Source organism: Borostomias antarcticus (genome assembly GCF_949987555.1).
Source record: "Borostomias antarcticus genome assembly, chromosome: 12".
Classification (NCBI taxonomy): domain Eukaryota; kingdom Metazoa; phylum Chordata; class Actinopteri; order Stomiiformes; family Stomiidae; genus Borostomias; species Borostomias antarcticus.
Window position 1 is genome coordinate 10722155 of NC_140245.1, and position 64449 is coordinate 10786603.

Genomic DNA, 64449 nt, shown 5'->3' on the forward strand with positions numbered 1-64449 from the left:
TTCGCAATTGGTATTGCCTACTGTCTGGTATTTTGTTACTCCCCCAATGGACAGATATATCAATTTATGAATTGAATGTCAGTCTAAAAATCCAATGAAAATCTCAATTTTAATCAAATCATTTTTATGCATGAAACAGCAGCAGTCGTGAGAGAGAGAGAGTGGACGGACGCACAAGCAACCAAGAGAGAGAGAGAGAGAGAGAGTGTGGAGGGACGCAGCAGCAGCAGCAAAAGTCGAGAGAGTGGAGGGACGCAGCAGGCAGGATGTGATACAGTAGACTAACAACATTGTATTAGTATTATTCAATTTCATAAATATACGAATATATAAGAGCTTTAACCTCTCGTCCCCAGCAAAAATTGTGTATGCAGGCTACACTGTTATATGGTCCCTACCAATGTTGAAACCAAACCTACGCCCTTGTTTCCACTGTACACACAGCTGAATAGATATGACTATACACACATAGTTTATAGTGGAGTTACTAATTATGTTATTTTTATATATTTTCATATATATTTCAGATATTTAAGGAACAATCTTACCGTATAACCAGCTAATAATAATAAGCAGGTCATTTGAATCTGAAAGATGAACCTGTACCTCTCCTCTGGCTCCTGCAGATCCAGGTGCTGCCAGCAGGGGGCGAGACCACTCTGTTCAAGCAGTTCTTCAGCGACTGGAAGGACAAGGACCAGACCACGGGGCCCAGCAAGGCCTACTCCATCGGCAGCATCGCCAGGGTGGAGCAGGTTCCCTTCGATGCCTCCACCCTCCACGACAACAAGGCCATGGCCGCCCAGCATGGCATGGTGGATGATGGGAAGGGAAAAGTCCAGGTAAATCAAGTCTGCGTTCCGAATCGCATACTACCCTACTATATAGTATCCCAAAACAGGATGTAGTATGTCCCAATACATAGTATGCCACATGCAGGCCCAATCTCAAACCACCCCCTAAGCCCTCGCCCTATCCACTCCCCCTCCGTTTGCGCGTTCACGCCGAGCTTCGCCATGTTAAGGGCCGTCCCAAACCAATTAGCGCGGAGTGTGCTTAGAGTGCGAGTGGGCTGTCAACCCCTTAAATAGCAAGCCTGCATCGGTGCAAGCTCCCGATAGCCGAAGCAGGAAGTGCACGTGCCAAATAGATGCCGCAGGAAACCACATATAAATAAAGTTCCGCCTTCCTACACTGTCAATTATTTTAGATTATTTTACAGCATTCAAACATTTGTTTTTCTCACACCGATTTCACTGCATCAAACAAAATCTGGTGAATATGGTGTCAAAAGATACAACCAAGTGATACAATCACTTTATCCCTGGATCACTTGACTTGTAGCAAACTCTTAAAAGCCTGTATTCATAGCCGACATAAAATAAATCTAAATAGGCCTAGGTCTACGTCAAATGTACATCATATATTCCATTATTTACAGGGACAATGAACAGACAAAGCAGCTGATTAGGCTGCGATATGCAAATGCCTCTTCACAAAAGAAGGAATGCTGCCAAAGAGGCATGGGAGTAAGTTATTAATTTATTTATGTATTTGGCTCGGGACAATGTTAAAAGCAAATTTTTGACCATTTCTCATCATACATGGATTTAATTATAGTGATTTATATTTGTATTATAAATCATAAACATTTTCCCATAAATCAACTAAACATGCCATGGTGACGGCCCTGTCCCGGTCGGTTCCGGTGGAGTGGGGAGTCCGTCCCACATTTGGCTTTCCATTTATATACCCTCCCCCTCGATTGAGAGTGCCCTCCACAGCTGCGAGTGACACTTAATTTGGAGGGACACTCGGTGGCGGAGTGGGAGTGGGTAGGGGGTGGTTTGGGATTGGGCCGCAGTATGGCAAAAATAACAGGATGTCCTACTACATCTGGTCGTATTTTGCAGTATGCAAGCCAGCAGGCTTTTCTGGCTATTCTGACCCACAATCCTGTGCGTAGCGGAAATGTGTGTCACATGTGCGAGTCGTGACAGCTGTAGACGAATGTCGCGTTATGGACAGCAACGGATGTGGGCAAATTTCAAGGCGCAATGTTATGACAAGGTAGTATGTCCCAATTGGATGCCTACTGCTTGCAAAGTACATACTTTCTAAGGGCAGCTGTAGTAGGTACTGGTAGTAAGAAGTAGAAGTATGCAATTCGGGATGCAGCCCAAGCATTCATTCATTCATTCATTCATTCATTCATTCATTCATTCATTCATTCATTCATTCATTCATTCATTCATTCATTCATTCATTCATTCATTCATTCATTCCTACACTCATCCATTCATTCATTCCTACACTCAAACACAGGAGTCTTTGGATCTGTCCAATCAAAAAGCCCTTATGTAGGCCTGAGACCTGAAATTGCCCTTTGATTGTGTGAATGGAATTTCCATCAATCATATTGTTCTGGCTGGGTTTGTGTTGTGTTTTCTGGGGGGCCATCTTCCCTCTGGCCAGGCTCCTGACCAGATTGACAGCACCTGATGCTGGCTCAGTGCCTACTGAGGCCGCACCTGTGCTCGTCACCCCCCAGAGGCATAATGCTGTGTTCACACCGGGCGTGGCGAGAAAATTTGCGCCGCCCAGTTCGCCCAATCTCACCGCGCGAATCCGCTGCAGAAAGTTAAAAAAACTGAACTTTTGCGAATGTCGCCGCGCGCGAATCCTGGCCGCCGCGCCGCTGAGTTCGACGATTCACGTTGCCCGTGCCGCCCGCCGCCCAGTTCACGTGAATTGTATTGACTTTCTATGTAAACTCGCTGCGCCGCAGGAAAAATTTGCGCCCGGTGTGAACACAGCATAAGAGGGAGCCGGACCTGTCGGAATAAAAAATTATTTGGTTATCCGACCAGCTCTTTTCTGTGCCTCTCCTTTGTTACCCGGTTGGTTTATAGGTTGTTATTGTTTTCATGTGTTACATCCTTGGGGGCTATCCATAGGCACGTAACAATATTGTTTTCACATGTTCCATAAATCCAGATCTCCCCAGGGCATATGAGGTGTGGTGTAGCGATGGACTGGGATGAGGCAGGAGAATATGGAATTCACATATTTAAAAGTAGTCCCATTTCACTTTATCGCCATCAGGGCAAGTTTGCTGTTATAATGATTTAGTTCAGTAATAAACTCATCTGTGTCTTCCATTGCTCCGTCCTGCCGGTGTGTGGGTTGTTAGCGCATGCTAACGCAGAGCGCTGGTGTGTGGGTTGTTAGCGCGTGCTAACGCAGAGCGCTGGTGTGTGGGTTGTTAGCGCGTGCTAACGCAGAGCGCTGGTGTGTGTATGCGGGTGCTAACGCAGAGCGCTGGTGTGTGTTCCAGATCTGGCGCGTGGAGGGCGGTGACCGAGTGGCGGTAGAGCCCGCCTCCTACGGTCAGTTCTACGGAGGAGACTGCTACCTCATCTTATACAGCTACAGGCTGGGCGGCCGGGAGCAGCACATCATCTACACCTGGTGAGGACACACACACACACGCCACGCACGCGTAGGACACACACATGCCACGCAAGCGCACACTTTACCTGGACATCGTCTACCTACTCTAGGGTCAAAGTTCAAGTTCAAAAATCTTTATTGTCCCGCTAGAATCAATTGGTTTGCAAACAGGTAAAGACATAGGACTGGGGGAGACATAGGAAGAATGAACATAGAACAATAAACAAATAAAATGATCAGGACAATCTAAAATTGCATTAGCCATTCTAAAGACCTGGCTGTTATAGATGTCCAAGGCCTCCTCGTCTGTTCTAACTACAATATTCAATGTGTGTGTGTGTGTGTGTTTGTGTGTGTGTGTGTGTGTCTCAGGCAGGGGCTGAAGTGTACCCAGGATGAGCTGGCAGCATCTGCCTTCCTGACGGTGAAGCTGGATGACTCTATGGGAGGCGCTCCTGTCCAGGTCAGCCCCGCCTCCTCTAAGCTCTGCCCTGCCTCCTCTAAGCTCAGCCCTGCCTCCCCTCACCTCTGCCCTGCCTCCCCTCAGCTCAGCCCCGCCTCCCCTCACTTCAGCCCCGCCTCCCCTCAGCTCAGCCCCGCCTCCCCTCACTTCAGCCCCGCCTCCCCTCAGCTCAGCCCCTCCTCCCCTCAGCTTAGACCCTCCTCCCCTCAGCTCAGCCCCGCCTCCCCTCAGCTCAGCCCCGCCTCCCCTCAGCTCAGCCCCGCCTCCCCTCACATCAGCCCCACCTCCCCTCAGCTTAGCCCCTCCTCCCCTGCATACCCACAAAGGCTCATTAGAAATCATACAAAATGTAGAAAATGCTTTAATACTTACCAGTGGATGGTAATGCCAGTCTCCTCATTCTGTAGTCTTGAACATTGTTTGAGAAGTCAATATAATCTGTTTTGTTCAAGCCTTCTCCTCAGTCTCTGCTTCGTATAGCAACGTCGTCCTCAGGGTGTTGTTGCCACTGGTTAGGCTATTGTTGTGAAGAAGAATGTGTTCAAACCAGTAGGTGAAAATAAATGTGTAAACAAAAAGTGTTCTCTGTGGCCCCCTGCAGGTGCGGGTGACCCAGGGCCAGGAGCCGCCCCACCTGATGAGCCTGTTCCAGGGCAAGCCCATGATGGTCCACAGCGGGGGGACGTCTCGCAAGGGCGGCCAGTCCAGCGCCGGCAGCACCCGTCTCTTCCACATCCGCCAGAGCTCCACGCGCGCCACGCGGGCCGTAGAGGTCTGTGTGTGTGTGCGTGTGTGTGCGTGTGTGTGTGTGTGTGTGTGCGTGTGTGGGTGCGTGTGTGTGTGAGAAATAGAAAGAGCAAGAATGATGGATATAAGCTACCCTCTTCTTTATGATATTTATATCAGCATGTGAAAGAAGTATCAGAGTCTGATCAGGCGTTGTACAGCTCTCCACTACTTATTAAAGCAGTTGACCATCGCTGTGTCTCAATCCAGGGACAGCTGCCTACTAAGGCTGCATCATTTGCCCTTATTTGGTCTTCCTGCCTTATAGGTTGTGTCTCAATTGAAAGGCTGCATTTTATGCTCCCTTGTAAAATCTCTATGGTTGCTACCAGACCGGGGTCGAAATACTATTTGAAATACTTTCATTTACATTTCTGTCCTTGATTGTTCTTGTCTGGAACAATAGAACCAATGGACTTTTCTCAAAGCCACAGAAAAAAACATTAATTCGTTCGTTCGTTCGTTCGTTCCTTCCTTCCTTCCTTCCTTCCTTCCTTCCTTCCTTCCTTCCTTCCTTCCTTCCTTCCTTCCTTCCTTCCTTCCTTCCTTCCTTCCTTCCTTCCTTCATTCATACTGTACACTCCAGGCAGACTCAAGCAAACGATAAAGTGCGTTCTGATCTGATCCAGGGTCTGTTAGCTGACCAGAATTGAGAATCTCCCTTCCTTTCATCTCCTGTCTCTCTCATCCCAGGTGGAGCCCTCTGCCTCCCAACTCAACACCAATGACGTGTTTGTGCTCAAGTCCCGGGATGCCATGTTTGTTTGGCGGGGTGTGGGCGCCAGCGAGGAGGAGATGGACGCTGCCCAGCACATAGTGGGCTTCCTGGGGGGCAGCGCCAGCCACGTGTCCGAGGGCAAAGAACCAGGTGGGCACTCTCCTATGATTGGCTGTGTGCTGTAGTGATGTCTACCTATACTTGATTTTTGTAAGTGGATCTGGAAAAATGGCATTGTAGTTTGAAATAGGTGGTGTGTAATATATACATATTTGTGTTTTATTTTTTGGCAGATTTGCTTAAAGTTTAGCTTCTCACTAGTGAGATTTTTCAGATCAGCATTCAGAGCAACATTCTCTCCTTTTATCTAAAGAATGTGTTTATTGCCCCAAAATATATAAATGCACTGTAGATGCCTTTCACAACCAGATAATCTTTTATCTGTCTGTCTGTCTGTCTGTCTGTCTGTCTGTCTGTCTGTCTGTCTGTCTGTCTGTCTGTCTGTCTGTCCCAGCTGGCTTCTGGTCTGCCCTGGGGGGTAAGAAGGAATACCAGACCTCCAGGAGTCTGCAGAACACGGCCAAACCCCCTCGTCTGTTTGGCTGCTCCAACAAGACTGGCCGGCTCATCGTAAGTCGGGATTGGGGGGGGGGATACATTTCCATCAGGAAAGACTAGGGCTACTTTTAGTTGAAACCCAAATGGAGGGAAAAGTAAATGCAAGAGGAATGCATTTACACCATGTTGTATGTTCAGATCACGTTACAAACAGTAGATAAGTAGATGCACCCATACATGAGATACATACAGTTAATTATTAGGACTGTACCACTCGTCTCTCAAATGGGATATCCCTACCTGGAGCAGTGTGTGTGTGTGGGGGGGGGGGGTCGCTTGGCTGCACAACAGGGGGTTGAGGGTTCTCTGAGGTATGTACCTAACCTGCACTCTTGTCCACTTGGCGTCAGGTGGAGGAGGTGCCTGGAGACTTCACCCAGTCTGACCTCGCCACGGATGATGTCATGCTTCTGGATGCCTGGGATCAGGTAGGCTGAGCCTCGCCCGTCGTAATCATTATCGTCATGATCACTTTCACCATCATCATTATGTATCATCACTGCCATCACCGCCACCCTCATCATCTTGGTGCTGACCCCACGAGGTTTAACATGATCTCTCTCCCCAGCTCTTCCTGTGGGTCGGCAACGAAGCTAACGAGGCAGAGAAGAAGGGAGCTCCCAGAATAGGTACCACGTCCACAGGGGACAGGGTCACTGCTCTGTCTCTATTATGGACACAGACAGGGGACAGGGTCACTGCTCTGTCTATATTATGGACACAGACACAGGGGACAGGGTCACTGCACGGTCTATATTATGGACACAGACACAGGGGACAGGGTCACTGCACGGTCTATATTATGGACACAGACACAGGGGACAGGGTCACTGCTCTGTCTCTATTATGGACACAGACAGGGGACAGGGTCACTGCACAGTCTATATTATGGACACAGACACAGGGGACAGGGTCACTGCTCTGTCTATATTATGGACACAGACACAGGGGACAGGGTCACTGCTCTGTCTATATTATGGACACAGACACAGGGGACAGGGTCACTGCTCTGTCTATATTATGGACACAGACACAGGGGACAGGGTCACTGCTCTGTCTCTATTATGGACACAGACACAGTCATCCATGATCGGATGGCATAAGTAGATGAGGATAATACTGATAGACTATGTATAGTAAATAGTAAATGGATAGTAAAGAAAAAGGCTATGGATAGTAAATTGCCTGTTTGGGAACCTTTACATGTCTAACCTAGGACTGGAATGAGGAAGTGATTAGAGCTGATAAGATACTGTAAGGAATGATGACAAGACGTCTAATGTACCTGTATCCATGGCAAATCAACTTTCTATTCTATTGTGCCTTTATTTTGGGGGTGAGATTAAGACTGTGAGTGTAATGGATGGTTAATCTTTCCCTCTCTCTCTCTCTCCCTCTGTCTCCCTGTATTTCTCTCTCTCTCTCTCTCTCTCTCTCTCTCTATCTCTCTCCCTGTATTTCTATCTCTCTCTCTGTCTCTCTCCCTGTATTTCTCTCTCTCTCTCTCTTTCTCTCTCTCTCCCTCCCTCCCTGTATTTCTATCTCTCTCTCCCTCTGTCTCTCTCTCTCTCTCTCCAGCTAAAGACTATGTTGACTCAGACCCATCTGGACGTAAAGGGCTGCCCATTGCCACCATCAAGCAGGGGGCTGAGCCTCCCACCTTCACTGGCTGGTTCCAGGCATGGGACGCCAAGATGTGGGACACAGACCCTCTGGAGAGAATCCGAGCCCGTTTCTAAACGCCCAACCCCCTCACCTTCTACACTCCTCCCCTTTACCTCTCCAGAAGCTACCCCTGCTTCTCCTTCCCCTCTACCCCTATGCACAGTGCCAATGTTTTTCTTAGCTGCTTTTCCTCTGAAACAGTGCAGTGCACTGCTCTTTGAATGGGGGCATCTCAATAGTCCGAGGGGAGTGTCCTTCATCTACAGTATAGACATCATAAAACATCTAAAAATGTGTAGTATCAGTATTCCTGGGTGGACATATCCACTCTAATGCCAATAGTGGGGGTGCAATAAGTAGCTAGGGAGGAAACAAGGAAAGGAAACCTCCACACTATTGAGACGTGTCCTTCGCGCTCCTTTGCAGAAGTGTGCCTGTATTCCACACACTGTGTGACATCATATGAAATAAGACTCATTCAAAGCAGATATATCTGAAATCATTGTGAGTTTAATCACGTGTAGTACTTTGTGGGTGCACTGTTATGGTTTGTGAAGTATCAGTTTGTGATCTTGTTTTTCTGCTGCTTAGCGTAGGTTATATGATGCTGCATGCTGCATTTTTACAGGATATTGGAGAGTTATAATGGGAGCTGGTTTACATGCCTGCTCTTTTTACTTAGTTTTATGACAACTCTGAAATGTTGATAACTTTTAAATAAATTCCCTAGTAATGAAATAATTCTGTTTCCTCTTTCTTTCTTTTGTCTATTGTAAAGTATGGATTTAAGAAGATTTTCTTATAAACTTGCCTTCCCTCCTGTAAACTCTCCTCTCCATCCATTACATTGGGTTGGCAGTGGGCTCTGATTCAATCAGAATAGTCAGTCAGTCAGTTTAGTTTAGTTTAGTTTAGTTTAGTTTAGTTTAGTTTAGTTTAGTTTAGTTTAGTTTAGTTTATTAAAGGATCCCCATCAGAAGCACACTAGTGTAGGATACATCTGATCTTCCTGTGGTCCTAGTCAGTCAGCCAGCCAGCCAGTCAGTCAGTCAGTGGGCTCTGATTCAATCAGAATAGTCAGTCAGTCCGCCAGCCAGTCAGCCAGCCAGTCAGTCAGTCAGTCAGTCAGTCAGTCAGCCAGCGGGTAAGTGTATGGTTCTTCATAAGCCCTTGGGAGTTACATCTCAAATCAATTTAGGTTTTCTATATTTTGGTTTACTAAAATGAAACTTTTGCACAAGGTTTAGTTTTTTAATTCAGCCCTATTCCTTGACTTATGAATGTATTTATGGAATATCAGTTATATACAAAATATTTTTTGTAGACTCATAAAATCAAAAATAGATTATAGCCTACCGTGAGAAACTCTTAGAAAGGCTGTAAAATTCCTTGCCTACTGTTTGTTCAAAGTTATGAAAAAATGCGCTGCGCTTCCCACAATGCACCCCAGGATCAGCGGGAAACCAAAATGGCGAATGTGTTGGGAGAAAATGAACCGTTTATTATTTTCTAAGAACCACAGCTACAAGAGTGAGATATTTCGTACAGTTGCACTTCAGGTTACTTCAACTCTAACGGGACAAGACATTTACCTTCGGTTCCGACCGATTATTTCAATATACGAGGCTTATTGACTGTACAAAGTGAACGAATGAGGTAGGGAGCACTCATTGTTATTGTCTTCAAAAAGCATGTTTGTTTACGGGATTGTGCATACTTCTATCGTTTTGTTTATAGAGAATTGCTATCGTAAAGTATATACTGTATCATGTTTAGAACCAATATGTGTGCAATTTCATCATGCATTATCCCGTGTGAGCCTGCTTGCACTGCACTGTACTGTCCAGCTCACGAACAAAAGGAGCCCCAGACACGCATTGACTGAGGGCCGGGCATATGGAGCTGTTAGCAGGCGAGCTAGTCAGCTAACGCACTGGACACGAAAGCTGGTCACCCCCACACAGTAGCGCTCTGCGTCTGTCACAGACAGAAAAATGCATACATTCATTTGAACCAGTTGTGTGTGTGTGATACGTCGCGTTTCCCGGTCTATTGTCCCCTCTGAGATATTGTTCTCCCCCTGTTTCAATGGCTCCCTTGGATGGGAGATTTAATGTTGATGAGACTAGCCTGCAGCTTCTATTCCCGCCAATGAGAGAACTTCTCAGTCCTTCTGTTTTTGACACAGTTGTTGTCAAAGTCAAACTTCACCTAAAACCTGCCCCCCCCCCCCTCTCTCTCTGTCTGTCTGTCTCTGACCCCCATCCCATCTCTCTCTCTCTCTCCCTCTCTGTCTGTCTCTGCCCTCTCCCTCTCTCTCTCTCTCTCTCTCTCTCTCTCTCTATGTCTCTATGTCTCTCTCTCCCCCCCACCCCCCATTCTGATAGAGACTCAGGGGCTACAGAGCACTTGCCTGTCCACCAGAGAGACCCGTCCCTCCACCATCGCCAGCAGCATGCCACGCCTCTGGCTCTGTCCCCCGCTGGTCTCAGCGTCCAAGACTATGGAGAAGGGGACGCCATCATGGGGGACAAGTTTGAAGAGGGACAGGATGTCCTGGCTCGGTGGTCAGATGGCCTGTTCTACCTGGGCACTGTTACCAAGGTAACACTGTGGTTAACCTGCGTTTGTTTTGATATTGGGGTATCACTCACCAAGGTAACACACCGACGTTAACTGGAGCAGGTGTTGATTTCAGGGTATCAGTATTCACTAAGGATCTCGGGAGTAGGGAGTGCTGATCTAGAATCAGGTGCCCCCTCTGTCCATTTTAAAAAGACGGCTGATCCGAGAGCTTATTAAAAAGGCACTTTTCTGATCCTAGATCAGCACTCCAGTCAAACTCTGGGAAGCTTAGCTAGTAGATAAGGGCTCTGTTTTGTCCTTGTGTATGCTTTATGTGGTGTTGGTTGAGACGTAAATAAACACTGGTGCTTGATGTTGTCTCCTTCAGATAGACAAGGACAAGCAGCGCTGCTTTGTGGTCTTCGAGGACCGCTCAAAATCCTGGGTTCTCTGGAAGGACATTCAGACTGGCAAGTACCCACTGCACATGCTCAGAACACGCTGCACATGCTCAGAACACGCTGCACATGCTCAGAACACGCTGCACATGCTCAGAACACACTGCACATGCTCAGGACACGCTGCACATGCTCAGAACACGCTGCACATTGTTGACTTTCGTTGTCTTTTATTATTGTCCTTATTTAGCTCTGTTTTGTGTTTTGATGACAATAAAAGACGACCCCCAAACTCACACAATACCACACAGTCCAGTGTTTCCTTGTTCTGATGTATCCCAAATAAATCTCTCCAACACGGGATTTGAGCGACATTGCAAAAAGCTGTTTATTCCAGAAGGTTTGACATACAAAAGACGATGGCATATAGTCTAATGTACAGTTGACCTCTCTGTATGCTGTCTGGACTCAAATCAAAGTATTGGTCTCGTTGCAATGTTCTTATGTGGTTTGAGTGTCCCCCCTCCCTCGTCTCTTCTCCGATAAGACTGTCTTTCTGGTCTCTTCTGTGGCCTTGTTTGGTCAAGTTAACCTACGCCGACTCGGCGCCCAGGCCTTTATCCGGGGCGGCTGTAGCTCAGTTGGGAGAGTGGGTCGTTCAATGATCGAAGGGTCAGCGGTTCGAATCCCAGCTCTGACTGGCCATATGTCGAAGTGTCCTTGAGCAAGACACCTAACCCCAAATTGCTCCCAATGAGCAGGTTAGCACCTTGCATGGCAGCTGCCTCCATTGGTGTGTGAATGTGTGTGTGAATGGGTGAATGAGAGGCCATTGTAAAGCGCTTTGAGTGCCGCTAAGGTGGAAAAGCGCTATATAAGTGCAGTCCATTTACCATTTACCATTTATCTCTAACCACAACAATGGTGTTTGGCACAGAGTGTACCAGCCATGGAATGTCTTTATCTCATAAGTCTATGGAAGAGGGACACCGTTTCTTACCGAAAAATCAAGCCGACAGCCATACTCAGAGGTCAATCATCATAATTAGGAAATAGCTAACAGGATCAGATTAAACCAACATTTCTCTGAAAATCAACCAAATTCATCAATATTCATCAACATGCTCAGAACACGCTGCCACACCAAACTTGTTGCACTTATATTCCAGCTGATGTTCAATGTGTCCGATTCATTCATTTGCATGTATTTTGTAACAAACCTTTTCACCTTGTGACCTAGTCTCAGAGGATGTTTGCCCAGTGTAATTATCTATGCGTGTAGTGTTTTTGGCAATGTAAGTTTGTACAATTGGAGCATCAGACTGAGAAGGATACAAATTCCAGTTAAACTTTGAGTTTATTTATTCAGTCCTGAATCATTCATTCATTCATTCATTTATTCATTCATTCATTCATTCATTCATCCATCCATCCATCCATCCATCCATCCATCCATCCATCCATCCATCCATCCATCCATTCATCCATTCATTCATTCATTCATTCATTCATTCATTCATTCATTCATTCATTCATTCATTCATTCATTCATTCATTCATTCATTCATCCATTCATCCATTTATTCATTCATTCATTGTGGAGTCCTGTGCTCCCTCCAGGTCAGGGTTATCTTGTTGTGATTGTCAGTCCATCCCTGACAGCAGACCCCAGAGTGTGTGTTCCCTGACAGCAGACTAGGATTGTCACGGTACTCGTGTACTGTGTATTGTAGTATTGTCACGGTACTTGCTGCGGTACTCACGGTACCCATTTTTCCATGGTACCGAAGGTACCGTGTTTTCTATTTAATTTGCCGCTTGTCTTCTTCTACGCTGCTGCGTACTGCCGTCCAATCACAGTGCACCACCCATGACAGCAGCGTAGAAGAAGACAAGCGTTTGCTGGTGATTCATTTTGTGAAAATATGAGCCGGTTTTGAGCGTAAGATTTAGGGCTGTCCCCGACACTGAATTTTGTGAGTCGAATCAGATTTGCCTATTCAAACCAGAGATTCGACGATTCGTTGCTCCTTTTTCCGCCATATGTCTAACGTTAGGCTGAGGGGAGACCGCGGGAGTCGGGACAGCTGTCAAACTAACTCAAACTTGCAGGCAGCACAATAAAAGACGCCTGTTTTTCTTGCTTAACATGAATCATCTAGCCCACATTGTCCATCTACTTCAGATGGCCCCATGTTTTTATGCCGTGTTTCCCATAGCCTACATTAGGGTTAGGTGGTTTGACGATAGTCTCCTCAACTGCGCATTTGAAAGTGTGCACAAATAGGCTCATGCATTGGGCAGCAGTTAACAAGGAAAGGTTTTGTCTGTCACTGAAGAATTTTCTTGGATGTTAGAGCTCAATCTGTCTATGGGAAGAAGAAAAAATTCCAGCGATATTTTGGTGATTGATCTCGTAAGAACAAACTTTTTGCACATCTGTACGGGCAGGTGCGTCGGAGAAACCATACAGGCTGACTGAAATAAAGAAAAGACTCCCGCGCACTGTCCTCTTCACTTGCAGACAAACATTTAATCAACAACGTTTCAACATTCTCAACCTGACGATGGTCTAGGACCGAAACGTTGTTGATTAAATGTTCGCCTGCAAGTGAAGAGGACAGTGTGCGGGAGTCTTTTCTTTATTTGGTGATTGATCTAGGAAAGCAGTTTTATGTTGTGATTTTCTGTTTGGGAAATGCATGTGATTGCTGGTGCACAGTAGGCTAGGCGCACTGCGGAGGGGAGAAGGATTCCCTGCCTTCTTCCCTCCGCTATATCAGTCTTAAGTCTCCTTTTACTGCACAGCAAATAGCTACAGTAATAGCCAGGGTCTAAAAGCAATGATTGGCCTGCCCTATATAAATCACAAGGCAGGTGAGTTGTCTTAGCCCACCAGTGCATCTTGACAGTTGAGCAAAAAAACGTCTGCTCGACTTCAAGAATCTGAGGCGACTTAAGAGTCTCCGACTGATGATTCGACATGTCGACTTTAAGGGGGCAGCCCTAGTAAGATTGAACATGTTTATTAGCAGTGCATTTCTTTCAAAACCATGCGTTTTTGAAGACGCAACCCTCCTGCTTCTGTGAGTAGCCTACCTTTGAAATTTCTCTGCGATACTTTATCGAGTAGTTTTGATCCCAGAACCAGGCGGAGTGACCGTTGAACCTGATTTCGCTAATGGGGGGGATAAGGGACTGTTATTCCGTCAGGTTAGCAGTCGTGTGAGGGGCTACCTAGTTTAGGTGCTGCAAGACTTAAGTGGAATTATGACTGGACTTTTTCAGTCATCTAGGCTACAACCCCCACGCCTTGTCGATCCTGCCCGAGCCCGATGCAACTGACTGCTAGTTCAACCCAATAACGTTACTTTACTCGTTGATTACTTAAGACTGTCACTACAAAACACTACGATGACGGCCGAGTTCGGCTAGAAACAGGTAAGCACGCGAGTAGGAGAAGCCATCTATTAGCCATTTGGAAGTGGACAGCTTTCTCTGCACTGGTGTTTATAAAAAAGGCTATTATATCAAGTAGTGTCAAGTATGAAGTCCCCATTTGTTCTCTCTCTCTCTCTCTCTCTCTCTCTCTCTCACTCACTCACTCACTCACTCACTCCACCTCATTTCCAGTCTCTCTCTCTCACTGACACTGTCCCTTACACACACACACACACACACACACTCTCTCTCTCTCGTCAGTGTTCACTTCTTGCCATGCGGTCAGATTGTTCCCAGTTAGCCTGTTGTGTGTTGTGGAAGGCCAGTCGGACTGTGTTAGCGCCCAGCGTACTGCAGGAGTGAACCCCCCGGGTGTGTTTCAGGGGACGATGATGGCGACGACGGGGACGAGATGGTCTGCTCCATCTGCCAGGACGAGAGCTCCGAGGAACCCAACGAGATCGTCATCTGCGACAAGTGTGGCCAAGGTACCCAGTCTCTCTACCAGCAAAACACTTCCTACCAGCAAGGTACCCAGTCTCTACCAGCAAAACACTTCCTACCAGCAAGGTACCCAGTCTCTCTACCAGCAAAACACTTCCTACCAGCAAGGTACCCAGTCTCTCTACCAGCAAAACACTTCCTACCAGCAAGGTACCCAGTCTCTCTACCAGCAAAACACTTCTACCAGCAAGGTACCCAGTCTCTCTACCAGCAAAACACTTCCTACCAGCAAGGTACCCAGTCTCTCTACCAGCAAAACACTTCTACCAGCAAGGTACCCAGTCTCTCTACCAGCAAAACACTTCCTACCAGCGAGGACTCATGTTTTGGGTGAAATGCCCCTTTATTCGCCTTATTCACCTCAGCTGCCATATTGGTCAGTCTGACATAATGAGGGGTGCGGATGTGGAAGTGCCCGTTGCCTTCAATGTTAAAAGTTCGCTGTAAAAACACCACTTCAAGAACCAAAATAGTCAAAATAACAGGCTGCATACACTATCGGGATTACAAACTCATCATTACCAGACTCCGATTGTTTTTCACAAACACTGCCGTTGTTTTCGCGTTTGGAAATGCATCGGAGTGAATGCAGCTGACGGCTAACTATGGCTCATTCACCTCCATGTATTTCCAAACACAAAAACAACGGCAGTCTATATCTGACAATTTTGGTTCTTGAAGTGGTGTTTTTACAGCGAACTTTTAACATTGAAGTCAACGGGCACTTCCGCATCCGCGCCCCAGACTGACCAATATGGCTGCCAGGTGAATAAGGGGAATTGGCCAAACTCTCCCACCTGCATCCTACTATGCTGGTGCCTGGTTGCCTAGGTTATAGGGATGTTAATAGTTAATCAACTATTGATTAATTGCCGATAAGAATTTACTTGAGTAAGATTTGGTTACTCGATTAATTGCTTGTTAATGGAACAGAACTTTTTTTTGGGGAACGAATGTTATCAACAGGAGTTGCGTGAAATGTGATCATGATTTAGGGTCTGACTGCACATGAGGGCGCCACGCCATGTAGTGAAGGCTAATTGGGATGCTGGGAAATTTCAACGACACAGCGGAAGAAGACACAAAAATGAAGCGAGCAAAGCGCAGTCCAGCGTTTGTTAAGGTTAACAGTTATCGATTAATGAAATTCCTTGAAATTTGCAACCCTTCTAGGTTACCACCAGCTGTGCCACTCCCCCATCATCGACTCCAGTGTGATCGACTCGGACGACAAGTGGCTCTGCAGACAGTGTGTGATCGCCTCCTCAGCCAAGGTACCCAGCCAATACACACACAGCAGCTGGGGCTACAGTTACAGTTAGTGCTTATCTGACTAGCATGTTCGTGTGTGTGTGTGTGTGTGTGTGTGTGTGTGTGTGTGTGCGTGTGTGTATCTGCCTGTGCGTGTGTGTATGTCTGCCTGTGTGTGTGTGTGTGTGTGTGTGTCTGACTGTGTGTGTGTGTCTGCCTGTGTGTGTGTGTGTGTGTGTGTGCGTCTGCCTGTGTGTATGTGTATATCTGCCTGTGTGTGTGTGTGTGTGTGTGTGTGTGTGTGTCTGACTGTGTGTGTGTGTGTGTGTGTGTCTGCCTGTGTGTGTGTGTGCTGTGCCAGAGAGGAGCTGTGTTGAAGAAGGGTCCCCAGGTTGAAGGTCAGCAGGAGCTGACACCCTCCCTGCCGTACGCCCTGGAGGACCTGGTCTGGGACGAGGGGCACAAGACCAACATCCAACAGTGCTACTGCTACTGTGGGGGGCCAGGAGAGTGAGTCACACACACACACACACACACACACACACACACACACACACACACACACACACACACACACACAGGCTCATGCTCATGCTCTCTCAATCTCTATCTAACTCTCTGTCACACAAATACACACACACAAACACTCTCAATCTCGCTCACTCCATCCCTCCCTCTCTCCCTCCCTCAAACACACTCTTCCTCTCTCTGTCTTAAACACACACTCAGATGTAACGTGTGTGTGTGTGTGTCCCTCCCTCCCCAGATGGTACCTGAAGATGCTTCAGTGTAACCGGTGTGAGCAGTGGTTCCATGAGGCCTGTATCCAGGGCTTCCAGATGCCCATGCTCTATGGAGACAGGTGACACACCGCCCCTTTAAATCCTCAACGCCCCTTTAAACCCTCACCACCCCTTTAAACTCTCACCACCCCTTTAAAACCTCACCACCGCTTTAAACCCTCACCACCCTTTAAACGCTGACCACCCCTTTAAACCCTCACCACCCCTTTAAACCCTCACCACCCTTTAAACCCTCACCACCCCTTTAAACCCTCACCACCCCTTTAAACCCTCACCACCCCTTTAAACCCTCACCACCGCTTTAAACCCTCACCACCCCTTTAAACCCTGACCACCCCTTTAAATCCTCAACGCCCCTTTAAACCCTCACCACCCTTTAAACCCTGACCACCCATTTAAACCCTCACCACCCCTTTAAACCCTGACCACCCATTTAAACCCTGACCACCCATTTAAACCCTCACCACCCCTTTAAACTCTCACCACCCCTTTAAACCCTGACCACCCCTTTAAACCCTGACCACCCCTTTAAACCCTCACTTGCCTGTTAAACAATGATTGTCCTTTTAAAACCTTACAGCTACCATAATCATCTGCTTTCATAGTCATATCACTTTTTGTATATTGATGCAAGAAAGATAATCTGCCTCGGAAGACAAGGAAGTATCATGTTATCTAATGTCGTTCTATTCCATGTATTTTATTGAGAGTGGTTTCTGGTGTTGGAGAGAAATTAAGAAATAAAGTGTTTCTCTCTTTTGTCAGGTTCTATCTATTTATTTGTTCAGTTTGCAACAGTGGACCAGAGTACCTCAAACGCCTGCCCCTCAGATGGTGAGTCAAACACACACACACACACACACACACACACACACACAAACACACACACACACACACACACACACACACACACACACACACACAGACACAGTGACAGCCCTGTGTCCCTCCCCAGGGCAGACGTAGCTCACCTGAGCCTCTACAACCTCAGCGTGATCCACAAGAAGAAATACTTTGACTCAGAGCTGGAACTCATGGCATACATCAATGACCACTGGGACCTGCTGCAGCTGGGACAGGTAGCTAACGACCTATGACCTCTGACCTCAACCAACGCAGGCACCTGTTTAAGACGGAGCAGGAAGAGAGAGTGTAGCTACATTGTATAGAGAGCCTTCTAGGAAGCAGGAAGAGAAAATCCCCATGGGACCTTAAATCTGAAAAAATATGAACAGTTGTCAATAGTGAGAGAGAAATATTCCTTGATCCTGTTTGAATTGTGCCATCACCATCACATATGATGTTTGTCAATTTAAAACATTTTATTCAACTCTGTCAACTCACAAGTTAGGTAATATTAGATAGCTTTACAACAAACTACAACTTTCTTGACTTGCAAAATTATGTTTTAAATTGACAAACCTGTGTGTCTGTATGGTCATGGCACAATTCAAACGGGATCAAGAAATTATTTGTTTATCGCCATATTTATTCTGAAATAAGGTCCCATAGGATGGCTCTTCCTGCTTCCGCTCAGGCTCTCTATTCACAATGGTTGTTGATTCCTTGCGCTCCAATGAGCGTTACCTACCCTCAGTCCCAAATGTCCGCACAGAACTTGGGAAAAAGGCATTTGCTTACTCAGCCCCCTTAGAGCAATCTGCAGAATGTCTTGCAACTTGATCGCCTAGTTTCCTTAAATGAGTTTAAATCTCGATTGGAGAACTTAGAGACGGCTTCTATAAGCTGTCAGTGCTTTTAATTCTGTCTGATGAATTCGGATTTTAAAATGTTACAGGTTTTCTCTTTTTATGTAATCTAATGTTGTTCATGTGTATGTCGTGTCTGTAACTGTGTTTATGCTGTTGCCTCTCCCTTGAAAAATAGATTTTTAATCTCAATGGGACCTCCTGGTTAAATAAAGGTTAAATAAAAATAAATAAAATTGAAACCAGGCCAATCGAGTATTTGAAATAGTTTCCAACTCAGTTCAGCTTGACATGGCCTCCTGACTGACTGGCAGTTCAGCTCTCTCTTTCTAACATGTTTCTCTCTCTCTCTTCTCTCTTTCTCTCTCTCTTTCTCTCTCCTCTCTCTCTATCTCTCTCTCTTCTCTCTCTCTCTCTCTCTCTCTCTCTCTGCCCCCTCACCCCAGCTGTCTCCCACTCCCAGACCAGAGCGCTATGAACGGATCCTAGACGCACTCAACTGCAACAACAGCATGTAAGTCTAGTTTATTATTCAATATAACACGATTGTCCGAGACCATACCGATATGAACCAAGTCCCATCTCATGAATCTCTTTATCTCATGAATCTCTTTAATTCGCGTCTCCGTCTTTCTCACCAATCTCCTCTCTGCCTCTCTCACCCCCCCCCTCTCTGCCTCTCTCACCCCCCCCTCTCTGCCTCTCTCACCCCCCCTTCTCTCTGCCTCTCTCTCACCCCCCCTCTCTGCCTCTCTCACCCCCCTCCTCTCTGCCTCTCTCACCCCCCCCTCCTCTCTGCCTCTCTCACCCCCCCTCCTCTCTGCCTCTCTCTCACACCCCCCCTCTCTGCCTCTCTCACCCCCCCTCCTCTCTGCCTCTCTCACCCCCCCTCCTCTCTGCCTCTCTCTCACCCCCCCTCCTCTCTGCCTCTCTCACCCCCCTCCTCTCTGCCTCTCTCTCACCCCCCCCCCCCTCTCTGCCTCTCTCACCCCCCCTCCTCTCTGCCTCTCTCACCCCCTCTCCTCTCTGCCTCTCTCTCTCCCCCCCCTCCTCTCTGCCTCTCTCTCACCCCCCTCCTCCTCTCTGCCTCTCTCTCACCCCCCTCCTCCTCTCTGCCTCTCTCTCACCCCCCCCCCTCCTCTGCCTCTCTAACCCCCCCTCTCTGCCTCTCTCACCCCCCCTCCTCTCTGCCTCTCTCTCACCCCCCCTCCTCTCTGCCTCTCTCTCACCCCCCTCCTCCTCTTTGCCCCCCCCCCCCCCCCCCCTCCACTCAGGTTCATGTCTGGTAAGGAGATCAAGAAGAAGAAGCACCTCTTCGGCCTGAGGATCCGGTTCCCCCCGGGACCGGACTGTTCTGAGGCCCAGCCCCACCGGGCCCCCCGGGAGCCCGAGAGGGCCTCCGACGAGATCAAGATCAAGGGCCGCAAGACCACCGCCCACAAGGCTCTCAGCATCACCAGGTCAGAGACGACCAACGCTTCAGATGCATCAGGATGTTTATTAATATGGAGCGTTTTTCATACTAATGACTGCTAATCCAGGTAGAAGAAATGAACAAAGGAAGGATACTATTAAAATAACAAGCCCCTGAGCAACTGCAGGTCAGACCTGAGTCAATGATCAGGACTTCTATCTGAGGGATTATATCACACCGCAGCTGTTGTGATAGACATGTAGGTAATAACAATGTATGATGCTGTCACAGTGGCGTTGTTCGGCCTGGACGTCCACGGCTACAGCCCTGAATGTTTTATGAGTACAATTACCTGTATTATTATTACTATTATTATTATTATTATTATTATTACTATTATTGTTATTATTATTGTTATTATTATTAGGGATGCAAACAATTAATCGAAAATTGATTCATTGATCGTTAAGGATTTGTTCGAGCACATGACATTTACTCAATCTACTATCCATCAACGTGGTAGCGAAGCAGCATCTCGGGAGAAATGCAGAGAAATCAAAGCGGCATATTTTGAAAAATGAAGCGGGCCAAGCAAAGCATTGTGTGGGACTACTTCGAAAAGAAAGGACAAGAAGCCACTTGCAAATATTGTGATGCCGTGAGCACGTACAACACGACGACAACAGCAATGCTCTATCACTTGAAGAACGTTCACTCGGATAAATTGGCTCTCCACCTTGTCTCACCTGCAGCAAACCCACCATCAGCTCAGTGTTTGCGAGGAGGAGCTGTGACGCGCAGCAGGAAGAAAAAAATAACCCAGTCCGTCCGTAATAAAGCGTTTTGTGCAGTACAGAGTTCTGTGTCAATTACGTCGGCACGCACCCTGGCTCGTTGCTAGCTATGGGCACACTCGAAAACTCTAAAAAGTATGATATACGTGGATTTCAAGTTCAGGAATTACATGGGTTATGCATACCAAGCTCTGAAGTCATCCTGTGAACACCATAGGTCCTTTCGCCTCTGCATTTCGAAACAACAGTAACTTGTAAACAATACTAATTGCACCAAACATACAACATCCATCCCTTCACGCTGTAAACCTCCACGAAAATTCATCCGAATCCGAATTTCGCGGAGGTTTACAGCGAAGGGATGGCTGTTGTATGTTCGGTGAAATTGGTATTGTTTACAAAATATGAGGGCCATTATTTTAAGTTGACGATATATAAATATTACTATTATTATATTATTATAAATTATATTATTATTCCTAGTACATTGAAAAACTGCATGGTAATAAACAATTATTATAATAATCTTATTATAATAATCTAATTATTAGTATTGTTATTATTATTATTATTATTATTATTAATAATAATAATTATTTTTCTATTTATTATTTTCTTTTTCTTTTTGTGACAAAACAAAGTGCACGACCTGCCCTGTCGCTAAACAGTAGCCAGACTGTAGAGTTTACTAAACAGTAGCCATGCTGTAGAGTTTCCTAAACGGTAGCCAGGCTGTAGAGTTTCCTAAACGGTAGCCAGGCTGTAGAGTTTCCTAAACAGTAGCCAGGCTGTAGAGTTTCCTAAACAGTAGCCAGGCTGTAGAGTTTCCTAAACAGTAGCCATGCTGTAGAGTTTCCTAAACGGTAGCCAGGCTGTAGAGTTTCCTAAACAGTAGCCATGCTGTAGAGTTTCCTAAACGGTAGCCATGCTGTAGAGTTTCCTAAACAGTAGCCAGGCTGTAGAGTTTCCTAAACGGTAGCCATGCTGTAGAGTTTCCTAAACGGTAGCCAGGCTGTAGAGTTTACTAAACAGTAGCCAGGCTGTAGAGTTTGCACCACGTCATGGAGGTTGTGAATGTTGTCGTTCCAGTGAATCGACCAATGGCTTGGCGAGGAAGAGAAAGAGGAAGCAAGGAAGCCACTCCCTGGAGACTCTGGCCAAACTCCGACGCTCCAGTGAACTGGTCCAGGTACTGTGTGTGTGTGTGTGTGTGTGTGTGTATGTGTGTGTGTGTGTGTGTGTGTGTGTGTGTGTGTATATATATACTGGTAAATGGCAAATACCAGTCCAATCTAATCTGAACCTATCTGTACAGGATGTGAAGAGACAGCAGCTGCCCCTGGAGGAGATCTTAGCTGCCAAAAGGTTAGTCCCTGCTACATTCTGCTCCTCAGCCTGCTCTTATACTACAGCCTGCTATGCTATCAGACCTTCACTGTGGTACTAGTGAGAGTTGGGCTGGAGTAATCAGTGGTCTCTCCCCTCTCCCTGTCTTACTCTCCCACCCCCTCTCTCTCTTTCTGTCTTTCTACCTTTAACTTGTGTGAAGCACTTTATGAACCTCTCTGTGAAAAGTGCTATGTAAATAAAATGTACTTACTTACTAAAAATCATACACTGCACTGTAACTTTTATTTCTGTATTTTATTTTTCCTGCATTTTGTTTTAAATGTTTTATATGACCTTTTATGTGTTGCACTTTGTGTAGATGCTTTTAATGTCTCGCACATTAATGTAAAGCACTTTGAATTGCCTTGTTGCTGAAATGTGCTATCCAGATAAACCTGCCTTGGCTTCCTTCCTTACCTGACTGCTGGTCTCTCTTCTCTGGACCCTCCTGCCCCACAGCAGCAAGGCTGACCGGTCCCTGCCGTCCTCCAGCGCCTCAGACGTGGAGTCTATCGGAGCTCTCAGCACCACAGAAACTACCTCAACCAGCCTGTCCAGACAGTCCAGGTACTGCCCCCCCAACACACACACACACACACACACACACACACACACACACACTACCTCAACCAGCCTGTCCAGACAGTCCAGGTACTGCCTCCCCAACACACACACACACACACACACACACACACACACACACACACTACCTCAACCAGCCTGTCCAGACAGTCCAGGTATGGCCCCCCCAACACACACACACACACACACAAACACTACCTCAACCAGCCTGTCCAGACAGTCCAGGTACTGCCCCCCCCAACACACACACACACACACTACCTCAACCAGCCTGTCCAGACAGTCCAGGTACTGCCCCCCCAACACACACACACACACACACACACACACACACACACACACACACACACACACACACACACTACCTCAACCAGCCTGTCCAGACAGTCCAGGTATGGCCCCCCCAACACACACACACACACACTACCTCAACCAGCCTGTCCAGACAGTCCAGGTACTGCCCCCCCAACACACACACACACACACACACACACACACACACACACACACACACACACACACACACACACACACACTACCTCAACCAGCCTGTCCAGACAGTCCAGGTACTGCCCCCCCAACACACACACACACACACACACACACACACACACACACACACACACACACACACACACACACACACACACACACACACTACCTCAACCAGCCTGTCCAGACAGTCCAGGTACTGCCCACCCAACACACACACACACACATGCACGCCTGCTGTTCACTTACAGGTACATCCACATACACACCAAGTAAACACTCACTTTTGGAATTACGGGAGAAAGTTGGGGTGAGATTTGGTAATATGATTAATTTGTGTCATTTTAACGCGTTAAAGTTTCCAGAATAATTGCGAGCGTCAACGCGTCAATGCTGGCAGCCCTAATATGCTCTTGCATTTATCAGGGTGACACATTCTACATAAGATAGGAATAACGGAAGACTCTGACATTCATTAAATCCTCTCGTCAGTTGCTCCAGTCTCACGTAGTGTGTGTGGTTGGCTGTATATATATTCCATTCGTCAAAGTGCTGGTTGACTGAAATGATGCCCCCCCCCCCCCCTCTCGGTCCCTCCCCCAGCCTGTGTAGCTCTAACAGGATGCTGCCCAGCCCCCACCCGCCCGTCCCCCAACCCCCGGTCAAGAGGAAACGTGGCCGCCCCCGACGGGCCTTACAGCCCCCCAACCCCGAGATCCCCACGTCCTGCCAGCCGGACCCCCACCCTCCCACCCCGGGCCCCCCCAGCCCCGGCCCCGGGCCCAGACAGGGCCTCCAGTCCACAGATATAGTGCACGGCCTGGGTCCCGACAGCCAGCTGTCCCACCTGAAGAGCTCCATCAGCAGCTACTTTGGGGCGGCGGGGCGTCTGGCCTGTGGGGAGAAGTACCGTGTTCTGGCCCGCCGGGTCACTCTGGATGGGAGGGTCCAGTACCTGCTGGAGTGGGAGGGCGTCACCGCCTCCTAGGGCTCAGTGGGCCTCACCAGCATTCAGAACACGTTTATAATGGTGCTTATTATACCCGGTGAGCGTTTATAATAGATCTATTACACACGTTTACACGCTCGCGCTTATTTTACAAGCATTAACACTCGCCTTTTAAAGACTGGGGCTTGCCCAGACCGGACGGGAGCTAGCTAGTGTTTCAGGAAAGGAGTACTGTTAAAGGGTTAACATGGTGGTTGGTCACGCTTTCTAGGTTTCATATGCTATTTGCACAAGAGGGCATTGAAGAAACACGATGTTTCTTATTCATATTCAAGTATTAAATATGTCCATTCTTTAGTTTTGGAGACGTAGGCTTGTTAAATTTATCGTCCTATTCCCAACCAGTTGAGAATGTTCCCTTCGTAGTGAGAATGTTCTCATAGTGAGTCACCACTCCCCTAAGTCAAAGTCAAAGTCAACTTTATTTATATAACACTGTTCATACAAACAAATGTAGCACACAGTGCTTTATTTTTATTTTTTTAAACAGTTAAAATAGTAGATAAAAATAATAGAATAAAACACGACAAATCATACATGGTAAAAGAGAATAGAAAGTAAGTAAGAAATGAAAAGTGAGTGTAAAAAATAAATAAATTTACTATAGGTAAAACTACATGATGAAAGCGAGATTGAAAAGGTATGTCTTAAGATCTTGCTTTAAGGTTCCCATAGTTTTGGTCATCCTTAGGTATTCTGGCAGGGTGTTCCAGAGGCTGGGGGCGTAGAAACTGAAGGCTGCCTCCCCATGTCTCTTGGTCCTGGCTCCAGGAACCGTTAAAAGTTCAGTGCCAGAGGATCTCAGGGACCTACTTGGTGTATAACATAAAAGCATGCCTGATATGTATTCAGGTGCATGACCATGGACTGCTTTATAAACTAAAAAGAATCTTAAAATCCCAAACTGACCGGGTAACCAGTGTAGCGATTGTAAGACTGGCGCGATGTGTGCCCTCCTTCTGGTCTTAGTGAGGACATATGCTACAGCATTTTGTATCATCTGAAGTTGACTAATAGCTTTCTTTGGTAGACCAGATAGGAGAGTGTTACAGTAATCCAACCTGCCACTGATGGAGAGAGAAAAGGTTTAACCTTAGCAATGTTTCTCAGGTGATTAAAAGATGTCCTTGTTCCATTCTTAATTTGGGCCTCAAAATTTGATCAGGATCGAACATGACACCTAGGTTTTTGACCTAGCATTTGGTGTTCAGTGTCAGTGTCTACAAGCAAATTTCTGGTTATGTTAATTTAGCTTAGCTATCGACAATGTTAGCTAACTAGTTTATAGATGTGCTTTTATCTTAACTTGGTTAGCTAGCTAGCAAAAATTATTTATTGGATAAGTCAGCGTCCTTACCATAGCGTTTGATACTTGATGCTCTAAGTTAGCTAGCTTGTGAAAACTCAGTCTCCCAAGATGAGCGTGTGTCAGGCTATGGTATCGACAGTCATTACTATGCCCAGACCATTTGGGTGAACCTTTATAGAGGGAAATGTAGGCTTCGAAAAATGTTTTAAAATACGACTGAATAATCAAAATGTGGACATGTTTTGTTGTCTAAATACAATTCAAGTGTCACATTCAACCATCATGTTACTCCTTTAACTTACGTCTACAGGTGTAAAGTGGATTACAAAGTCCACTTTACAAACTCCTGTGGGTCTGAGTTTCATCTCGAAATGAAGTAGCCAGTCAGCCCTCAAGAGATTTGTTCACCGACGAAATGTGTTAGGAAGCATAAGTGCTGGAAGCTCATGACGAGTAGCAACGCACCACACCTGCCAGCTTGAGTCAGCGTTCCCATCAGTCCTAATTGTTTCTTTATCCAGTCCAGTCATATGCTCATGTCAATTCCTCCTTCAGGTTTGTTCAGTGTGAGAGAGACCACAGTGTTCATACCAGTTCTGTCATAATGTACAAAGGGTGAGGAGGTTCTAAAATGGAGTGACTCTGGCCTGTAATTCACAAAGCCTCTCCGAGTAGGACTGCTGATCCAGGATCTGTTCTTTAATTAATGTATCTGGCATTCAAGAGGCACAACTGATCCGAGATCAGCAGTCCTTCTCAGAGAAGCTTTGTCCACACAGTTCCTGGTCTGTGCTGTCAGCAAAGGTGCCCGTTTGCCAGTTGTTGACATCTGATGAGGGAAACTCAAGCTAGAAAGAGATAATGTTTTGTGCTGCGCTGATGCAAAATCCACATGTACATCTTTAACTTTAATTACTACCAAGTGTATTTACTGATATGCCTCTGAGTTAGCCAGGGAGACAGTTTCTTTTATTACCTGATGGATGTTTGCAGATATCAAGTTAAATCTGTTATGCTCATTAAAGGGGCATTTCACTCAAAATAAAAGTTTGTTTCCCATCAATCCGCTATGCATATGATGTAAAAGTATCATTATAAGTGTTTTTTTGTTTTTTTTTTTACATCGAATGCCCATAGTGGATTGATGGAAAATTTTGATTAGATTTGAGTTAAGCACCCCTTTTAATATTCTTTACCTTAGCTCAATTCAGTCCCAGCTATACGTTATATGAAGCGTTTTAAATAACAATTTGACCGATAGCCGGTGCCAATATTTTTTTAGTTTGTTATTTATATATATAAGAAAAGAAACCTTCATTATAAAAAATAACTCTTTTAAAGTATTTCAGCCATCAATCACACTATCTTTGAGCATAAATACAATCATACAAATTTATGAAATACCTTTACTATATCCTTCTAAACATCGGCCAATGCCATTGGTGAATGTCGTCTTATTTGCCGATAGGCCGATGGCAGTCAATATGGAAAATATCGTCCGATACCGATGTATGGCTGATAAAACTGTGCATCCATCCTCACAATGAGCAGTATTACTACGTTACAAGGGGTCAAATGTTTTGTAAAGCAGGAGTCTGGTTGATTGTCACCTCTGAGAAAGCTTGTTACGCTGAAATTCCACTGACTCCGGTTGCAGTGTGTTCGGGTTACTGTACGGCAGCCGGACTAGACCGCGGCCGTTCTAGAAATGACTGTGTTTCCGACAGATGAGCTGCAGCACGTCTCACAAGCGTCCCAGAAGCGTCTCTCCAGAGAGCTCCGGTAGAAAGAGACAGCAGGTCTAGTTTAGACGGAGGCCGCAGCTCGGACACATCCAAGTAGTGGTGAAAGAAATGAAAAGAATATCAAACAAAATGCTCAGTGCTGAAACACAACCAGTGGGAGTTGAAGCCATGTGAAGGATGGGATAAAACCTGACTGCATTCAGAACGCCACGCAAACAGAGTCAGGGGAATTGAGGTGTAAGTGATAGGACATGTATAATGCTGGAACTCAAATGTTGACTAAATACTTAATACATGTGAGGTGTTCTGATAAGTTTATACTTTTTTGTTGTTATGAGTGTGTGTGTGTAACAGTCAAAGGTTTGAACACACCAATTGAATAAAAAGGTGTCCAAACTTTTGACTATGTGTGTGTGTGTGTATATATATATATACATATATATGCATATGCATGCATGAATACATACACACAAATATATATGTATAAATGTGTTTTTTGTATTTATGGTATGCAATCATTGTTTATGTGCTTATCGGCCAGCTCTTTTAGCTGCCTATGCAATTCAACCTTTTTATTTTGTTAATTTTTTAAAAACTTTTTCTTGACTCAGTTATCTGAACTGTACCCATCTTGCGCAAGGGAAGCAAGACCATTTCTTTGGTTTCATCTGACTCAGGCATTTTGTTAGATTTTATTACAGGTGCTATTTATTTAGACTTTTCTCCTCAAAACTGCACACAAGGTTGGCAGCCAAACTCACCTGGAAACAGCTCAGGATCTGCTCAGAGGCATTACTGGGGCTCTGTGTTGGATTCTCTCAAAAATCCTCCTTCCCTCCTCTCGGCCCTCTCCTTGGGGTAATCTCTGAGATAAACATTATAGGATAAGTAAAGTAATGTGCTCTTATACAGCCGTCACCTATCCAGTCATATCAGATCAGCAGTTTGGTGCGGAGGGGAAGAAGAGAGGTTGCCATCGTCAAAAGGCCGGCCAGGGTGTGGAATGTAAAAGGACATGTTCATGTGCCACAATGGGACATTGTGATGCTAGTCTCAGTATTTGAGTTAGTCGGTACAGTCTTTACACTCTAAACATTCATTTAGACACTCACTCAGTATGTGACTGGCTTTTGTTTTTGTGTGAGGGGAAAAACTATTTTAAGACAGTCAAATGCAGTCCACTTTTGATAACATTGTTTTGCTACATAACCTGAGAACATCAGGACTGAGAAATCACTGGAAGACAGGTGTTGGATCTTGACATTGATACCTCTTTATTTAAATGTTGATATACAGTCTTTTTAAGTAAATTCTATTTTCTTCTGTATGTTGGCGTCGTGCCAGTGTTAGAACAAAGAACTTCTCTTTTCTACCCTCGACAAGCAGGCTTCTTCTTTAGCCAAAGAATAAATATATTACAGCCTGTGTAATGTATGTTGTCATTGTTTGTTTTCACCATTGTTCAAATACAGTTTTAAATTTTACACACTTGGTATTAAGGTATTTTTGTCTGGCTGGCTCAATGAAGTAGAAATGACATTTGTAAAAAATAAAAACAATTTCCCCTGAGTGTCTTGTCTTGAGGTAAACTGAAGCACCCTGAGTTGTGCACCCTGGGTGAGCTCTGAGTAGACCTTCCTCAAATGATAGGTAGCCTATAATATAGTATGCTTCCCAACTCTGGCAGCACTAGACTCTCTGTCCGCTAGGGGGCAGGCTTCTCCACTACATGGCTGGGGAACGGAGATGGAGGTAGAAGTCTGGTAAAACATTAACGTATCATACGATAATTATCACATGCATGGGTCTCGATCCTTCATAACCTCACCGATTCTTAGAGGTAAACCGCCCAAAACTAGGAATGTTTCTGTCTCAGTTTGTGTGTGTTATGTAGGCCTACACTCGGCATCGTGGCCCACATCCTGGTGCTGTGCAGACTTGCTCCAAGGCCAGCTCCAACTGCGCAGAGAGCAACTGGAGGAGAAAAGAAGAGAAAGTGAGTTTATCCTGGGCTTTCGCGTTCTCACAGATGACAAGACAGCATGGGAAATACATTTCCCCCGTAACTTGCTGTGCCTTGTTTTACATTGTGGAGAATCCAGTTTTCACATTAGGGCGTATCTGTCTATCGCACACATATACATCCACACGCACACACACCAGGGTTTGCTTGCTTTGCCCTGGGCAGCATATCCTGCTTTTCGCCAGGATATGTTTTATTAAACCTGTATTTCTGTAATATGGTAGTCTTGACCAACCAAATTTTTCCACTTTAGAAACATAGCTAAAGTAGACCTACAGCCATTTATAAATCAAACGGATGCAGAAAAATTGATTCACGCTTTTATTTCAAGCCGACTCGATTTCTGTAATGCAAGTCACTGGCCTCCCCCAAAAAACCACTGAGACTTCAGCTCATTCAAAATTCTGCAGCCCGACTTAACCAGAACCAAGAGAGAGAGCACATTAGTCCCGTCTGAGCTGCTCTGCATTGGCTTCCAGTAACATTTAGATTTTAATGTCCTCCTTATATAGGCTACAAAGCCCTTAAAGTCGCACTGAAATGAAAAAAGCATTCTGTCCCAGTTTGGTTCAAATAATTGGTCATAGTGTTCACCTATTCAACGATGTATGCCAAAAAAATTACAAAATTCTACTTTTGTTGTAATCTTATATCAAAGTATATAATTTCTTCCTGGAAAACGGTAGGTCGCGTGCAATGACGACAACAGGTACCTTAGATTTTAGGCCAATAATCTCACGACATCCACCCGTCAATCAACGCTATCCTTCTATCGAATCTGTCTAAAGTTCTTAAAACCCGTCCACTTGTCAATGTTCCAATCAAATTCCTCTAAACATAATGTCCCACTCCCATAGCTTGTTTGTGTCGGAAATACATCAAACTACCGCTCAATTCACACCACAGCAATAGCGAAAGCGGAATTCCGCTAAATGTCACCTTTGGGTGCCTCAATGTGCTACCAGCAAGCTACTCAAAAGAAACCACATATTTATCGAAATAATATTGTTGTTGTGATACTTTTGATTGACTTTTACTTGTGATTATTTTTTTAGGTGGTAATGTAGTGTTAAGTCTCAAAATCCGTGGTCGATTTATTAAGATAGAGCCTATTTGAAAATGTGTTTTTACGTTGTCGGAGCTAGCTCGAGCCATGAAGATGACCGGGCAGTCAGCACGTCTACACCGCCAAGAACTGTATGCTGTGATAAAGCATGAAGCATGCCATTTGGTGCCTGCTATTAATACATCCATGGTGCCTGCCAAGGGACTACAGATGCGAATTAGCTTGCATAGACCCATATCTGTAACATATTCATTCTGGTTCTGATTCTCCTTCTTATTATTACTATTATTATCATAATACTCTGGGCCGGCCACAATGTGATGTTGCTCAGCTTGGATAGGCGTTCCTGGAGCTCTGTAGCCTGGTTGTACGATCGCGAAGTTGTGAACAGAATAAATACCACATACGAGCAAATATAACCTGCTCCGCTATAATGAAACTGTTAAAACTAAGATGCCTGGATAAAGAAATAGACAGAATCAGTATTCTACGCAAGCATAGTTCTTAATGCAGGACAGGGTTTGAGGACACGGCCACAATTAAACGGTCGTCCATCATCAGAGTTTGTTTCAGGAGGGAACGTGTTCTTTGAAACAACAGCGAGCTTCTGCTTTCTGATTGGTTGCCGCTTTTTATTTTGCCGCAAAAGTTGAACTTTTCTCAACTTTTTCGCACCGCTTTTTGCTGGCTCCGCCCCCGTCATAGCGAATTCGCTGCTCACCTATAGACAATGAATACAATCCCGCCGCTTTTTCAAAAGGTGGCAGCAGAATTCCACTGATGGTGTGAATTGAGCATACGGAAGTTAGATGATCTCAAACGTCCGTTTCAGTGCGACTTTAATGGGCAAGGACCGAGCTACATTGCAAACTCCCTTGTCAATATGTGTCTTCAAGAACACTGCGATCATCCACTGCTGGTTCCCTAGAATTTCCCAGCGAGGCGGAAGAAGATCGGGAGTGCAGCCGTTGTCAATTATGCCCCAAAACCGTGGAACACAATACCTAGATATCAGGGAAGCCAGCTCTCTGAATAGTTTTAAAAGAAAGCTAAATATGCATCTCTTCACTTTAGCTTTTAAAGTCGCACAGAAATGAAAAAAGCATTCTGTCCCATTTTGGTTCACATAATTGGTCATAGTGTTCACCTATTCAACGATGTATGTCAAAAATTTTTACTAAATTCTACTTTTGTTGTAATCTTATATCGAAGTAGCCTATATCATTTCTTACTTCCTGGAAAACGGTTAGGTCACGTGCAATTACGACACCAGGTACCTTAGATTTTAGGCCACTAATCTCACGACATCCACCCTGTCAATCAAAACGTCAACTACTCTGCAGTATATAAATGTATGTAGAAGCCAGAATATGTTGCAAAGTAGTAGTATTTGAGATAGTTAGCTAGATGGCGAGATAGACAGCCGAGAGAGAATATCCTGCCTGCTCGATAACTTTCCAATGAAATTCATCTAAACGTATGTCCCGCCCTTTCAGCCTGTTTCAGGCGGAAATACGTCAAAGTACGGAAGCAAGATGTTCTCCAACTTCCCTTTTGGTGTATCTTTAACTTGCTCCTTTTGCACTTGCTTTCTGCTGCATTAACGCTTTATAATACAGCCTCTTACCAGTGTTACCAGTGTCTTACAAGGTACTTACCGGGTACTTACAGCCAGGTAGGTACAAATACCTAGGCTCCCGTGCACTCCATAATATGTCCCCCTCCACACTGGTACACTGGTAAGACACAGGCTGTATTATAAAGCGGTACCCTGCATTTTTATTTGTATATCTTCTTGTTATCATGACTATTTTATTTTGTCAGTGGACATCATGTAGGGGCTCGACGAGAGGTCTCACGGCTGAGGTGATCCACCTTGATTACACTGGGATCTAGCGCTACCATATTAATGACAGATTAAAGCCAGTAGAGGCAGTCTGGGGTTAAAGCCAGTAGAGGCAGTCTGAGGTTAAAGCCAGTAGATGCAGTCTGGGGTAGCCGACGTCAGCAGTTCAGGGGTCAGCGTGAGGTCACGGGCGAGGTCACCGACTTTGATTACACCCTGTGACCGTAGTTCTGTATCTTCCTAAGATACTCAACTATCAGGGCAGGCGTGTCATTTTTACACTGTATTTTGCTTGATTTCTTATTTTTATTGTGTTTTATCTTCCATCTTATTTTCCTGCTTTTTGTTTATTTTATCTCTATTTTCATGTGAAGCACTCCGTGCATGCATACTCTCTGTTGTAAAGCACTTTGAGCTGCATATATTTGTATGAAAGGTGCTATACAAATACAGTTTTATTATTATTATTATTATTATTAATTAGGCGGTTCTCGTAGTCTTCTCCATGTCTGTGACTGGCCATATTGGCAAACACCACCTCTTGATATGTACATGCACTCATAGCTAGACTGGGCCAGCTGGGTAGACTTAGCACTCATAGCTAGACTGGGCCAGCTGGGTAGACTGAAGACCAAAGCGAGTTCCTAACCACTGTCGTGACTCCGCTTACTGTATCAGTGACTGCGGTTGTTTGGATCAGTCAAGCGAGCTAGTGAAAACTTATCCTGGATATGTCGAACTTGGTTGGGAGTACAGGGCCCGGTTCTGCTTTAGTCTATGTTGTCAGAGCCTACCGTCTGATGGGCTGGACCTGGTGGATGTTGTCAGGGAGTCGGCTGCCTCGGGTGTCTGGGAGGAGCAGACTGAGGAAGGCAGAGAGCAGGCTCATGACCCCGAAGATGAGGTAGGGAAGGATCCGACTATAAACGCCTGCAGACAGAAAATCAGACTAGATTTTAGATGGAGAGGTAAACAATCTGGTGTATCCTGCTCCTCTGCTACACACACACACACACACATACACGCACACACACACATGCGCACACACACGCACAGACACGCACACACACACACATGCGCACACACACGCACAGACGCGCACACACACACGCACAGAAACACGCACACACAGACACACATGCACACACACAAGACACACAGACACACACATGGGCGGGCTGGCCATCTGTAGGTTCTGGAGAATCACAGAACGGCCGTCGGTGAAAAAGCTGGTGGCCGCCAGGCAGGCCGTGGTAAATTGCCTGCCCCCCCCCCCCTCCCCGTCAACAAATCGCACGACAATCAGAATTGCCCCCCCGCGCTCAACAAATGAATAGATTAGTATATTTATTTGATCTTGCTCTTGTGTTTTCACATGCTGATCGATGTGGGCTGGGCTGGGTCAGACTCCAGGGCTGTTTTTAGTCCCAGCACGTCCCTGGACACACACACGCAGACACACACACACACACACGCGCACGGGCCCTACCCATGTAGACAATGTAGGGGCACAGGATGCTGCCGATGCGTGCAGCGGTGGATGTGGCGCACAGGCCCGTGTTCCTGACGGCCGTGGGGAAGAGCTCGGTGGAGAACAGGCACATGACGGAGTAGGCGCCTGAAACACCCAGCTTCCCCAGCAGGGCCAGGGCCCGGGACACCACCGCCTGCTCTGGGGTTTCAAACACAGCAAATCATTTATACAGGGCAATTAGAACAGGTTTTACAAAGCTACATAACCTTATAACAGGGCATCATAAGCCCTGTTATTTACGATACTATACAAAGGTCCATAAACATTCTGACTTTGCACTATTGAGATGTAAGTGCTCATTGCTCGTGTCACAGCTTAGCTTGGCTATGGCTTCTCACATGGCAGGTAACTCAACAAGAGTTCAAGCCCAGGGGGATGCAGAAACAAAATGCTAATGCATACTCAGGCATTGTTCTGTGATATGATTAAAACAAGATTTTTAATTAAAGGTTTAAATTATGTTCTGGGCAAATACATGAGCACACCCTCATGTATTTGTCTTTTGTATTTTTGTATTTTAAAGTTTTAAATTATGGTTCAGGCAGTTCTGCTGACACGACTCATGTATTTGTTGTTTGTCTCCTCTTCCTCCTTCTACCTCATGCACACTTCCCCATACTGTAGTTTTATTTAGCTTAGCGTTTGTCCTTAGAGGAATATCCCAGTATAGTTTTGTATTTTAAAAATGTGTTAGTTTGTCACCCTCTAGTAAAGAATTGCTTAGTGCAGCTTCAAGCTAGATCAGGCCAGCCTGTTCCTAATCTATAGCAGGACTGTTACTGTTCATCTTGTTTGCAACTCTTCATCTGACCAGTCTTGTCTGATAATCAGTCCCACCTGTGTTCAATCTAATCAATTCAGTCAATTAGTGAGTCTATGCTCAGTCCAGAGTCCCACAACTCATTCCCATCAGTATGTATCCCTACTAAAATGTTTATTCAGGATTCCTACGGTGTAAATAAGTTGTGACATTTATCTTCTTTTTTTTTTAATCCTTTTTTAACGTTTTTTTTTAGAGCTATCTGAAGCCATGCTCCCCGCATATTCACTGCAAAATCTCCAATGTTAAAAATGACATTTCACTGACATGGTAAATGTAGTTGGTAGACATTTTTTAGAATTATTCAGTATCTCAAATACAATTTGACAGTATTTTGAATTCTGTCCTCGTCCAGTCCCCCTCAAACTATTGCTCTCATATGTAAAAAAAAATACACTTCCCACAATCCTATAGTGCAACAGTGCAAGCTCCACCAATCAGAGATGTCACTGTTAGCAACCCCACCCAACCCCCACCTAGGGGTAAAAATTAGTTCTGTACGACGTTACAATGAGAAGACAAGAGGTTGGGGTCACAGAGAGGTTTGGAGGACGTCTGTGTGTTTGGAAAGGGGGGCTAGTTGCCTTGGTAAGCTGGTTATCTTTACAACCAGGGTAGTATGGAAAGGGCAGCCCAATGATCTGTGTCCTGGGAACTTTACAACATATACCTGGGACTGGGAGGGTCCATCTATGTCTAGGTTTAAAGTCTTTTATTACGTCCAGATTTATGGACAGGAAAGGGGGAGTTGCACATCTTCAGGTAAAAGTGCAAATTTCTAGCTTCTCACTTCTCAAGGACATTACCTTACCTTGGTGTCTATGGTTGAGTTCAAGCCCCGAATGATGCAGAATAAACATGCTAATGCTTATTCTGACTGCCCCCCTATGAACCCTGTTCTCCCATACCCACATGGGACATGGCCTGGGATCAAATGTCCCACTGATGGATAGATAGATGCACATGTCATAGTTGGGGATTGAACCCCTTCCACATGGGAAGACAAACATCTACCGCTAGAGCAGGGAACAAATCCCCAAGTTCCAGGGGTGATATTTCAGTGGGCAGGCAGAACTTGTGCCGTTCCAAAAAGTCTCTGTTATACACATACTGTACCTTCAGGGATGAGCCTGATGACCAATAGCATGACACCGCAGAAGAGCAGCGAGGAGAAGAGGACCATGGGCCGTGGGGCGCGGCCAATCAGAAGCCAGGTGGCCGCGTAGCCAACCATCTCGGTTGCAGCGGAAACAAAGCAGTTGAGGTAGGCATCACCGTCCATGTTGGCGGTGTTGAGAGAGAGACCATAGAACACCATGGTTATGAATACCCTGAGAGGGATCGATGGAGGGGGAAGGAGGGAGAGAAAAAGAGGGAGAGAGAGAGAGAGAGAGAGTGTGTGTTTCCAGTGCTGTACAGAGTACCCAACTTCTTTACTTGAGTCAAGTACAATTACCTTGTCAGAAACAGTAACAAAAGTACAGGAGACGTCAAATCATGTGACCAACCATGGCCTTAGGTTTCAATGTAGTCTTGGATCAGGTCAAATATTTGAAAGTACACTGCGTAATCTACAAACAGAATGAAGCAGAAAATAATGATGAATGCCTGTGCATCATATGTTTAATAATGATGAATGCCTGTGCATCATATCTTTAATAATGATGAATGCCTGTGCATCATATGTTTAATAATGATGAATGCCTGTGCATCATATCTTTAATAATGATGAATGCCTGTGCATCATATGTTTAATAATGATGAATGCCTGTGCATCATATGTTTAGAGTACTGTCTCAATAAGGACACATCAATGTGCTTTTCCACAGTGGTACTTTTCCCCAGGAACTAGGAACCTTTGGGGGTACTAGCTGTGTTCACACCACAGGAACCAGGGTCTAGGGGGAAAATACTGGGGAACTAAATTCCCCACAGAAAGTCCCTGTTACACATTGCAAAAAAACTTTCTATTCTATTCATAAAATGGTAATCTTTTGAGATGAGAAATCAGCCTGTATCCGTGGAATGCTGAACTGCTAGCTACGATCTCTGTAGTCGACACCAGGGTCTTAGGAATTTCCACGAACTCTTCAAATGATCCACCTCTGGCGAGAGCAGAGGTTTTGAATGAGACATTTGCAACTTTTGAACTCTGAAACCGAACTTTAACCTCCGCGAACACCAACGTTCGCGCAACTCTATCATCACTGTTTCAACAGGAGCGCAGGCGCGCTGCCCCCTGCATCGAACCAAGTGACCATCAGTCACGTGCCTCCTCCATGCTTCGAGCCAGACAACACCTCCGGACAACACGCTTCCACACCACTGTACGGTTGCATCCAGTATTCTCTTTGATGTGGTGTGATGCCAAGTGTTGTTTAAGCTTAGAGGATTTAGGATAGGCTGTGATAATCTATGACATTCTTTTCATTTCTACTGTGTTTTCATATTGCCACATGTGTTTTCCATCTATTATTGAATTGTGTTATAATATTATTTTGATAATTGATTAGTATAACCAATAAATATTATTAATTTTTGATCACGTCCTAGCATCATCACATGATCTTAGGACACTTGATTGAGTCAAGACCTCCTCCTGCAGACTGAGATTGATAAATAAATTAGACTATTGATAAAGGTTATCTGTTTCCCTGTACAGAACAGGGTGTTGTCCCATATACGAGTTGATTTAATGTATTAAATCAATCTTCCTTCATATTTGTGATAACTGCGGTATAATCATACATTCTACCAGTCATAGTCATCGTTCTAACCCAAGAAACGCTACAGGGACTATACCCCAAACCTCCACATGTTCATCCTTTCATTCCAACCTTTACCCCTTGCCTTATAGGGCAGATCCTGTCCCAAACCCAACCCGTATTCTAACCCCAACCCACACTAGGGAGAAGAAGGACACCAAAATCAACATGCCGATCTCCACTGCACAAGTAGAGTAGTGGTCAGAGCATTGGTCTCTCACCCGGGAGACCGGGGTTCAAGACCCGGTGGGGATGACTTTATGGGACTATAGCCTACCCCAAACCTCCACACGTTCATCCTTTCACTCCAACCATTTTATTCCTTACCTAAACTCCACAAGTAGAGTAGTGGTCAGAGCATTGGACTCCCACACGGGACATTCTCAGAGATTACCGTCTACTTACTTCACCACCTAAAGGGAAGTGCATACAGCAGGTAATGACTTTTGTCCAGAAACAGAAGTTGAACCAATTGCAGCAAAATAGCTAACGTTACAGGAATCATCAGTGTAACTGCTTTAGCCACTGATTGCTACCATTAAAGGACCATACCGCTCTAAATATGATTTGAGGAGTAGTAAAGGGAAAATGCATGTTTAGCCCTGTTTTAAGGTTACTTATGATCATATACAATGGTTCAGATTAAAACGTTGACAAAACTAGCACTTTTGGGAAAGTCTGATAATTGCTCTACTACCGTTTTGGTCATACAATGGATGTGGGTGGACATCTTGAAAAATCTTTCAAAAACATGTTAAACTCTCAATTTCAAAGACAAGAAACTCACCGAGGTGTTAGTTGGTGTTCTGACATATAATTCGCCATAAAGTAAGATTCTAGTTGATTTGGAAAGGCTTTTTAAAATATTTAGCATAGAACTATTTAGTGGCAGCACATACGTGTGTAAACCTACGCAAACTAGGTAGCGTAGCAACATAAACAATAACAATAGCTACCGTAAGTAGTTCCGCTTCCTGAATCCCCTCTGCGGATTGATCTACACATCTACAACGGTCGCGTCAATACAAGTCAATGGATTTCATAAAATGATCAATAAAACTCTACATGATTCATACTTTGCGGCGAATTTGATGTCAGAACACCAACGGACACCAATTACCCCCTCGATGAGCTTCTTGTCTTTAAAATCGAGAGTTTAACATGTTTTTGAAAGACTTTTCAAGGTGCCCATCCACATCCATTGTATGACCAAAACGGTGGTAGAGCAATTATCAGACTTTCTCAAAACTGCTAGTTTTGTCTACGTTTTGATCTGAACCATTGTATATGATCATAAGTTACCTTAAAACAGGGCTAAACATGCATTTTCCCTTTACTACTCCTTTAAACAAGTCACCCAACGTATATCACATTACTGCAATACATTTTCAGAAAAAAGCTTACATTAAAAGAATTTTGAATTTTCGCATTTTACTAACATTAGAAAAATTGAATGTGATGGCTTCAAAACGTATGTTAAAATTGTTCCCTCGTTGTGCTGACACACTCGTCCATATCAGATTCAAATAATTTCCTGTAGTTTTTATATTTTATTATTTCCGTTTGAATTCGTTGAACTCCTGCGCCATATTCTCTAATCCATTTACGATAGACTTTCTACCCAGCGTTCCTAGCAACGACTACTATGTAAACAGGAAGAAGACAGGAGTAGGCTACCACGAGTCTGAGATGATCTACTGATCTAACCTAGACCTAGCTACACAGTTTTTCAACAGGATTATGATGAAGAGGAAGATGACGAATATACTGCATATGGCACAACCATTCAGCCATATCAGTTAGAGCCCGAATATACAGAGGAAGAGATGGTTCTCATGCAGAGAAAGAGAGAGAGAGGGCAAGGAACGAAGACATGGCTGCTTGCATAGTGGCAGAATTGGATTTACCTCGGCCCATGGAACGAACTGATAGCGACTGGTGGTGTTCATGTACCAAATGCCAAGTCATGCCCACCATTGCAGAATGCCTGTGTTGCAATAACTGGCTTTATTTGGGGTCCTTATTGGAGGAACTGGAGCGCCAAAAGTAGAAGATGAACAAAACGTACCTGTCTGTGTAACCAGCCACGCGGATTTCAACGCACACCTGAACCCAGACATCTTAGAAACATTCCTCAGAATGTCTAAAATAAATTGGAGCAGGCGAGCAGTCCCAGAAGGTCCCGATGGTAGCCTAACAAACGAGTAAGTTGAGTCCTGCTTTCAACTTAGTTACAACACTGGATTCTGTATTTCCTTGGTCTCAGTGGCGTAGTTTGATATTTCATTTGGTAAAAGAAAAGACTGGCCTCGCTTTCTTCATCACTCTAGCTGAAATAATTACCAATATAGGATATTTCTCCATATACATTGCAGTAAATGTAGATATACACCATAACTTTACTCCACTAATTTTATTATTTCAACCCCCCACCCCCAGTCAATACAGACTAGTGGCGTACCGCATAATCCTGGAGTGGGCCCTGAGAGGAGAGCGACTGGGAAGAGGAGAGAGAGGAGTTATACCTTCTTGTGTTGTACTTGCAGTTCCAGCTAAATATCCCTCAGCAAGTGGTACATACACTGGATACAAAGACATGGAAGAAGCTGAGATGCTTTTGTGAGCAAGCAGGCCTACGTTGCTATGTTTGGAAAATCATACCATCAGAATACAACTTTTGATATACAATGCCTTTAAAATAAAAGATTCATTTCAGATAATGTACTGTAAACGTGACTGTCTTTATTTCTGAGAACCATTGAGTTGAAATGTCATAATCAATTCCCATAAACTTGTCTTTTGCATATATAATTCTACCCTCAGGTCAAGTATGTTTTACAGCTCAAAGAGGGGTGACCAAAATATTTATATATATATATATATAGGAACACAGTGTATCTTGGATTTATTCAAACACAAGGTATACCATCTCCATAGTTCCATTAGTCAGATAAGAGATAAGATAAGAGCTACCTCTCAAACCTGCTTCTGTGACACCTGATAATCTCCTCTTTCAGTGGCCTCTCAACAGGAGCAATGTTGGCTGGAAGTTCAGGAAACTGACACCGTGCAGGATTTGTCACCAATTTTCACTGACTCATCCATCGTTCTCTTGTTTATATTTATATTTCATGTCATTCCAGTCCTGAACAGAAACAAGCCAGCCACACACATAAGCCAGGCTGGACCTGGCCTGTTATTTTTGTATTTTTATTTTAAAAGTTTTGGCTCTCTGCTTTTTGTCTCCCCAGTTCTGCTTAGTGGCTATATAGCTGATAGTCACGTCTCTCTTATGAAGTATTTAGCCCATGTTTAGTGCTCTGTAAATGTTTCTAGCCAATAGACCTAAACATTTTCCAGGAGCTTGCTCGATCGTGTCGTTGAGAGAGGTCAGGGAAGAATTTTTAGAGCTCACTTTTTTGGCCCTTGGGTGAACTGGCTTTTTGCTTCCCTCAGGAAAATGTAGGTGTAGAAGGTCCTAAGTCCATCCATGCAGAGTTGCTCTCTCTCTGTAAAGCGCATTGTGTTGCCTCAGTGTATGAAATGTGCTATACAGATAAAGTTTGATTTGATATCTATCTATAGAAGTTTCTTATCTAACACATAAATAAGCTACTCTTTGTTGGCCTGTCTCTATGTCCAGACTTTCCTCAGACACCGTCGGCCTGACAGCATTGTAGTAGAATATGGACATGACTAATGTTTACAGTCCATGCTGTTATGTACGTGCTATTATGTATGCATTGTTATCTTATATTATTATACATGGTCATGTTTCCCATTTCACCTGACATTATTCTTTCTTAGTTTATTCCACCCACTAGGGGACCCGCAGTTAATGGATGAAAGCTGTAGTGTTCAAAACGACTAAAGGATTTAATTTCTACTTGTTTGTGAAGCCTGGTTAATTCCATAAACATTACAATGACAAATATTGTAAAGACCATACTGTGAGACCATCTCACTGACTGGAATGTTGGTGATGCCTGATAAAGATCTGGCAGCCCGGGACATCCTGCTCTCCCCTACCCAGCGACTCATCAATGGAAGGTCACACAGGGAGGAACATGCTTCATTTAGACTGTTTCCTGTCAGACTCACAGTAAACCTGACAAAACCCTTTTAACAAGGACTGGTTCTTTGAAATGGGATTTTGCAAACCATTAACTCTTTCTCTCCTCGCCATGGTCCTTCTCTCTTCCCCCCCCTGGGGTAATAAATCCATGGAACTCACAATCCTGAGGCCACATGGGCCCAACAGCAGACTCACACAGTGAGACAAAGAGAATATGAACATTCTTTGTCTTGTTTCTTTAATGAAGTGCAATTACTTTCTCCCAACTATGTGATGCAACCACCATTAGAATAAGCCCTGGGAATAAAGTATGGGCATTGATGCATTGCATTTGTAACCAAGTGTTTCTGTGTGTTGTAAATAACTGGTTCTATGCTGCTAAGTCAACCTAGCAATGTGTGGTATCAATCTGAAGCTAAAATCATGAATCAGTTGATTATGCATGTAATATCATGTTGAAACCATAACAGGGATATTTGATGATTCCAGACTCTTAAGAGAATCTTGGCTCCCCTTTTTATGATCCAAGTGGGTGGGGGTCAAATTGCTCACTCTGTGTGTGTGACCAATTGGTGCTGTCTATACAAACAGGACACACCTCAATTCCCTGCTCTTTTTAAGTAGGGACTGGATAGATTCTCTTTCTCTCAAGTTTCTCTCAAGTTGCTCTGAAAAGTCTCTCTCGAGTTTCTCTCAAGTCTCTCAAGTTTTCTCTCCGTAACCAAGGATCAAAGCTTGTGCCTGATTAATGAAAAATCAATCTGTATCTCTGTAATTGCTGAACTGCTACCTGCTAGCTAAGATCTCTATTAAGTCGACACCATGGTCTTAGGAATTTCCACAAACTCTTCAAATGATTCACCTCTGGCAAGAGCAGAGGTTTTGAACAAGACATTTGCAACTTTTAAACTCTGAACCCTTTCAGTTGCTGTATGAGTAGGGGTGAAATTGAACTCTGAACTCTACCATCACCGTTTCAACGGGAACACAGGCATGCTACATCCTGCATCAAACCGAGCGACCATCACGTCACGTGCCTCTTCCCTTCCTCGAGCCCAACAACGCCTCTGGGCGCATCGCTTTCCCACACTCTACCCGTATGGTTGCCATGCAGCATTCTCTTTTGATGTGGTGTGATGCCAAATCTGCCCTGAGCTTATACTCCATTCTGCATCTGCCTTGAAGTCCTGGTAAAGAGTGTTTCTGCTTGCGCCAACTCAAGATCTCCAAAATCTGGAGAAGAGCCCTAGTTGTCGCGATCCCTTAGCCGAACAAGCCTGAAGGGGACCCCAAGAGTTACCGCCCCATCTCTCTGTTATGTATCCCCTTCAAGATCCTCAAGCGTCTCATCTACGCCCGCGTTAAACCAATCCTCAATCCGCTGCTCCCACAGGAGCAGGCTGTGGAGATTGACCGTAGATCAAGTCACTCTGATGACTCAAGACATCGAGGACAGCTTCTCTGCTAAAAAGAAGGCCAGAGCCATCTTTATAGACCTGACGGCTGCCTATGACACCATATGGCACCACGGCCTCACCTGCAAGCTGGTCCGCCTGCTGCCGGACAGGCACATGGTCAGCATGATCATGCAGCTTGTTCAAAACCACAGCTTCACCCTCACCACCGGTAGCGAACAGTGAAGCAGGTTGCAACGCCTTAAGAACGGCTTCCCCAAGGGACAGATCCGTGTCGGCGGCTGCGCCAAACCAACCTATCTCGGCGTGACTCTGGACAGGTCGCTCACGTTCCGCCGACACCTCGAGTCACTGCGCAAGAAGTTAACAGCTTGTGTGGCGTTGATGAGGTGACTGGTCTGATCAGGCTGGGGTGCCAGTGACTAATGCGCACTGGTATGGTGTTGCAGCACTCACACTCACCTCATCGATCCACCTGTCAACGAAGCCTTGCGCATCGTGACAGGATGCCTGAGTCCCACTCCTGTGGACAACCTTCCCATCCTTGCTGGCCTCCGCCGCACAGGAACCACAGCATGTCTCGCCTGCTGGGCTGTGGAGCCTAACCACCTGCTCCACGACAGGCTCACTGCAAAGTCGAGACACTCTTTTGTGCCTGCCACACAGGATCTCCTGCAGCAGTGCAGAGATCTTAACATCAGCGAGGCAGGATGGGCAGACCACACCTTGCGTGCGGAGTGGGAGGCAAATACAGTACCTCTAGACTCCGTGATTTTATCCCGGCTGCCGGTCCTATTGGACCGGCGTCGGACGATTCTGCTCATTAATGCACAGATGGGGCTTGGCATCCCGTGCGGCGTGTGAGTGTGGCACCGAGGAACAAACCGCAGACCACGTCATCCAAGACTGATATATCGGGCACCCAATTGAATGCGTGGCCTGACGGTTGTGGATGATGAAACGGTGACATGGCTCCTGGAGGTGTGCTATGATATATAGCCCGGGTGCCCCCTCACCCAGGCTCGGGGTGGTAAAAGGATAGCCCCTTGGCCCCGAGCAAGTCCCTCAAGGAGCTAGTCTTGAGATTGAGCTTGGTCTAAATGCATATTCCACCATCTAAAATCATGTCTATTGGTTTCTATTAATATCTCGTATAGATTATGAATGGCATTAGAAAGGGAGGGAGCGAGAGATGGTTCCTCACCATAGCAGGATGTTGATAATGCAGATGTTCCTCATGTTTCTGGTTCTGAAAAGGTCCAGGAAGGTATACCTCTGCTGACCCTCCGGACCGCTCCTTTGCTACAACACATGAATTGCCCACCACGAGGGATCAATAGTTTTTTGGAATGAATTGAACTCACCAAAGAGAGGGACATATCAAAGACTTACACACCTAACTATATATATATATATTACAATGTATATATACTGTATACATTGTAAAGTGAAATTATATATATATATATATATATATATATATATATATATAGTATCAATCACCAACTTAATACCTGCAAATCACATTATGGTCCAGTGTCTCTAGTAGTCACTGTGTGTGTGTGATGTGACTGTGTGAGAGAGATCAGAGGTGTACCATGAGCTCCAAACAGTCGTTGGATCTAAATATGACCTCGGGGGCGGGTACTCGGTTCATCCTGGCCGCCTTTCTGATGATAAGCTCCGCCTCCTTCACTCTTCCTTGCAGCAGCAGCCAACGAGGAGATTCCGGGATCACCCTGGCAACAGAGAGGGGAGGGGTGGGGGGGCAGACAGACGCCAAAATAAGAGCAATATTTTTACATACTTAGGAAAACATACTGTCGTTTTACATTTAGTTGCTGATGCTGTTGAGGGTATGTACGCATGTTGCATATGTATGACAGCTTCCCATCTCTGGACACATGTTGTGCGCACACAATAGCTAGCAGTGTATAGTCGCTCAGCTATATGCTTATCATTGTTTGCTTGCTCTTTATGTGCCTGCTATGAATGGTTTATGTAGTGTTGCTTGCCATGTGTTGCTCTGTACTGTATGTGCTCATTGACAGTATTCTAATGTTTGTATTGTCATTTTACTGTTGAAAATTTGCCAGCTGGGTAAATCTGTCACTTTCATGGAAATGTTGATCAGTGTTCATTGGGGGAGGCGAATGTAACTACTGTATGCTCTGGTTGCATGTGGAATCATCTGGGCTCCATTAGCTGCCCTGTTGACAGTATGGTTAAGATTCTAACATTCCATTCACATTATGTATAATTATGTTCATGGCCACATAAGTGCCTATGAGAAGTATTCACTCTTCTTGGACTTTTCCCCCATTTTATTGTGTTACAACATGGATCAAAATTAATTCAATCTAGGTTTTTGTCACTGATATACGTACTAGTAAATAAACATACTAGTAAATAAAAGTACTCTATAATGTCAAAGTGAAAAAATAAATTGACATATTTTTCTTAATTAATTAGAAATAATAAATAGAACCAGTAAATAATTCACGATATGTAAGCCCTTGCTCAATCAATTTTCTTCAGAACTCGCATAGTTGGCTTAATGGAGTCCACCTACAGTATATGTAACCGAGGTGGAACAAAAGGTGGCTTCAGTAGTCAATATATTGTTTTATAAATGTAAAATTATATTATTTGCAATATCTTGTTATGTGTAAGGCTATCAATCAATCTGAGCAACATATTTGCCAGTACGTCCGTGGATATTCAAAACTATTGTGTCTCTTTATGCCGGCTTGTAGCTGCATTGGAGGAATTTATTTGCAATGCTTCCATTAAGCCCTTGTCTTCTACCATAGCAATTGACCTGCAGGCCATAGCAATACATTTTGCGACTGAGTTTGTCAGTTTGTCTGAGGTAGACTTAGCCTGCTCATTCTGTGCTGCCTGCTCTCTGTAGCCTACGGGGTCTGCCAGGCAAAATCGATAAATAAAGAAAAAAGATTCATTTGTGTTTAGATTATCATCCAGAAGTTGACATCTGCACCGGTCCTTGGCTTCGCAGACTGGCGTCTGCCATATGTGGTACACACTGACGCTAACACGACAGGGTTAGGCGCAGTCTTGTATCAAGTCCAAGCGGGTCAGCCTAGAGTGGTTGCTTACGCTAGCTGTGGGCTGTCTAGGAGCGAGAAAAACTATCCTGCCCATAAGTTAGAGTTTCTTGCGCTCAAATGGGCTGTAAGTGAGAAATTTCATGATTACCTGTATGGGGCTACCTTTAAGGTGTTGACTGATAATAACCCTTTGACGTATGTCCTCACTAGTGCCAAGCTGGACGCCATGAGTCACTGGTGGCTTGCCGCTCTGTCTGTGTACAACTTTGACATACACTACAAATCAGGCAAGCTAAATATTGACGCGGATGGGTTGTCATGTCGGCCTCAAGGGCTCCCACAAGAGGATGAAGAGTCAGCGGAGCTGGACCGGAAAATATCCACTCTTATGGACTGTGCTAGCCTGTCCCCTGAGGAATTTCATGTCTTGGATGGAGAGGCTGTGGACACTGTGTATGAGTCATCGTGCTAAAGTCTTTGCCATCTCAGAGGAAAGTGCAGAAGAGGAGTATGAGACACCTGCCATTGAAACACTCTTATGTAGTGAAGATGCTGTTCCTGACGAACTAGAAGAACCACTCCATTGGCCTGGTCAGCCTGTACTCCCCGGAATGTCTACAGAGGACTGGCAGAAGGTACAGAGAGAGGATGAAAATCTGGCCCGTGTTAAGGATATCCTAACCAGTGATCTTGATAGCGACACAATAGATAAGCGGCTTGAGCAGCCAGAGGTGGCGTTGCTCCTAAGAGAGAGAGCGAAATTGATCTTAGGAGATGGGGTGTTTTACCGCAAAATCCTTAACCAGAGAGGTGAAGCCTTTCATCAACTTGTCATACCTAGTTGTCTCAGAGAGCGAGCTTTTCAAGGGGTCCATGATGAGACAGGGCACATGGGAATAGAGAGAACCTTGGAGTTAGCCAGAGCTAGGTTTTACTGGCCAAAAATGGCTCAGTATATAGAAGAAAAATGCAAATCATGTGAGCGGTGTGTGAGGAGAAAGTCTAGAGCACAGAGGGCAGCCAAGTTAGTCAATATTAAAGTGATTAGCCCCCTTGAACTTGTATGTATAGATTTCCTGAGCTTAGAACCCGACTCCAGAGATACCCGAAACATACTGGTCATAACAGACCACTTCACGAAGTACGCTCAAGCCTACCCAACGAAAGACCAGACAGCCAAGACTGTTGCTGTGGTGCTGTGGGAAAACTTCATCAGTCATTATCCTTCCCTCGTAGGATCCACAGTGATCAAGGCACTTGTTTCGAATCAGAGGTAGTGACGGAGCTATGTAAACTTTCTGGGATGAAGTCTCGCACCACTCCATAACACCCGAGGGGTAATCCTGTAGAAAGATTCAACAGGACGCTACTGGACCTCTTGGGAACCTTGGAAGACAAGAAAGAGGAGTGGAGGAAATATGTCCGGCCCTTAGTGCATGCATATAATTGCACCAGGAATGATTCGACTGGGGAAGCACCTTTTCTTTTGATGTTTGGACGAGAGCCCCGCCTTCCGATAGACCTGTGTTTTGGCATTAATCCACAGGGCCACAATCCCACCACACATTCACATTATGTGCGGGAGCTCAAGAAGAGACTCAGACATGCATATCAGTTGGCTTTAGAAATGCGGAGAGAATGCAGCTACGGAACAAAAGACGTTGGGATGCCAAAGTGACCGCTCTTCCCCTGGAAGTGGGTGACAGGGTCCTTGTGAGAAATCTGAGCTTGAGAAAGAAGCATAAAATATCTGATAGATGGGAGAGTGTCGTCCACATTGTGGTCAAACAGCCTGATGATAATATTCCAGTCTATGTGGTAAGGCCTGAGGATGGAGAAGGCAGGGAACGAGTCCTGCATCGTGATATGGTTCTTCCGTGTGGATTCTTGCCCGCCGACTTGGAAGTACAAAGCGAGGATGCTGTTCATGGTGTACCTAGTCGGGTTTCCGAGACAACTGAAGAGGAGCAGGAAGTCCAAGAATCCGCACTGACAATGGATGTGGAGGGAGAAGAGGACTGGGAAACTGACAATATGACATCTCAGGCTCCTGACATTGAGATGTAGGAAACACTAAGCGGACCTCAGTTACAGAGTTCTTTGAATCCAGATGCTTCTGAGTTTAGTTCGGATCATTCAGGGTTGTTAGAACCTGAACATTGTTCACCCCAACTACAGGGTAGGCCACAGAGGAGGCGGAATCCCCCAGCTCATCTCAGAGATTATCAACTTGATCCCAGGTGTACTTGTAGTCAACACAGTGTCAGTTTCTCAACATATCAAACGATGCTGTATAAGTTCCTTATGTCCTTGCAGGAGCAGATTGCAGTATTAATACATTCCATAGAGAGACAGACTGACGGGGACGTCAGTGTTTAAGTAGGGGAGGATGTAACCCTAGGTTTAGATTGACAAGCTGTTTGAAATAGTGTCAATAGGTACACTGTCTCTTTAAGATTTTACGATCGCAAGTACAGCTTTACGGCACTAGAGTAAGAGCTCCATAGAAATGTATTGACAGGGGATTTCGCGGGCTCACTTGACCATACGCTACTGAGGAGAGAGGTCAAAGCTTCGTGCTTCCAGACTCTTAGCTAGCTATTCTGATCGTCGAGTGCACCACTGACCCACTCATGCAATATTCTCCTGCTAGGTGAGCACATATATTGTGTAGTTTATTACTATTACGCTATCTTATTACTAATAATTAGCTAACTACTGTCTACTTACTTTGGACTAGCTTAACCAAAACGTAGCTACTAGTTGTAGAGCTATTTGTGTGTTTTATATTTCAAATGCTGTACAGTATGTACTCTAGTTGACTTGTACTGTATGAAGTTATACATCACTCACTTGACCATACGCTACTGAAGAGAGAGGTCAAAGCTTCGTGCTTCCAGACTCTTAGCTAGCTATTCTGATCGTCGAGTGCACCACTGACCCACTCATGCAATATTCTCCTGCTAGCACCCTGGATGAGACTGGAGCTGAACAGAGACTGTCATTCTTCTGAGAGCTGAAGATTAGTCAGCAACTATCATCCACCTTTACTACTGGATCTCTTGTTGGTCAAGTGAGTGATGTATAACTTCAAGACTTTTCTTTTTGTGTGTTGGCTGTAAGCCGACACACCAAGGAGAGGGAATCCTTTTTGTCTGTGCTTCTTTCTTTCCGTCGTGTTGTTGACCTGCAATTCCATTGCTGTTACCACAAGAGGCAGTAGTCCCAGAACATCAAAACCAAAAGACTCCAAAGAATTCCCAGGTCAGCGGTGGTCGAGTGGATAATGCACTGCCTATCACCGCGAAGGTTGTGAGTTCAATCCTTGGTGTGGACATACCAAGGTACCATGACATATTTTGTCACTAGATGTTGTAGAAGTTATGTAACGAGCGTGGGTCATATTTGTTAATTATAGACCCTTTTACAGCCTAGTCGGCACAAGTAGCCTATGCGCGTGCATTCTTGAAACCGTAGCAGAGGAAGACAGACGAAATCGCCATTATTAAGTGTACTGACTGGACTAAGGAAATCATCAGAAATGCCTGCATTTGCGGTGCCCATTTTATATCAGGTAAGTTATTTTGACTACCTGGTTTCACTGGAATGTCTGGTTGAAATGTTGCCCTTCTCATTCCCGTTGTAGCATTCCGCTCGCTCATGCCAGACAACAGTCCTTTGCTGGTCCATTCACTTTTCTGTCAAAATAAATCGGTGTCAGCCTAGTTAGGGAGGCGCTCATATTTAGCCTACAAGTGTCAGATAAACATGAAACTTCACTTACCTAAGCAAAAGGGTCTATTTTAACAAATGCTGGGTTGAAGCTTCAAAGCACCGCCACCACCACAGAAAAAGTGGAAAAGTGGAAAAGAAATGGAAAAATAATTTCACTCGGACAGAACGCGTCTAAATAAGTTATTTATTGGTAGCGCCGAGGCTTCAAAACCCAGCATTTGTTAAAATAGAGCGTGGGTCATATTTTTATGTATGCGTGGCCATTCTTGAAACAAGCAGGTGGAGACAGACGAGTTCAGAGCGAGCCGTATTTTAGTGCAAAGACTAGTATTTTATATACCATCAATATGTCTGGCTGTTGCATCTACGGGTGTAGGCTACAAATCGTCGCTCTAGTGACAAACTTTATTCGTTTCAAGAGGAAACCGGCCTTTTCAGAAATGGAGTCGCCTGTGGCTAAGCATAGCCTACGGACTGGACTGAGGACATAATCAGAAATGCCCACGTTTGAGGTGCCCATTTTATATCAGGTAAGTTATTTTCTCGTCCCTATAGCGCCCTAAAATACAGCTTGTCGGTGGACACGCAACCGTATGCATTTCAGATTGATCATGTTGGCAATGTGTGTGAATTTGCTGCTATAAGGACCTGTTGTTGCATGTCGTTGACAAGCTTCCCCTTATGGTGTCAGAACGATGGCTCATGAATGCGATGTTATTATGTTAAATACAGTAGCCCAGAGGTTAGCACTGGCAGGGCTATTTCAGTTTGATAAAAGGCGTTGTGGTGTTTGAGCACGAGTTGTCGTAGCCTAATGGACTTCATTTTGGTGCGGAATTATAGTTGTTTACGTTTTGATAGGAACAATTAAATTGTCCCAAGTGTTGCAAATTATTGGTACCCTTACCAGTGGCGATTTTTTCCTATAAGCCAGGGTAATCCTGGCTTACCCATACAAATCCAAATAAAACTTGATTTGAAAACTTGATCATAAGCCATCATTCTGACACCATAAGGGGAAGCCTGAAATCGACTTTCAGACTGTTTTTGACTTAAATGCGTCTTGTATTTTGCCATATCGCTTCATTTTCATCCATGTTTAGCATTTTGGTAGTGCTCCGTCGCCCCCTACAGTCCTCATGAAAATACAGTCCACGTTACGGTCCGTTGCCACCGGTCTTACTAGCTCGTTATTCACTTAACATTGTAGGCCAGATAAAAGATTCTAGCTTACGGAAGTCAAGACCAAATCAAATCAAGACCAAATCAAGACCTGGAGCAGTGGGCTAATACGCCTAGTAGCCTAGTAGGCTAGTAGCCTAAACACTGATTAGTGAAGTAGGGGAGTAGGCTATTGAGTGCTGTGTCCTAAGGGCGTGTATTTTATCGTCCTGTCATTCTCTTTGTGGTGCTTGGCCATTGTTGTCATAATGGCTCTGTAGTTTATTTAGTGTGTCCCTAAAGGCTTGGTTGTTTCGGCCTAAATATTGCCCTCTTATTGGCTCGCTCTCAAATTATTGGCCTTTGTTGATGTGTTTAAAAAAACATCAGTAGCCTAGGCTACTATAGTTTTCCTGTATGTTTTTACATATAATGCCAATGCTCAGCGCCCTTCTGGTGTTGTGAAACCCATCAGGGCATGCTTTGACAGCGCACCCCCCAAAAAATTGTGCGCGCTGCGTGTGCTTCATTGGTCCTGGCTTACCCGATTCTAGGACCCACCAGACTCCACTGACCCCTACGTGCGTAGTTTATCTCCCTCTGCGTGTGTGTACGGAGTGTGCGGGCGTGGGGGGGGTTGGGGGGCATTGGGAGTAATAACAATGTCGGAGAAGACCCTGTGCAAGACCCCACGGTACGCTACTGCATTATAGACAGACAGTCCTCATTACAATAGGAGTAGGACACTTCAAATAGTAATTATAATTACTATAGTAATTCATTTTTTGTATAGGATGTGATGCACCAGTCGCTCTATGCCTATGTGGTTTATTTTCAGTGATTACACTGTTGACTGGCACAGCTTTAGGTGGTGATGGAGAAATTAGCTTAATGTATTGATGCTTTTTTGTGCGTGGCTGTAAGCCAGCGCACCTAGTATAGCGTTCATCCGGTTATCACTCCCTCCCTCCCTCCCTCCCTCCCTCCCTCCCTCCCTCCCTCCCTCCCTCCCTCCGTTACTGCGGACAATGTTGGCCTGCATTTCTCTGTTGGCACCACAAGAGGCAGTAGTCCCAGCACACCAAAATCAAGAAGGACACCAAAATCAACCCGCCGATCTCCACTGCACAAGTAGAGTAGTGGTGAGAGCATTGGACTCCCACCCTGGAGACTGGGGTTGAAGACCCGGTGGGGATGACTTCATGGGACTATACCCCAAACCTCCACATGTTCATCCTTTCATTCTAACCTTTACCCCTTGCCTTATAGATCAGATCCTGTCCTAACCTCAACCCATATTCTAACCCCAACCCACACTAGGGAGTGGAAGAAGGACACCAAAACCCACCCGCTGATCTCCACTGCACAAGTAGAGTAGTGGTGAGAGCATTGGACTCCCACCCAGGAGACCAGGGTTCCTGGTGGGGATGACTTTATGTTATCATCAGTGTAACTGCTTTAACCACTGACCGCTACCATTAATGTTATGGAAGCTGCTGCTAGTTGTTGTGAGCCCATGAGCTAACTGCCTATCCCACTCTTATTGTGCTGGATTAGCATTGGAAGCATTGGAACTGATGTGTCCAGGTGACAAGACCCATCTTTATTTATCAGACATTACCGTCCTACCAGTCCCGCACAGAAACAAGCCAGCCAACACACATAAGCCAGGCTGGACCTGGCCTGGTTCTTTATAGAGCTCTATATTATTTTCTGGGTACCCAACTCTTTTCAATTTTTTTTTCTATTTTATCTTTTTGCTTGAACTGCCTAATGGGACTGTTAATATGGACTGAGTCGTATGGAATATCAAGTTCGTTTCTGAATTCATATTGTTCGTTGTTCAAAAGAAGAGGACTCACATAGCCTTAGAGGTTTATTAAAGTGCCAGTTACTTTGTGATACTATATTGATTCATACGTTTAAGTTAGAACCTGAAGAGAAGGTAACCTTATTTTGAATGTTTTGATTGTTTATTTATTTTGAGTGTGACATAAAAGGAAGATACGTTCCAGTCTAACTTCAGTTTATGGACTTAGGTAGCATACTACTACCAGCCCTGAACAATAAAACCCTTTTAGAGTACAACTTTATTCTAGTCTCGGTTTGACTCATTTATTTTAGATAGTTGGTTACAAAAGCACCGCCATCTGTGGGGACCCAGGTCATGAGGTGAGTCCGCTACCATCCTGACTAGCTTTTCTCTGTATGGTGTTGAAGGCACGGAGAAATCAAAAAACATGATTCTCACAGCTCCGCCTGCTTCCCTTCCCTGCCGCAGCCACTCCCCAGCATAAAGGCCAGCGTGCCCTACGTTCCAGTGTGCCCTACGTTCCAGTGCCACAACGTAGTCACCTATATAGGTACCACAGCCAAGCCTTGATTCAGCTCGTTTGTATTTTCGCTCAGCATTTTTGGCTCACCCGTGTTCTTCTCCCCAGAACCCTGCCTCCCTCGAGACCCCAGCCTTGCCTCCCACGGACCTTCCTCCGAGCTCCCTGGACCCTTGCCTCCCACGGACCTTCCCCGGACCTTCCTCCGAGCTCCCTGGACCCTTGCCTCCCACGGACCTTCCCCGAACCCTCCTCCGAGCTCCCTGGACCCTTGCCTCCCACGGACATTCCCCGGACCTTCCTCCGAGCTCCCTGGACCCTTGCCTCCCCTCCCGCCTGCTTGCCTCCCTCCGAGCCCCTCTGAGCCTCTCCAAGCCCGGGATTGGACTTGCACCCACCCACACGCACTTACAACACCCCCTGATCATATACCACATAATCGCACCACATAGTCTCTGCATTATATACGCTTAGTATAATTCCACACCCCACGCTCTCCTAAATAAAACCCGTCTTTTGCCACTGAGATCCCCTGCCTCTGTGCCGCCTCCTTCCCCATACTGTTACAACTTTGTGTTTATCAGGGACAAAAAAACTAAATTAAATCCATTTTGATTCCATGTTTTAACACAATAACATGAGAAAATGGTGCAAGGGGTATGTAGTGTTTAGTATAGAGCCACTGTTTCAGTATGTAGTGTTTGGTATGTAGCCACTATTTCAGTATGTAGTGTTTAGTATGTAGCCACTGTTTCAGTATGTAGGCACTGTAGTTCATTCTTCCTTTGCACTGAAATAGATATGCCATAGAATGCCCACCCACACACGACAAGATGAGACAGAAGCTGGACCTTCCTTTGTCGTATTCCCTCGTCATATTAAGCAGATAACAAGCACATAGGACAGAAACATCGCCAGGCAGTTCGGACCAGATGGGACAGGACAGGACAGGACTGCCAGGCGGTTAGGACTAGATGGGACAGGACTGCCAGGCAGTTAGGACCAGATGGGACAGGACAGGACAGGACTGCCAGGCAGTTAGGACCAGATGGGACAGGACAGGACTGCCAGGCAGTTAGGACCAGATGGGACAGGACAGGACAGGACTGCCAGGCAGTTAGGACCAGATGGGACAGAACAGGACAGGACAGGACAGGACAGGACAGGACTGCCAGGCAGTTAGGACCAGATGGGACAGAACAGGACTGCCAGGCAGTTAGGACTAGATGAGACAGGACAGGACCAATCCAGACTGATCATCAAACCCCAACACCCCACTTAAAAAACCCTGCCCCGTTTCTTTGATCCCACAAATGAACCCCCCTCTGGTCTGGACTAGAGGCTGACACGGGGCTCCCTCCCACTCCCACAGAAATAATCCCATTCCTTCCCAATCCTGAGCCAAACTTTTACAGAATCCCACTCCCATCCCTTTTTACTCCCACCCAATCCTGCTCCGTTTTTCTTCCGTTCATTTGCACGTTGCTTGCCGGATGCAGTACTAGACTTCCGGTGTAGTTCGTTTTGGTTGTGATGCAGTGTTGGGTGACTGAATGAAAACTACAAAAAGTGATCAATGCAATGTTTAACTCGATGCTGGGGAGAAATGTTCAAATATCGATTTGATTTGAAATAAAATAAAATAAAATATAACTGCATCATGGTTTTCAGTCCCGTCCACTCCCGTTGATTTTGTTGTCATAGTTCCCACTCCTGTCTGCTCCCGTTGACTTTTACTCCCGTTCCTGCCCAATCACGTGATTAAAAGTGAAATTGACTCCCATCCCGTAGGACCCGCGGGAATCCCGAAAAAATGTCATCCTCTAGCCTGGACTAGATCAGTGGAATGAAGGGAATGTTTTGCATGCTGGAGATGGACCAATGACCCCGTTTGACCTCTACTAGATAAACATGGAGTGGTCACTGAATATCAATCCCGTGACTTCTCTGGGGGAGAGAATGGGAATATGACAGAATAGAAGGATGGATTTAAAGGATGTGAATTTTTCTGTCTCACCATGACATAGAAAACAGCCATAAAAAAGCACTGAACAAGCCGATATGGTGAAAATGCCTCTCAACCCAGCTGATACCAACCCATCATCTGAGGTCAGTGATCATTTCTCCAGGGGCGTGGGGCTACGGACGATGTCCAGAGCGGTCATTTCCCCAGGGGCATGGGGCTACGGACGGTGTCCAGAGCGGTCATTTCCCCAGGGGCATGGGGCTACGGACGGTGTCCAGAGCGGTCATTTCCCCAGGGGCGTGGGGCTACGGACGATGTCCAGAGCGGTCATTTCCCCAGGGGCGTGGGGCTACGGACGGTGTCCAGAGCGGTCATTTCCCCAGGGGCGTGGGGCTACGGACGGTGTCCAGAGCGGTCATTTCCCCAGGGGCGTGGGGCTACGGACGGTCAGGCTGACTCACCACCAGAGGGGCATGAAGAGGAACCCTGGCAGGGCAGCAGCGACCAGCATCATCCTCCAGCCACGCAGCAGGTAGGCGAACAGCGCCAGGCAGGCGTAGCCCACTCCGAAGCACATGCTTTGACCCATCATGGTGAAGCTCGCCCGGGCTGGCCCACCCAGGATCTCAGAACCTGACCCATCACCAGCACAGAAACACCCGTTACTGTCATCATCACTGAAACAGTGGCTACATACTAAACACTTACATGCTGCTCAGGTGATAGGGTTGGTATCAACGGGGTTGAGAGGCACTCTCACCACAGATTTTAAGCAGGACTGGAACCTTCATCACCGCTACCTGGTATAGTCATCATCATAATCATCACTACTGCAGTGGATGCCTAGACTGTAATCCTCATCATCACTACCACCATAGCCAGCATAGACCCACCAGAGACACCTGCTATGATCAATACCAGACACTGTTCCCCACAGCGAGCAGGCTGAGGGCAGCACAACACACAGTAGTATGTTTAGTATGGAGCCACTGTTTTGCATGTAGTGTTTAGTATGGAGCCACTGTTTCAGCATGTAGTGTTTAGTATGGAGCCACTGTTTCAGCATGTAGTGTTTAGCATGGAGCCACTGTTTCAGCATGTAGTGTTTAATATGGAGCCACTGTTTCAGCATGTAGTGTTTAGTATGGAGCCACTTTTTCAGCATGTAGTGTTTTGTATGGAGCCACTGTTTCAGCATGTAGGGTTTAATATGTATTTCCTGTTTCAGCATGTAGTGCTTAGTATGGAGCCACTGTTTCAGCATGTAGTATGTTTAGTGTCCACTGTTTCAGCATGTAGTATGTTTAGTATTTAACCACCGTTTCAGTACGTACAGGTACTATAGTATGTTTAGTATGGAGCCATTCTTTCTGTAGTATGTTTAGTATGTAGCCACTGTTTCAGCATGTAGTATGTTTAGTGTCCACTGTTTCAGCATGTAGTATGTTTAGTATTTAACCACCGTTTCAGTACGTACAGGTACTATAGTATGTTTAGTATGGAGCCATTCTTTCTGTAGTATGTTTAGTATGTAGCCACTGTTTCAGTATGCAGTATGTTTAGTATGTAGCCACTGTTTCAGTATGCAGTATGTTTAGTATGTAGCCACTGTTTCAGTATGCAGTATGTTTAGTATGTAGCCACTGTTTCAGTATGCAGTATGTTTAGTATGTAGCCACTGTTTCAGTATGCAGTATGTTTAGTATGTAGCCACTGTTTCAGTATGCAGTATGTTTAGTATGTAGCCACTGTTTCAGTATGTAGTATGTTTAGTATGTAGCCACTGTTTCAGTATGTAGTATGTTTAGTATTTAGCCACTGTTTCAGTATGCAGTATGTTTAGTATGTAGCCACTGTTTCAGTATGCAGTATGTTAAGTATGTAGCCACTGTTTCAGTATGCAGTATGTTTAGTATGTAGCCAGTTTCAGTATGCAGTATGTTTAGTATGTAGCCACTGTTTCAGTATGTAGTATGTTTAGTATGTAGCCACTGTTTCAGTATGTAGTATGTTTAGTATGTAGTATACGTAGTATATATAACTATTGGTGGATCCCGTAAGGAATGCTGGTATCTCTGGAAAGAGTGTGGGAAGTTTTGCAACTGTAGCCATGCTCAAAAATTTCAGCCAGCGACAGCAGTGATGTTCTTGTTTTTGTTGTTCTTGTTGTTGTTGTTGTTGTGAATCTCTCCCTGCCAAAGCTCTCCTTCCTGGAAAGAGAACCACCCCATATCCTGGCAGACAACCAACATGCTGTTCTCTCGTGGGCTGCGTGTGCTCTCAGCTCCATGCAGACAGGAGAGAGGAGAGGAGGAGAGGAGGAAGGAGAGGAGAAGAGAGGAGAGGAGAGGAGGAAGAAGAGGAGAGGAGAGGAGGAAGGAGAGGAAGAAGGAGAGGAGGAAAGAGAGGAGGAAGGAGAGGAGGAAGGAGAGGAGAGGATGAAGGAGGAAGGAGAGGAAGAAGGAGAAGAGGAAGGAAAGGAGGAAGGAGTGGAGGAAGGAGGAAGGAGAGGAGGAAGGAGAGGAAGAAGGAGAGGAGGAAAGAGAGGAGGAAGGAGAGGAGAGGAGGAAGGAGAGGAGGAAGGAGAAGAGGAAGGAGAGGAGGAAGGAGGAAGGAGATGAGAAATGAGATGAGGAAGGAGGAAGGAGAGGACGAAGTAGAGGAGGAAGGGGGAAGGAGAGGAGGAAAGAGAGGAGGAAGGAGGAAGGAGAGGAGGAAGGAGAGGAGAGGAAGAAGGAGAGGAAGAAGGAGAGGAGGAAAGAGAGGAGGAAGGACAGGAGGAAGGAGAGGAGAGGAGGAAGGAGAGGAGAGGAGGAAGGAGGAAGGAGAGGAGGAAGAAGAAGAGGAAGGAGAGGAGGAAGGAGGAAGGAGATGAGGAATGAGATGAGGAATGAGATGAGGAAGGAGGAAGGAGAGGACGAAGGAGAGGAGGAAGGGGGAAGGAGAGGAGCAAGGAGAGGAGGAAGGAGGAAGGAGAGGAGGAAGGAGTGGAGTAGTATGTTTAGTATGTAGCCACTGTTTCAGTATGTTCTGTAGCATGTTTAGCACCTACAGTAGCCAGTTTCAGTATGCACTGTCGTATGCTTAGAATGTAGCCACTGTTTCCATGTGTAGTATATTTAGTATGTAGCCGTTTCAGAATGTAGCATGCTTAGCATGTTACGTGCAGACCCCCCTATGCCACCCTTCCTTGTTTTTATGATGCGCTAGAAGTGATACCGCAGGGGGAGACCTGGTTAGTTATTAGTTTAGATACCATATTATAGTATATATAACTATTGGTGGATCCCGTAAGGAATGCTGGTATCTCTGGGAGAGTGTGAGAGGTTTTTTGCAGCTGTAGCCATGCTCAAACATTTCAGCCAGCGACAGCAGTGATGTTCTTGTTCTTGTTGTTGTTGTGAATCTCTCCCTGCCAGCTCTCCTTCCTGGAAAGAGAACCACCCCATATCATGGCAGACAACCAACATGCTGTTCTCTCGTGGGCTGCGTGTGCTCTCAGCTCCATGCAGACAGGAGAGAGGAGAGGAGGAGAGGAGGAGAGGAGGAAGGAGAGGAGAGGAGAGGAGAGGAGAGGAGAGGAGAGGAAGAAGGAATGGAGGAAAGAGAGGAGGGAGAGGAGGAAGGAGAGGAGAGGAGGAAGGAGAGGAGGAAGGAGAAGAGGAAGGAGAGGAGGAAGGAGGAAGGAGAGGAGGAAGGAGAAGAGGAAGGAGAGGAGGAATGAGATGAGGAAGGAGGAAGGAGAGGACGAAGGAGAGGAGGAAGGGGGAAGGAGAGGAGGAAGGAGAGGAGGAAGGAGAAGATGAAGTAGAGGAGGAAGGAGGAAGGAGAGGAGGAAGGAGAAGAGGAAGGAGAGGAGGAAGGAGGAAGGAGATGAGGAATGAGATGAGGAAGGGGGAAGGAGAGGAGGAAGGAGAGGAGGAAGGAGAGGAGCAGTCACTTCCTACTGAGAGGCATCTGGCGGGCTCCCTCACCCAGCACCAGTGAGGAGATGAAGTTGGAGACCTGGCTCATTCCCCTGAGGCAGCCCAGGACGCAGAACATGGCCCAGCTGACAGACAGGGCCTGGACCAGCGAGACCACCGTCTGCATCAGCATGGTGAAGAAGAACACAGGCTTTCTCCCATACCTGCAGGACAACACACACACACGCGCACACACACACGCACGCACACACACACACGCACACACACATGCGCACACATACACACACACACACACACACACACACACACACACACACACACACACACACACACACACACACACACACACTTCAAAACACCTTGTATGTGTCTTTAATTTGTTTGCAGTTTGTTCTAGCCTTCGTGTTATGTTTAGAGCGCAACCTGATCCAAGCCCAGAATTGCCTACTGCTGTAAATTATACTAGGCCAGACAGCGCCACCTGTTGAGTGGAATGCATGGAGCCCTATGTGACAGGGCTTACCGCTTACCGGTCTGAGAGATGGCCACTGATGAAGGACCCGATTAGAACCCCGAGGAAGAATATGGCTGTGGAGAGGGGGACCTTCCAGGCATCGTCACACACCAGCTCCCACTGAAGTTATAGGCGCCATAATAATTAGACACAGCTGTGCCTGTCGAGTAGGCTAACTGTTAACAACTAATGAGGGTCCAAATCAAATCAAACTGTACTTGTATAGCGCATTTCATACAGAGGCACCACAATGCGCACAGAGAGGGGAGATGAACATAGATAGAAAAAAAACAGTTCACCCAGGGGTCGAATTAGGTGAGCTGTAAAATCCTTCCCTGATCTCTCTCAACCTCTCTCAAAAAGAAACCATAACCCTACCTCAGACACAATAGTTGCAGCGTACATCTCGGTGCTGAAGACCCATCCGTCGAGACACCCCTCCGTGTCGTTCCCAAGTCCTGATGCTGCCCCGCCAGAGTCGTTCACCCACTTGTAGCGTGAACACACGTCAGGACCGACCAGTCTACTCTCGTTATGGAAGGGTATCCCCAAATCTGGATCAACCTGGCCGCTCGAGTTGTTGAAAGACGGCTTGCAGTGGTGCTCGGGGGTGTCCGCGAGGAACACCATGCACATTGCCATGTACCCGTTAGGAATCGCGCTTACACTCAGAACTAAGAATACTATGATTTGGAATGGACCATATTCACCCAGAAATGATGTGATTTCGTCGTAGTCTCTTGCTCTCGTCATTCTGATTAAATTTATCGGATGAGTTTACATTGACAACATCAGTCTGGGCTATATCTTTGAATTATGTCCACAAAAGGCTGTTCCAAAAACAAGTCTCGTACGACAGACTCGTTGGCCTAACTATTTCAGAACCGAGTGATTAAGTTGAGTTGAGCTGAGTTGAGTTGAGATGAGTTGATTAACCCCACCTCTATGGTGCGCCCCTGCCTTTGATCCCGGGCGACTTGTTTCCTGCACTGCGCGTACAGTGAGCGATGGCAATATTCTACACTCGTGCATGTTTCCGCACGCGAATGACTTCATGCGCGTTCTCGACAACATACCTGCAGAAAAAGTGTAACAGCGACCTCTGCGGACACATTTCAGTGGTCGCAGCTACTATATATACGGTGTAACACCTGTTCCCTTTAGCTGGAGGTTATCACATTTCTGACAAATTTGCTGGAGATTAAGCAGCAGCAGGTAATTTCACCATAATAGCGTTACACATAGCCTAGTATTGAAATTATTATTAATAAAGTAGGCTATGTCCGAGCCTGCATGGCTCCTGCCTCTGAATCACACGCCCACTTCAATTTTAGAAATGTGATTCAAGGTCTGGAAAGGCTCTCGTCCAGAGTGATTTCTCGGTTCGAATTCCAGCCAGGCCAATCACTGTCCTTGAAATGCGATGACGGAATGAAACTGCACGATGTGATTGGTTAGGGGATGAACCAGGCCTAATCGCTGAGGACTCCCTCTTCGGCAACGCCTATCTCAGAAAACAGCTGCAATGGGAGCTTGTTCAGACTGAATAAAGAAGTTAAATTAAATGGCTGTTACCTCTGCCCAAGACAAAGTCCATGGGAGGAGGATATACGTTTTCAGTACCATGTTTGTCTGTCTGGTAGTCAGCAGGATTATGCAAAAACTACCAGACCGATTTTCATGAAACTTGGTGGAGGGGTATACTGTAGCATGGGCCAAAGAAGAAACCATTACATTTAGGAGTGGATCCAAATCATGGGGTGCATCCACAAATTATTTGTCATTTTCGTTAACATTGTGAGATAGGGCATTTGACAGATCCACAAATTATTTTGTGTAATACTTTATATGCATTATAAATATAGGCCCTACTTATAATGTGTACTAATCTTCTTATAGAACTGTGTAATTATAGTTATGAGCACTCATAAATATTCATAATGCTTTTTACTTAAAGTATACAATGACCACTTATAATAAGTATAATCACATTATAATGCATTATTTAAAATTATTATAGTGTTTTATAACTATGAGAATTATAATACACTATGATCCTCGTGGAAAAAATATATGTGAGTGACCAGCAATTTTTAAGTATTACACTTGACCTTATAGACCAGGGGTGGCCAACCAGTCAAAGACTAAGAGCCACAAAAATGACTGTGGTACCACCCAGAGCCACACCATATATACAGTACCAGCGTTTCTACCTTTTTTTCATCACCGCACCCATCATAAGTATTTAAAATCCCAAGGCACCCCAGTCTAAAATAAGAAGAAAAACGTTATTGTCCATTAAATATACATTTAAAGTTAATTTATTTAAAATTAATACACAAGATATTTTCTGACATAATATATTTTGGACTGGGTTGGGTTAGGCTGGGCTGGACTGGGCTGGGTTAAGATGGACTGGACTGGACTGGGCTGGGTTAGGCTGGACTGGGCTGGGTTAGGCTGGCTGGGCTGGGTTAGGCTGGACTGGACTGGACTGGACTGGGCTAGGTTAGGTTAGGCTGGACTGGGCTGGGTTAGGCTGGACTGGGCAGGGCTGGGTTAGGCTGGACTGGACTGGGCTGGGTTAGGCTGGACTGGACTGGGCTGGGTTAGGCTGGACTGGGCTGGGCTTGGCTGGGTTAGGCTGGACTGGACTGGGCTGGGTTAGGCTGGACTGGAATGGGCTGTGTTAGGCTGGACTGGACTGGGCTGGGTTAGGCTTGACTGTGCTGGGTTAGGCTGGACTGTGCTGGGTTAGGCTGGACTGGACTGGGTTGGGCTGGACTGGGCTGGAGATTTGAGGCTTTGAAATGTCCCAATGATGTCTGGCATAACAGACAGAATGGCTTACCATTACGTTTTATGAAGAAAAAATGACTCCCCCACTCGGGTAAAAATATCCTGTGTTCGTCTTCATAATTTATTTTCGCTGCGGATTTCTTTCCAGCCATTCTTTGGTTGTGTACAGTAGGCTAGCCTAGGCTACGTTAACTCTTGTCGTAAAAGAGAATGACCCACGCAAAGCAAATTATTGTGTTTACAATTATTTTGTTACCAAGGTGATTTGCTACCTATATGATTGGTTTGAAGTGGTTCTCACGCGACTTCCTCGCGACCTAGCGAAACGAATCATATGATTTTATGACAAATCTGCAATAAACTAAAATTGGTGAGAAGAAATGCACAGCGAAACTAGAGAGAGAGAGAGAAACGTTCTTATGGAATTAATGAATTAATTTTTTTAATGAAAGGATGGAAGAGCCGCAAGCCAACTTTTGTTTTTTAAATGAATGGATGGAGGAGCCGCACATTGACGGGCAAAGAGCCGCATGCGGCTCGCGAGCCGCGGGTTGGCCACCCCTATTATAGACCTATAAGTCATTATAAAATGCTTCATAATTATTTTCTAAAGCATTATACATATGTAGGCCTATGAGTGCTTATACCTAGTTATACACTACTGTAAGCAGATTATAACACATTATAAGTATGTTTACAATGTAATATAGACATGGGAGTTCTCTTTGGTTAAGATTGATCAAATCGAGAGACGTCCTTCTCTAAACTAGAAGAGTCCACTCACATCCATCAACAGTGGCCTACATTCTGAGGACGGGCATCACGGGGGAGGTCTGAAGAGATGATAAGAAATAGAACCGTTTTGAAAGTAGCCAACAGATAGGAGAGTAGTTCTACGTGGATTATCCACCGTCTATGAATTATTTAATTGCCTTTCTGAATTTAACAATGTTCAAATGTAAGTGTGTGTCTCAGAGACGCTGTCTTATTAGTAAACCAGTTCATTATTTGTCGATCATCTACGAGGTGGTAGCGCAGCGGTTCCATAAATGCACATCGATGACTTGCTTTTTCGGAGATCGTGCCACACGTGCAGTATTTATAGGCTACTGTGATATGCATGTAAAAAATATGAATCGGTTAGATTTGTGTTTTTATTGCACGGACTGCGTAAAGTAGGGTTATTAAACCATTTCATCAGCCTAAACAGACACTTGCAATAGGCTACTGTGGTATAAGCATGAAAGTAATAAATTAAATGGGTTTGGGTTCTGGTAATGGTAGGCTAATAGTGGCCTGAGGTGGTCAACACACTTAACATTTCAAGGATGTGCTGTTGTTTGTAATTTTGCAATGAATTACTGAATGCCTGTAGCCTACCGAAAGATGCGGTGGTCAAAGTCAAGTTTATTTACATGTTCAAGCAAATGTATCCGATCACACAGAGCTTTACAGTAATTAGACAGTAATTACAGAATGAACAGAAAAGAACACGTAAAAACAGTAAAAACAGATAATAGCCTACATGAAAAAAGAAAATAATTTAAAGTAGCTACATTGTAAAATCAGACAATACATGGTTAAAGAAAAAACAGTTTAAAAGCAAGAAGATTTCAATATAATACAAATAAAGCACGAGATTAAAAAGGTATGTCTAAAGATCTCGCTTAAAAATGTCCACATGCGTTTCTCTGGCATGGTTAGTAGCCTATTTCAATCTGAATTGAATGCATTTTGTATTTTGTTTGTCCTTGGCGTGTTGTATTGCCTCTACGCAGGTGGCTTCACAAACACAGTAGGTCTTTTTCAGGTCATTTGCAGGTGGCCTACAGGTTGAAGGCATCGCAGGCGCACTCACGTCTCCTACTGGCCATAGAGGACGCGCATCTCGGAGAGGAGATTTCTTTCAAAATGCAAATTTCGCAAATTTTTGTGTACCCCTGCCTTCCACCGGGCGGAGCCGTAGCCTAGCTGTTAGAACAGACTGACGCGCATCACACACACACACACACACATACATACACACACACAAACACGTCTGCGGACAATGGTGCCGTTACCATGGCGACGGACCCCTCTGTCCAGCGCTACGCTAAAATCATCTTACCCTGGCGTGGTGACCTTTGACCCGGGGGTCATCAGCAGGGGTCAGGGGGTCAGCTCTAGCCAGAGGACAGTTAAAGCACTTCACTGATTGGCCATCATTTGCCCTTTCGATACCCTCGTCTATATAATTGGTGTATTGACCAATCGGCCGCTCGCACCCGGTCCTCGTTGTGGCACCTTATCCAC

General features: G+C 45.3%; 3 protein-coding genes across 3 annotated transcripts in view; 2 read left to right on the forward strand and 1 right to left on the reverse strand.

Moving 5' to 3' along the window:
* Positions 1–8414, forward strand: part of LOC311316052 (gelsolin-like) — a 23057-nt gene extending 14643 nt beyond the window's left edge. Inside the window, exons 9-17 of the mRNA XM_084446793.1 lie at positions 627–842; positions 3338–3471; positions 3826–3916; positions 4518–4688; positions 5396–5570; positions 5935–6050; positions 6389–6466; positions 6607–6667; positions 7617–8414. Of these exons, the coding sequence (XP_084302919.1) occupies positions 627–842; positions 3338–3471; positions 3826–3916; positions 4518–4688; positions 5396–5570; positions 5935–6050; positions 6389–6466; positions 6607–6667; positions 7617–7777 (1203 nt within the window). The 3' untranslated portion in view covers positions 7778–8414. The remainder of the gene's footprint in view (positions 1–626; positions 843–3337; positions 3472–3825; positions 3917–4517; positions 4689–5395; positions 5571–5934; positions 6051–6388; positions 6467–6606; positions 6668–7616) is intronic.
* Positions 8415–14467: 6053 nt separating this feature from the next.
* On the forward strand, positions 14468–24107 carry mtf2 (metal response element binding transcription factor 2). Its single transcript, XM_084446401.1, has 12 exons — positions 14468–14595; positions 15785–15885; positions 16224–16372; positions 16629–16724; positions 17431–17499; positions 17621–17744; positions 18821–18888; positions 19649–19834; positions 21672–21771; positions 21898–21947; positions 22431–22538; positions 23649–24107. Exons 1-12 carry the CDS (start codon positions 14520–14522, stop codon positions 24031–24033), a joined length of 1512 nt encoding a protein of 503 aa, XP_084302527.1. The 5' UTR covers positions 14468–14519; the 3' UTR covers positions 24034–24107.
* An 8726-nt stretch (positions 24108–32833) lies between these two features.
* LOC311315698 (solute carrier family 22 member 4-like) lies at positions 32834–60111 on the reverse strand (the record flags this gene model as incomplete). The annotated part of the gene is made up of 9 exons (XM_084446402.1): positions 32834–32973; positions 33533–33715; positions 35514–35728; positions 43857–43954; positions 44250–44391; positions 55380–55551; positions 58893–59047; positions 59375–59478; positions 59737–60111. 9 exons carry the CDS (start codon positions 60109–60111, stop codon positions 32834–32836), a joined length of 1584 nt encoding a protein of 527 aa, XP_084302528.1.
* Between the last annotated feature and the right edge of the window lie 4338 nt (positions 60112–64449).

Coding starts and splice junctions, on each gene's coding strand:
- mtf2 (XM_084446401.1), top strand. CDS start 14,520: ATGGTCTGCTCCATCTGCCAGGACGAGAGCTCCGAGGAACCCAACGAG. Junction 16,725..17,430: donor CCCATGCTCTATGGAGACAG/GTGACACACCGC, acceptor CTCTTTTGTCAG/GTTCTATCTATTTATTTGTT. Junction 17,745..18,820: donor ACCTGCTGCAGCTGGGACAG/GTAGCTAACGAC, acceptor CCCTCACCCCAG/CTGTCTCCCACTCCCAGACC.